General features: G+C 41.2%; 2 protein-coding genes across 6 annotated transcripts; one reads left to right on the forward strand and one right to left on the reverse strand.

The window, feature by feature from the left end:
- Positions 1-463: 463 nt before the first annotated feature.
- Positions 464-36,239, forward strand: rcc2 (regulator of chromosome condensation 2). Of its 5 annotated transcripts, none has more exons than XM_048561816.2 (13): positions 464-633; positions 1,135-1,296; positions 11,237-11,330; positions 13,783-13,926; positions 14,885-15,016; positions 17,907-17,995; positions 19,389-19,503; positions 22,241-22,407; positions 23,660-23,840; positions 24,856-24,961; positions 26,735-26,807; positions 30,218-30,295; positions 31,876-36,239. In XM_048561816.2, exons 2-13 carry the CDS (start codon positions 1,135-1,137, stop codon positions 31,978-31,980), a joined length of 1,446 nt encoding a protein of 481 aa, XP_048417773.1. In that variant the 5' UTR covers positions 464-633; the 3' UTR covers positions 31,981-36,239. The 5 variants fall into 5 exon arrangements, 4 of the variants coding, with proteins under 4 accessions (XP_048417773.1, XP_048417774.1, XP_048417772.1 ...); XR_007250504.2 differs by lacking the exon at positions 464-633 and having other exon boundaries at positions 673-1,296; positions 32,335-32,435; positions 34,253-36,239; XM_048561819.2 differs by lacking the exons at positions 464-633; positions 1,135-1,296 and adding exons at positions 1,740-1,928; positions 10,801-10,957.
- Positions 36,240-39,081: 2,842 nt separating this feature from the next.
- LOC125466543 (chymotrypsin-C-like) lies at positions 39,082-55,502 on the reverse strand. The gene is made up of 8 exons (XM_048561138.2): positions 55,460-55,502; positions 54,243-54,331; positions 49,264-49,361; positions 46,918-47,052; positions 43,924-44,060; positions 42,664-42,809; positions 41,636-41,788; positions 39,082-39,183 (listed from the first exon to the last, which is right to left on the reverse strand). Exons 1-8 carry the CDS (start codon positions 55,500-55,502, stop codon positions 39,166-39,168), a joined length of 819 nt encoding a protein of 272 aa, XP_048417095.2. The 3' UTR covers positions 39,082-39,165.
- Positions 55,503-69,806: the final 14,304 nt, after the last annotated feature.

Below are 69,806 nucleotides of genomic sequence, written 5' to 3' on the forward strand. Positions count from 1 at the left end.
TCCTTTAAAAGATTTCTGAAAATTCATCTCTATGTCTACACTTGAATCTCTCCTCATCATTGGGTTCAGCATGTATTTCCTAATAGTTAATTCTGAATTACCTTGGGACAGTTTTTACATTAAAGATGCTTCATAAATACAAGTTGTTGTATGAGAAGGTGCAAAGGTTAAAAAACTATCTTTGCTTCACTCTGCAGCTCAAGACTGAAACATCTACCTTCCTTGTCCATGGTGCACACTTCATATCTCCCACCAAATATCAATGCGAATACACTTAACAACAAAAAATGGTTATTTGCTGTGAACCAAAATAAAAGCAATTTATCCAGGATTTGAGTAAGCCAGGAAAATTATATTAAAGGGCCTCTCCCTGCCAGCAGATGTCAATGTCTGAGGAGTTTTCAGGGATTTCCTTTGTAAAAACTGCTTTTCCATCCTGAGATGACTGATTGTGAATAGAGAGCTGTCACATCATGTCACAGACACAGGGGCAGATTTACATGTTAACCTAACGGCGGGTGGGCTGGAATATATATTTTAAAAAAAGACCCGAGTAGAAAAACAACCCAGCCTCCCTCCCCCATAACACATTTGCAACAATCACATCATTTCTTCCCAATTAAACGAATCCAGGTACTTAAAGTTGATCTGAGAACGGGACGGAAAGGAGGAGGAGGAAGAGAGGGGAAAGAATAAAAAGCAACGCAGTTTGTAGCATGGTTTGGAGAAGGAAGGGGAAGGCGGAAGTTTGATGCTTTAATTATTTAGACTATATATAAATATATATATAGATAAAAGAGGCAGACAGATGTGAGGCGGGTCCACGTGGTTTGTTTCAGACACAGATCTATTGTTCAGATCAATAAAAAGGCAGAGTCGGGGGGGGGGGGAAGAGAAAGGGGAAAGAAAGGAGACAAACCTAAAGGGTTTAAAACCCGGTAGGAGGAGGGGAAAAAAGCAGATACGACTGAGTGACTTTCCATCAAGTTGAGCGGATATTTAATTACTTGGAGCGGCGGATTAAAGGAAAGGAATTAATTTGGCGATCTTCCTACTTTTCTAAAAAAAATTGGGGATTTTCTTTCTTCCTACCCCCCCCCCCCCAACCACAACCTCCTCGTTGCCTTGGACAAGATGCCTCGCAAGAAGGTGGACAAAAAGAAAACGAAAGGTGGAAGGAAAAGGGAACGAGACTTCAGCGATGAAGAGGAGCTGGAGCTGGAGCATCCCGGCAAGAAGATGGGCAAACCCGTTCTTCAGACCGTCAATGAGCCAGAGGAGACCAAGGAAAAAATAGTAAGAAAGCTCGGGGCTTTGTGGCGGGGAGGGGGACGGAGGGCAACTTCTTTCTACACCCTCCCCCCCCCCCCCACAACATCTCTCTCTCCTCTTTAAAAAAAATTACTTGAATCAGTCCCTCGACCTGTTTTAATCCTTCAAACAAAGCCCCTTTTTTTGAGAAAACGAAAAATCATACCAATTAAAAAGGAAGCGGTTTCTCACAAAAAGTGCCCACTTCCCCCTTTCGAAAAGTTTATTTTTGAAGCAATTCCCTCCAACGTTTTAAACTTTAAAAGTACAACTTTTCTTTTAAAATAAAAACTTTTTTTTGGAAATAATGTTTCGATGCGCGAACAAAGAAGCCAGGCCCCGCAGAGCGACTCCTTTTTTTTTCTTAATTTTTTTTAAAACGAGCGAGGGGAGAGCTGGTCTGAGTTTTTTTTTCCCATTCTGTTGCTCGGCGTTTTTTGTCCACCCCCCCACGCTGTCTATTATTTTTCGACTTTTAAGAGGAAGGATTGGAGGCTATAGATTATTTCCACCCGCCGCGCACACTGATTTTTTTTTCTTAATTTAAAAAGTGCCAAGACACGGTGTGTTTTGATTTTAAGTTTCTTCCCCCACCGAAAAGAATCTCTGTGAGGAAGGTTTGTTTTGTGCGTGAGGGAGAGCCGCGGCCCAGGCAGGCTCCGTCGAACGGCCGAGACGGGAGGGACAATTCTTAAATGATGGAAATTTTATACTAGTCTAGACACCGTTCTCTTTAGTGTTTGAAGGGCGAAGCGTTTTTTTTGGTGGAGTTTCTTTTTTGTGGGGGGGAGGGTTGCGGGGACCGAAGCGCTCAACTCGGGCTTCTGTCTCAGGACTAGGCCGCACACCGAGCCCGTCTCTTCATCGTGCGGCACTTGCCCCACAACCCGACCTCGGCATCTCCCCCCGGGGAGGGAGGAAACAAGGGCTGGGTGGGGGGAAAATTACACTTACCACCGACATATTTTCAATGTAAACTTCATTATTTTCCTTTTTTTAAAAAAAGAAAGACTTCTCGCCATAGACACTTTCTTTGTTTTTTTTAAACCTTTTTAAAATTTTTTTCTTTTTAAAATCCGATGTCGCGATGGAGAGGTTTATTGGATTTAACTTACTTTTTTTTATTTGAAATTTAAATTTTTTTCGTTCGTTTCCGCTGCTCCAATTTCCCGCCATTTCGCGAGCGGCGGGGGCCGGTCACTGCGCGTGCGCCAGCCTTGCCTGTCAATCATCCTGGTATCCCCCGTAATAGACCGGAGGTGCAAGCTGGTGGTGGCAGAAAGAAAATAGTGTTTTTAAAAAAATCTTCCACTTGAAATGCAAAATCTTTGCGACGTTTTAAAGAATGGTGATTAAAAGTTGAAATCTCCCAAGGCACGTGGTTAAATTTGAACTCGAGATGATTGTGTATATTTTCATTAATCATGTTGCCTGTCGTCTTTTGTGCACGCTGGAGAATTGCGCCTCTTTTTATTGCTAATAATACTGTTCATAATGATTTCATGAAACTCTGTTTTTACTGCAGACCGGGTAGGACGGGAGACATGACACCAGCACTGTATTTACGTAAACATATCTTATTATGTTTAATAAGTTTAATATGTTTGTCCAAACCATGATTTAGGAACAGAGAGGATTGGTAAGACTAGCCTACGGGAGGAAGATGAAACTCTGGTTCCGAGGTCCTGCAAGATCTAATTTAAAGCTTGAGATGGTGTAATGGTTTTCAATATGTCAGCACTGATTGTGGAGGACTGAACTTGGGAATTCAGGGATTGTTCACCTTAGTTGACTGGATGACTAGTTTCCAGTGCCGTGTGGTCATGAAGATTCCTTCTTCTCAACCTCTCCATTTGCCTGAGGTGGGGCAACCCTCGGGTTAAACCACCACCAGTCATGTCTGAGAGCAGCCTGATGGCCCTCCTGGGAATGTAGTGCTTTTACGGCCCTGGTGAAGAGGAATATTGAGATGAAAGGTGTATATCTTGGGATTTGGATTTCAAAATAGTGGCAGAAGAATGTGGATAAGTTCTGTGAAGGTAATTATTTTTAAACCAGAACGGGAAGTAATTTGGACACTGACTCAAACAAACCAGTTCAAAGAGGCCCCCTGCCTGCATCCAAGTTCCTGGGAGAACCCTGTAGTGTGTTTGGATAAATATGTTATACTGTTGAGATTATAACTGACAGACTAAATGGACCAGAAAACTATTAGAATTAGTTTTGATTTCAGAACAGAAGGTTCATGGTTTCAGTTCAGAAGAGCCAGGAGTTCAAGTCAGTTCCTCAGCATGAAAATAGACTCCCTTAAAGGGAGTCGGTCATCTCAGCTGAGAAGGTTTCTAGCCTGGAGTTCCCAAACTGGGAAATCTTGGTTTGGAGCTTTTGTAAACTGTTGAAAATCAAAGGGAGAGTGATTTTTTTTTTCAAGGATTGAATCTCTAACAGGCTAGGTTGGGAAATGTGTTGAAACTTTTTATCTTGATATTCTTTTTATTAAGTAACATTCACACGAGGCTTTGTATATTTGTGACTAACGACTTGACCAACAGTAAAAGTTAAACATGATGTATAAACGCAGGCTTCATTCTGGGATTTCATTTGTCCAGTTTTTTTTCCCATTTGTTGGGATCATAGCAATATTCACATGCTTTGTTTTTTGTAACCTAGGTTGGCTAACAAAAGTTAGAGTAATGAAGCAAATCTTGGAGGGAACCAGGATTTTCATTGCATAGCCTTGAGCTCTGCATCATTTTTGTGTGTATGTCCGTGAAGCATAGAATTAAAATGTACTCATTTTCCAAAACAGTCGTGTTGTGCAATTCTTCTTGGTAATTAAATGTACGTTTCCCTTGCGAGTTAACAGAATTGATTGGCATAAAGACAGCATCATTAAACATCTGCCCCTTGTTCAGTATCTTTGACCAACATTTGGGCAAAAGTAGTGCAATGACACAATATAGAGTTATATAGCACGAAAGCAAACATTTCAGCCCAACTGTTCCATTCTGAACATAATTACAAACTAAACTAGTCCCACCTACGTGCTCCTGGCCCATCCTACCAAACTTCCTATTCATATATCCATCCAAATGTCTTTTAAATATTGTAATTTAATTGCTTTCACCACTTCAAGAAGTTCTTTCCACATGCGAACTGCCCTGTTTTTAAAAATTGCCTCTTCTGTCTTTTCATTTAAATCTCTCCTCTTAAATGTGCCCCCAGTCTTGAAATTCCCCATCTTAGGGAAAAGACAATTAACATCAACTATCTATACCTCTCATTATTTTATAAACTTTTACAAGGTCACCTGTCAATTAAGCTCCAGTGAGAGAAGTCCCAGCCTATCCAGCCGTTCCTCATAACTCAAACCTTCCATACCTGACAACATCCTAATAAATCTCCTCTGAACCCTCTCCAGCTCGTTAATATCCTTCCTATAACTGGGCTCAATATTACAGAAGAGACTTTGCTGACATCGAGTACAACCTCAACATAATGTCCTAACTCCTGTACTCGGAGCAATGAAGGCAAGTGTGCCAAATACTTTCTTAACCATCCTGTCCACAACACTACCCAAGGTGTCACCGTTAACTACATAAGCCCCATCCTTGTTGTAACAAAATGTAATACCTTGTATTTATCCACATTGAACTCCTGTCATTTTTCAGCCAATTGACCATTTGATTAAGATCCCAATACCATCAGTTTTGTTTACATCTGCAAATTTACTAACCATACCTTCAATATTTTCATCCAAATCGTTTATATAAATGACAAACAAGATCCAGAAAAAAATCACTGGAGCACCACTGGTCACAGGTCTCCAGTCCCAAAAAAAAACCCTCCATTGTTACTTTCTGTCACCTGCCATTAAGCTAATTATGTATCCATGTGACAAACACCCTGAATCCTATGTGATGCAACTTTACTAAATAATCTACCATGCAAAACCTTGCCAAATCCAAATAAACAACATCAACTGCTCTGTCATCAATCTTTTTGGTAACTTCCTCAAAAAAAACTCAATCAAGTTCGTGAGACATGATTTGCCTCAATCAAAACTGTGTTGACTATGCCTAATCAATTTTTGCCTCAATGTTCGCAAATCCTATGTTTTCTTATCCTCTCCAACAATTTACGATTAACCAAAGTTAGACCCACAGGTCTGTCCTTCCCCAGTTTCTCCAACATTGGACGTGTTCCAGTCATTAGACATCTCACCTGTAGTTACGGCTGATGTGAATATTTCTGCAAGGGGGCCTCGCAATTTCCTCCCTTTGTCAACATTCTGAGGTATATTAAATCAGGTCCCAAAGGCTTATCCACTTTTACATTCTGAGACCTCTCAAACTTCCTCTTCTGTAATGTGAACAGTTTTAAAAATGAAGTTTAGTTTATTTCAATGCATTCTCTAGACTCCATTTATTTCTCATTACAGTAAAAACTGATGTGTTCGTTTAGTATCGCTCCCATCTCCTGGGGTTCAACACAGTCCTTGATCCTTGAGGCCCAACCCTCCCTCTAAGTTATCCTCTTGTTCTTAACGTATTTGTGAAACATCTTTATTATCCTTGCCCTTATCTGCCAGTGTGATTTCAGATCCCTCTTTGCCTACCTGATCTCTGTATTGAATGCCTCTACACTTTTTTAAAAGTATATATTGATTTGAGATTCAATTGAACCAAGTTATCTATATCTTTTTTAAAAAAATTCTCTTTATTCTTGACAAGAACCTCTTTCTTTATTCATCCATTGTTCCTTAATCTTACCAGCTCCTTCACTCTAACAGGAGCAAAATTCTTCTGAACTCTTGTCATCACACTTTTGAATGCTTCCCAACTGTCAGACATCCTTTTACTTGCAAACGGTCTACTCCAAACAACTTGTGAAAGTTCTTGTCTCGTATCATTCAAATTTGCCTTCCTCCAACTTAAAAACTTCAGCCTTTATGGAAGACTTATCCTTTCCATAACTATTTTGAAACTAATACAATTATAATAGCTAGACCCAAAGTGCTCCCCCACTCTGTCACCTGCCTTGCTTTCTTGATCAAAAGTAGGTCCAGTTTTGTGCCTTTTCTAGTAGGAGCATCCAAGTATCGATAAAGAAAGTTTTCTTGAGTGCATTTGACAAATTCTTCATCACCCAAACATTAACACTATGGTAATCCCAATTGATGTTTGTTTGGAAAATTAAACCCCCACCCCCATTATCACAACCATATTATTCTTGCATATGCCTGAGGTTTCCCTGCATATTTGTCTGTCCATTTCTCTCTCACCTTTTGGGGAGCCTTCAGTATAATCCCATCAAAGTGATCTTTCCTTTCTTATTTTTAACTTCTGCCCATATATTTTTTCAGAATCTAGCGTTCCCTGGTGATAACAGTAATGTATTCCTTAATCAGAAACACCACAAACTCAGTCCACCTTCCCCTACCCAATGACTCCTTCTACGTCCTTCCTATAACATCTAAAACCAGGCACATTGATCTGCTGGTCTTCTCCATCTCAGCCAAATTTCTGTAATAGCTGTAATGTTCCAATCCTGTTGTTTTTTACATTAAAAAGTCCCGAATTCATTCACCTTATCAGTAAGACCCCTTGTATTGAAGTAAATGCAATTTAGTTCTTCAGAGTTACTACGTGCCCTGAGTCAGTTCAGAACCTGCCCCATCAATCCTTCCATTTTCACTATTACTTAGAATTCTTCCGCTTGCTTTCTCTATCAGTGTAAAAGTCTCCTTTGATAGAATGAGCAAATCTCCCTGCAAAAATATTGGTCCCTTTACAGCTCGGGTTAGACCCATCCTTTTTGAACAGGTCTTTTCTGTTACAAAAGATGTTCCAATTGTCCAAAAACTCAAATCCCTGAACAATACACCAGCTCTTCAGTCATTGAATTATCTCCTTTTAACCTTTTGTTCGTGCCCTCATTAGACCTTAGCATTGGGAGTGAACTTGAAATTGCTAGTTTTAAGTGTTTTTTTTACTCCACCTAACTTCTTAAATTCACTGTACTGCTTTAGTCTTTTCCCTAATAGTGACTTCCTACCAATGTGTACAATAATTTCTGGCTTCTCAGTCTCACTTTTAATAATATGCTGAAATGTTTAGAAACATTCTTATCTGGATCCTTTCAGTGTCGTAAGTCTCTGGATCTGATCTCAGAAATCTGAGGAAGCAGCTTCCTTTGCTTCCAATGGATGGCAGTACAAAATGGCCTCTTTGCAAGGCCATTGATCCTGGACTACTGCTGTACCATTTAAACGTAATTTTGTAGTTTGCAAAATGGGACAGTACCTTTCCTCAAAACATGTATCAGTGGAGACTTACTTGCGTGAATATGCTATTTGTCATGTTGCATTGCTAAGTCCTTTTGGTACTGGAAGCGAGACATAAGCCCAACGAGTACAAAATTTATAAACACTCCTACTTTTTGACACTTCATGTCTTGTATTTCTCCAAATTTCTTCATTCTGGATGCAGTGATTGCTTCTGGTGTCTAAGTGCTGATAGTGAATGCCAGGAGGATTTGAATCTGACTTTCCTATTCATATGCAAGAGTCTAGATTTGAGCTAGAGGTTTTTGGTTTGTACATGACAGAGTGAGTCAATTTTACTTATTAGGCTGACTATAAAACCCATTTTTGTTTTAGTTTTGTTGGAATATGCACTGTTTAAATTTGGCTAAGCCCTGCACGTCACAAAAAGCTGTTGCAAGGTGAGAAAACAAATACGTCGTTATTGCAGTTGCCTTCAATATTGTTCTTTTTAAGTTTGTGACTTCTTCCATAAAAATGCAATGATGGGTAGTCTTCATTATTTTAAATCTGCCTATCGTGTGCTTTACTGTCTCTCTTCTACCTGTCTTGTTTTGAGTATATCAGAAGCCTTCAGCATTCAAACTTTGCACTCCATCCTGGGATGATAGGTGTATTATTCCTCTTAATGATGATTATAACCACAAAAACAGGTGTTTTGTGAAACATATTTAGTCATATTGACTTTTTTGTGGTAATCTCAAACTAGTTGCTTTTGTAGGGCAAGATAAACACTCAGCTAGCAATTTTTTTGCAGTTTTGTCAAGGTGAGATTTGCAGGATTTGAGGTTGATTCTCTTTGATTAGCCTGCAGGTGAGGGATATGAGCATTCCTCTTGTTCTCAAGAGGGTGATGAGCACAGTTTGAGAAACCTCGCTATCAGTGTTGTTTGGAGTAAGCGTTAAAAGATCTGAGGTGTACCTGCAGAGTATCTTCATAGGTTGATGAAATTGGTCTGTTAGTTTTTTTTATGGTTTAAAATCAGCAGGGTCTTGATGGAGAATTTCAAACTTAGAGATAGCAGAAGCAGATGTACTGGATGAAGTGACCTAACTTGCCAGATTCCAGCAAGTAAAGGAATCCAGAACTGATACCAAATCTGTACACCTTGGCAGTGAGATGATGGATCACTATGGTACAGCTTAACCATCAGAACTCTGGGGAAAATGTGTGCTGTCAATCAGATCAAATGACCTGTTGCTGGGCAAATAGACCAAGATGTAGGAAGAACTATTATGCAGACCTGCCTCCAAGGCGTTGTACCAAGCTTTCATACCCAAAGAGATGAGTGCCTCTCTCTGAAGCCTCAAAGCCAATCTGATAAACAACCCCGCTCCACATGCTCTGTCTATCCTACTGGGCCTGGATTCTCTGCACTTTCAAAGAATGAGAGATGATCTTACTGAAACTTCCAAAATACTTTGAGATAATCAGTCAGGCTAGATACAGGTTAAATGTTTTCTATGCTTGGTGAGTCAAAAGTGGAGTGGGATGGACATAGCTTTTTAATTTAAAAAAAAAGTAGGATGCCATTTGGGTGCAATCTGAGATTTTTTGTTTTTGTTTTAAGAGTTGTGAACCTTTTTGAATTCTCTGCCATAGATGACTGTAGAAGCTCAGTCTTTGAGAATGTTTCGGGTAGCAATTGATATTTTTTGACGAGTGGCATACAGGCTTATGGAGATAATATGGGTAAAAGGTATTGGAAGTGTGCAATCGGCTGTGATCGTAATGCATGGTAAGCTAGGCCTGATGTGTGAATGGCCTTTACTGTCCCTGTGTCACTGAATCTCTTGTTCGCTCTCTTGCTCCCTCCCTCTGTATGTGACTGTGTGTCTGTGTCTCCATCTGCAAGTATGATGTAGTCTGCATCCGTTCTTGCAAATCACGCAGAGGACTTGTTGGCTGGTTGGAGTTGGTTAACATGGCAAAGGAAGGAATAAATTAAAATAAGTGTTTTCATTACTTGGGATTTCGTTCGTTTTTTTGACTTGTAGCCAGATGAAGACTGCGGTGCTGTTTGCTAGTGATGAGCCACGTGATTCCGTTCTGTCACAACATATTGCAAAGTCACTCCTGATGACCAGCATTGCTGATGCTAGAAATTAAACCAACTATCACTTAGGAATGTGCAATTTTCCAGTACCATCCCATCCATTGATGTCTCGATGCTTTTGTGTAAAAAGTCATTTTGCTTGTAGGGATTTTATGTATCAAATAGCTCATGGATGTGTTGAATCTAACTTTGCATATCTAGCTACTGGTGTAGGAGTTTTGAGAACCAGCTAGAAATAGAAAGGTCTGTTGGAGACTTGTAGTCACATGATCCCTAGTAATGTGTCTACCTACATGGACCAGACTGTTAGAAAATGGGAATATACGGTATTATTATCTTTTTCCAAAGAAGAGCTAAAATGCAACATATAGACCCCCCTTTATCTTGCTATTTTGATCAATCCTAGACTAGTGACTGTAAAAGCTGTTGTCTTTAAGACATGCCTTTGTGTCTTAGTCTGTGGAGCTAGCCATGGGAGCACTGACTCATGGAAGGCTATTGTTACTGTTTTGAAGCAGATGCTCCAAAAAAAACCCACAGAATCAGGCTGTTCCATAATTTAGATTTTTCTTTTGATGGGGCTGTTTTGGAAAGTGGTTTTTTTTAACATGCGCTTGTCATGAAGGTTTTGACGTGCGATGAAGTCATAAATCAGAGGTTTGTGGGTGGTTCCATCATGCCAATTTTGTGAAGAGTTTTCTGGTGCACTCTGCAAACCTATGAATTAAATGTACTTTTGATCTTTCAATTTGGGCTTGTCTATCAGCCTTGGCATGCAGAAGATTGTGGTTTACTGATTTGTCTTAAGTCAGATGACTAAGTTGCTGTTAGTTATCGAAATGCCATCAAAAGGTGTTCAGACAAGATGCTGGAAACACTTTCTAGGTCAGTAGAGTTTGTTGATTTTCCTTAGAAGAATGCTGGATGATACAAATCTATGTAATAAGTAGCAATACTGAAATAAAGTCACAAAATGCTGGGATAACTCAGGAAGAGTAGCTGTATCTATGTAAAGAGAAGTGAGATTAAAATTTTCAGTCTGATCTTTCATCTGTTTCTCTCCACAGTCCTGCTGAATGTTTCTAGCATTCTTTGTTTTTATTTCAGATTTCCAGGCTCCGCAGTATTTAACTAGCGATACTGCTGTGTAGGAGGAGGCCTATGTGGAACACAAGTACCAGCATAGGCCAGTTGATCCAAATGACCTGTTTCTGTGCCGTAAATGCTATGTAATTCTGCTGCCGTCAGGATTTCTACTGTGTGTGTGGGTGTTTGTTTATGTTGGTTTTGTTTTAGATTTATGGTATGGGGATGCAGAGTTGTTTCTGTTATAGGTGTTTCATCTAATATACTGATGTAATTGGACTGTGAAACCATTGTGTATGTTTGGCACAACTGTCTTTTTTTTAAATTTAAAAGCCAGCAGCTCAAATTTTCATATGATGGGAAATGGTTGTCATGTTTCTGCTGCCGTATAATTTATTGACCCTTTCTCTTTTACATATCTCTCAGCCTAAGTGTTTCTCTCAATGCTTTCCCACAGAAACTAGAAGGATCCAAGTGCAAAGGTCAGCTTCTCATCTGTGGTGCCACAAACTGGGACTTGATTGGTCGTAAAGAAGTTCCTAAGCAACAAGGTAGGCTATTGCGTTTCCTAATGTGTAGCTGTGTCTTTACCCTTTCCAGTTGGCACTGGTATCTGAATGTGAAAATGAGGTTCAGCAATCAGTTTTGTTAGTCAGTGTTTTAGGTTTGAGTTCAAAAGATGGTGTGGGTGTACACACTTGTGGGAAAATTACGCTCAACGCTGAGGAGGGTGTAAGTGGTATGTTGCACATTGCCCAACCTTCCTATTTTGAGGAGATTGAGTAACTACTACAAGCAATGAGTAGCTGAGGAGGAAGGAGGAAATCAACACAGCTCTGCAAAAAGGCAATTAACGAAGAACTTATCCAAGAGCAATACCAAGCACTATAACCCAATTTCCCATGAGCAAATAGTCCTGCATCTTGCCTGCCCTCTGCTACTGGCTCTCACAGGATCCAGCCACTATGCAGAAATCAAAGCCAGCACAAAATCAGTGTTACAGACCAAATTCATAAATGAAAGCACATTGCATTGATAATTCAATAATACTCTTGTGCATTACCTTAATGCCTGTCTTGTGTCAGTGGCAGTCAGAGTGCTTCTATAGCTTTGGACTTCATTACGCTAAATAGGCCTGAACTGGCTGATGGGCAACAGCACAGATGTTGAGAGTTGAGCTGCTGCCAGTGCACCACCCAGAATCGAATTCAGCTATTGTAGTAACCCGTTAGAGAACGGATATTTGAGTTGACGTGACATTCTCAATGTCTCTTTGCACAGAAATCCCCAATCATAACAACAGTCTGAGCTTGCATGATAGTTAGATGATCCTTGCCTGACAGCAGTCAGGAGGATGAATATATTCTCAATGATTTCATCCCTTTTTTTATTTGTTGCAACAATTTCAGACTCCATAAAAGTCATCGCCATTTCCTTTCATTAGGGGTTAGGGCATGCAGGTTCACTTACCCCACCTCTTCAGTTACTTTCTGTTTGTGCATTGCCTTCCCCTAAAAGATAGGGGGAAAGGTACTGTGTAATCTGTTTAGCCAACAATGACTGTCTTGATTGAATAGTTAGATGTGAAGGTTTGAGTGTATAGTCAAACATATACAAATGTCAGGAATGAGTCCTGATATAGTAAAGGTTATTAGCTCTAAAGTGGTGGCAACGTGGTGCTTCGAGCAATTCCGGAGTTCATTGGTACAGGTGATGATAGAATATGACATTTGAAGCTTCATTCACTAACCTTAACCAGTCCTCTTATTGTTGATCTTGCGGCACCGCGTTGAGGTCCTTGGGTTTAGATTTCTGGCCTTGACCAATTTTCCCCCACAGTCTTCTGAGCCTGTCTGCACGGTGTCCTAACACCCTGTGAATACAGTTCATCTCTTCTCTTTCCCTTGTCCTCCAAATCATTAACTAAGATTTCCAGAGCAACATACAGAAATCTTGGAGCAATCTTGTGCCATTCTTCAATGATTCCCAGGTGGCATTCACTTCAGGAATGACTGACTCTTTGCATCTTTTCTGACCACCTATAAATGTTGGTGTTACGTAGTTCCAGCCCTTGCACTAGTGAACCCCTGAGGCCAGCCAATAGCCAGGTTTGGAACAAACACTGAAAATAGTGGAAAAAGTCTAGATCTGGCAGCATCTGTGGAAAGAATAAGAATTAATGTTAGCCCGGTCTGACGACTTCACACTCCTCTTTCTTTTAGTTCTGAAGAAGTCTCATCAGATTAAACACTCATGCTTGTACCTTTCTCCACAGATGCTGCCAGATCTGCTGAGTTTCTCCACTGGTCTGTCTTTGTTTCAGATTTCTATTGTCAGCCATATTTTGCTTCTTTAATAGCTTGGGTCGATTTTTGTTTTGTGCTGAAATTATTGAAATGAGCAGGCAGAAAGCATTGGCAAGATGCCTGCATTGCAATCAGTGGGTAGGGGCTAATTGTTCAAGTGATCCCATCGGCTGTTTCCAGGGCTGTTGAATTTGGTCCTCCATGTGTTCTTAATTTTATCACCTCAAATTTCTTCCCTTTTGCAGTTCACTTTAAAACTGTAACTGTATGAATAACAGAAGCTTCCTATGTCTTCTGATTTCTGCTTGTGTGAGGCCATTTCATTAAATAGTTCTATTTGAATTGCTATCTGTTTACTCAAAACATTACTAGTGTTTTGAGACTTAAATTGTTATGGAGTAGACTCGACACTCCACTTTCATTTGGCTGTTAGTAGTTCAACTAGTTTTTAACCTGTTTTCATTAGATATTTATTTTGTTTGCTGTATACACTTCGAGAATCACTTGCTTTTTTTTAGGAGCAACTTGTGTGGTCACCCTGTTTGCATACATGTGTTAATTACAGTACAGTAATCCCAGAGCCAGCAATTTTCTGTTTGTGATGGGTGAATGACAGTGTCAGACAGACAAGTATGTGGTATTGTTAATTTGGACATTTGTGGGTGGGCTATCGCTAAACTTGCTTTATTTATTTCAGCTGCATACCGCAACCTAGGGCAGAATCTGTGGGGTCCAAATCGTTACGGGTGTCTCTCAGGAATACGAGTGCGGACAGTGTCATCGGGATCTTGTGCTGCTCATAACCTCATCATTACAACGGAGGGGAAGATCTGGAGCTGGGGTAAGTAGATGGAAACTGTCAGAAGCGCAGCTGGATTGAGTTTGAGAACTTTGTGCATCCTGGTAATCTCCCATTACTTTTATCTCTTTAACCATCGGTCAGTTACTGACTGACGAAAATTTGCTTATCAAGTTTGCATGCAAATACTTTTGAATGAACTTCAAAACTTGATTAACCACCTAAAAAGCCAAAAGTTGTTTGTCCTCTTTTTGTTGAGGGAGGACCTGACTCGTTATTCAATTTCATCCTGCTGTCTTTCCTGGGAGAAGGTGAATTATTCATTGCTTTTCCATCCTGCTGTTCAACCTGCCATGTATTCGGGTGATTTGCTGCGATGGATATGTAATTTACAGCACTGAAATAAGTCATGTGACCCAATTTGTGCATTCTGATGTTTATACCCTTCCCACTCCTTCATTTCTCACGTGCTAAGCCAGCATTCCCCTAAATTAATCTATGCCATTGTTCTAAACTGCTTGTTGTAGTAAATTCCAAGTCTGACCAATTTCTAGGTAAGGGAATTTCCCCTGCATTTCCTTATTTGATTTAACTTTGCATTTACATCCACTAGTTTATTTTCTTTGTTCTCCCCTGCCTCAAGTGGAAACACATTTTCTATGTCTGTCCTAATTATCTCCTTTAATAATCTGATTTTGAGAGACCTGACTTCAGGAAGAAAGGGTCCACCAATAACCATTCACCTTCACTCATATATGTCAGGGATCATCATTGACTAGAGGTCTGAGTCCATGTAGTTACCAAGAATGGGGCCGTCACTCCTGAGATCCAGGGGAATGCTTGATGCTGTCCCGTTAAGTAGTTGATTGACGATTAGTTTGGAAGGTCCGAAACAGAAAATGTAGGCCTTGCAACTCATATGAAGTATAGCTCTTGGTGTCCATGAGAGGCGATTTTTAAAACATTCTTTTTCCTTTTTTTTTGTTTTCACCTTTTTTAGGTCGTGGGGAGAAAGGGCAACTTGGACATGGTGACACAAAACGAGGGGAGGTCCCCAAGCTCATTGAAGCCCTCAAAGACCAGACAATAGTTGCAGGAGCTTGTGGACGTAATCATAGCCTCTGTTTAACAGGTAACTGCCAAAGTGCGCAGGAAGCCTAAAACTGTTTTTATTGTGACTTTATAATGAACAATGATTGTATTTCATAATAAAGCGCGAACAGAACTTGGTTTAGTCCGTTCCCTTTTTGGGAAGATTGCCATATTTCAGATAAAACTAATACTGAACATATGCTTAAGAACTGGTGTTTTATTAGCATTTGAATAGCTCCACTGTTTAAACCAGTTACCCTTTTGAAATAAGTTGATGAATATTGGAAGTTTAGTTTTGCACTGAACTGTAAATAAGTGTCTATCTATACCGTGTTATAACCAACAGAGAGACAATGTTAGGATACAGCTTCAGGTACAGTACTGTCTTAGCTGAAAAGTAGCAACTAAATTGTCTAGCATGAATGCGCACAGTAGCAAATGAGTGGGATTGCAGAACATTCTGAGCAGTGGCCGTTTTTCCTCATCCAACAAGGCCAACTAGTTCATAGCAGTATCAATGAACAATTTTGTCCCTTCCACCTGCAGTTTGGTTAGTTCCAGCTTGATGGTTCAATGCAAGGTGTAGGACCTTAGACCAAGGCTTTCAGAACTCCAGGTGGTGAAACCTGTGGTATTGGCAGATGTACTTTTGGGGATGTGAACACAGAGGCAGCACTGTCTCTGGAGCTCTGACCAAATGTAACAATTTCATGATCTCTCTTAAATCTTACAGTTTTTTTAATAGTGCCTGTGGCCTAACTGGCTGTTTTTGTTTTTGAGACCCGAATTCTGTCCTGAAAAGTTCAGAGGAAAGAGGTTTTTGTTTAAACTTTGGAACTGCAGGCCCCCACACCATGTCTACTCCAACTCCTCCTGGGTTTCTTAATATCCTGTCCCCCACTCTATCCCCCTCAGAAATCTCATTCAGGCCTGCAGTCACCGAAATGGGGCAGAACTGGGGAAAAGCTTGGGAAGCATTGTTTTGGGCTGTCCCTTCTGGATACCCATGTTCACAAAAGTTTTGTATGTGATGCTCTTCCAAGAATAAAGACTTAATGGAGCCAATTTTAGCCTTGAGGTAGTGGGAGAATTCGGTGTTGAGATAATTCTAAACAGGCAGTATTTGCAAAGATTGAGTTTTTTTTTCCAACTTCTGCATGGTGAACTGCTGTCTAATCCGATTCAATTAGATTTAAATCTTGTGGGTTTTAAAATCTTCCAAGGGAGCTTATAGTTGAAAGGCTTCAGCATGGAGCTCAATGATGTCCATTTCACTGGAGAGAAAGGAAAACTGAGCACTTGATGTGGGGGTCCCTTGGCTGATTGTTGCCAGATACTGTGTTTAATTTCCTGTTCGTTTGAAGTAGCTGATTGTCTTCTGGGTGCAGTGCAAGCCTTCCTCTATAAATTTTCCTGCAAGCAACACTTTCAATGTTCCACTTCAGATATCAAAAGCCTGAAGTATTTCTACTGAACGTGCCTACTTAGTTACCTTCTGTTGAGGTTTGCGTTGTGCTTGCACATGCTGTCTTTTGTTTTGCCCTTATTACAATGTTTAGTTTCCAGTTTTCAGAATTCTGTCGGAGTGAAATAATTGTGCAAATTAGAACACCTGCATCCCAGTTTGGATATCTGCACTCTAAATAAGCTAAGAAATGCAGTCATTGATCTCTATGTCCTTGGGTAAGGCACTGGGGGAAAAGATTTGACTACTCCTTAGGTATGCCTGTAACTGACTGCTGAAAAGTGCATGCTGGTTACGTGGGTCTCACTGTGACTATTGGGAACACTCTGAGCCACTAGGAAGTGAAGAAGTTCATATGAAAAAAGGCAAATAATTTGACCATTGCGCACACAAGAGCAAGGTAGTGTTTTCAACACAACAAATAATGCTGCAGGAGTTATTCTTGTGAATCTTTCTTAATCTATACTGGACAAAATGTAACTTGGGGAAGGTTTTGGTTTTCAAAACGCTTGCCAGTTAACACTGTTGCATAAATTAGTATCTATCCTAATCGCATAACCTTGGATCAAAATAACTCCATTGTTTAATTGTATTTGTAACTTTATGGTTACTCCCCTGCTGCCAGAGGAAAAAAATGAAGTTACTTTGACCAGGCTGCAATAGAATATGTTCAAAAACTGATTGCCCTGTTGCTGCAAAAGAAGGCTGTTTTCCCTCTGATTCCGTTTTCCCCCCTCTCCCTGAAGGAACAATCCATATGTTGGCATGTGGTTCCATTGCTGTCTGTATTTCAGCACTTTGCCCATAAACTTCACGACAGCTGAATAAAGATTAACTGTTTAGCTAACCTCCCTTTTTGTCTTACCTGCTATCATACAGCTGTTGACAGCAGAATTTACGGGCCAAAGCTATCTTAAGCAGGAACCTTGCATTCTTACTGCTCCTTCTGCCTTGAAATTGTGTAGATTGAGTTACAATTATCAATCACTGACTCACCAGATTCCAACTAGGGGGCAGACTGGAGACTGGCCCCAATTTTAGCTTCGTGTAGGACAAATGCCAAACCCTTGCCTCCCCATTGCTTCTCAGCCTGAAGTCTAGACAGTTGAGTCAGAGCCCCCATTCTACCTGCATAACACAGGCACATTTTCTCTGATCAGAAGCGACTGGCTGACACAAGAGGAAAGCTCCCTGACATGAAATGAAATTGTAGGAGAGAAGATCTAATAAAACTAATCTTAAACAAGACATCAATGTCATCATTGTTAACATTGGCATTTTAAATGATTAATATTTGTACCAGCTCTCAATACTCTGACTGTCCTGCACATGAATTCATAAATGCCCATCGTGATGCCTATTGTAATTCTGTTAGTCTCCTTCATGAAGACTCACTCTTGCTCTGTAGACATTTTGTAATTAGAAAATCTAATTACTATGTTGTTTTAACTTTAACTGTGTGTAGAAAATGGAACCGTTTATGCATTTGGTGAGAATAAAATGGGGCAGCTTGGTCTCGGAAACCAGACTGAAGCGGAACCCTGCCCTTCACAGGTAAACTAAATCCGATCAATCTGACAAACCATTATCCTGATTAATATTTCACATTTGTCTACCAGCCCCTTTCCTGCACACTATTTCCACTTTTCTCTCTTCTGTAATAACAGGCCTGCATAGCTTTCCCTGGATGTTAGAAGCTGTATTGAAACTTGCCCAAGTGAGCCACTTTTCATGTGTTCAGATGTTAGAGTCATACAGCAATGGCAACAGACCCATCTTGTCCATGCCAACCGGATATCCTATTCTAACCTAGTCCCATTTGCCAGCATTTGGCCCATATCCCTCTTAAACCCTTATTCATGTACCCAGCCAAAAGGTACTGAATCTATATCAAACCCTCTTTTTCAAACCGTAACATAATGTTGTATAAACAAAAAGAAAATTCTACTCCAGTTGTTTAGCTAGTTAATTTAGTTCAGATATTGTTCAGCTGCCATGGCACTACGAGGAGATATTACAGCTGTGTCTGATGTTCTCTCCATGTTCCACTTTTTTTTTCCAGCAAATTATTCAATCACTCTCTCTTGTGTTATAGTCTATCTGCATTATTCTCCCCTTCCCCTTTTTCAGATGTTGCGTTTCTGTTTTATGTATTTTGTTTGGAGAGTGCAGCAATGTCTTCTGAACATATGTGCTGGTACACTATTTCATGTCCCATTACATTAGGTTAATGAACAGTAAAACCAGTAGATTAACAATTTTCTGCTATTAATGGCAATATTGATATGCTATCAGATTGAAAGTACAAAACTGGCTGCAGTCCTTTGTATTTGAAAAATCATTTCCGTACATCTTGCTACGCAACAGTGCATACGTGATCTTTATGACGTCTTTTTCTGCGGAAGCCAGTTAACGTTGATTCGATGCTTGGCAAAACAGAATCCTACATTAAAATTACAGCCACTCAAGTTTTTTTAAAATGCTTCTCCTTTGGCCGCCTTGCATTTTGTCTCGATTTCCAGCTGTTCTTGGTTGCTTCTAAGTACATGTTTTTGGTCCCCCCTTTCCCCATATTTATTATTGATTGATTGTTTTTGAAAGGTCCAGAGAGAAGGTGAGCGGCAGTTTACACGTATTTATGTCATAACAGTTTATGCTATATATTAGATAGTGATGACAAGGAGTGACTGACCTTGCAGGTACTGTGTGACATCTGTTAAATTTTATTCATTTTAAAACTTTGTTTCTCATAAAGTAGCCTGATCTGCAGCCATGTAGACTATGGAGAGCGTAGGATAATAAATTATGTTGACTGTAATTTAAAACCAAACTTTTTAATGTTGTTTTATATATAAAGGTTTTTCTTTATGGAGAGTTATAAAATCATTCAGTGGGTTGATCAATTATCTTGTGTTCTGTACTCTCTTCATTTTTTTAATTCCCCTAGATAATGTACAATGGCCAGCCGATTGTAAAAATTGCCTGTGGTGCAGAATTCAGTATGATTGCTGACTGCAAAGGGAACCTGTACTCTTTTGGCCATCCAGAGTACGGGCAGCTTGGTACGTGTACGTGTACGTGTTTTAAACCTGAACCAATGTCTTCTGCCACTGGATTTTGAGAATCCGAGATAACAAGGTGCAGAGCTGGATGACCACAGCAGGCCGAGCAGAAAGGCTAATGTTTCGGGCCTAGACCCTTCTTCAGATTTTTCTGAGGAATGGTCTGGGCCCGAAACGTTAGCCTTCCTGCTCCTATGATGCTGCTTGGCCTGCCGTGTTCATCCAGCTCTGCACCTTGTTATCACAGTGATTAAGCAATCTTTATTTCTTAATTTAATTGCATTTTGTTGGTATATGCATGTTTCCTCTTCAGTTAAACCAAATACCCGTCCTGCTCTTATTTGAGGGGCTTATTGCACATTGAACAACAAACTCTCAAGGGAGCCATTACTGCTTTTAATGAGACTTTTCACGTGTGAAGCAATGAGATCAGTGGTAGATTAAGGCCATTGGAGTCATTAGCTGGTGTTAATGTTTATCTCCTTGATCTGTGTTGATATGGTGTTCTTGAAGGTGCGCTCTAATGAGCTGAAACACAATTCCATTTGAATTTGAGCTTGTAGTGCTAATAGTTAGCATTCTCATCTCAAAAAGTCAAGGGGAGCCTGAAAGATTGCCTCTGCCCCCATCCCTCCCACTCATTCACGTGCCAGTGCTTTCCCTGGAAGAGAGCATTTGATAGAAATGAGAGCGCAAGTGCCCTTTTTAAACAGCAATGTTCGCACTGCCTCTCCCTCGGTTCCACGGCTAACATATGAGGACTCCCGGTCTATATTGGATGGTGTTTAGAAGGATGTAGGAGGATCTAATTAAAACTTTCAGAATACTGAAAGGTCTGGATAGAGTGAGAAGACTCTGGGGGCTAGGTCATTGAGTACATTTAAGACAGGTTTCACAACTCCAATCTCCCCGTAACCTTTGATCCCCTTGAGAATCAAGAACCTATCAGCTATGATTGAATGGCAGAGCAGACTCGATAAGCCGAATGGCCTAATTTCTGCTCCTATACATTGTGGCCTGAGAGATTTTATTTTACCAAATAATTCCATACAGCTTAGTTGCTGGACTTATTCTTAGGATAGCCAATTGTTGAGCCAGCATTTATTACCCATTGTTAGTAACCGTTGAGAAGCTGCAGTAGTCCTTGTGGTGTAGGTGTGCCCACAGTCCTGTTGGGGACAGTGTTCCTTCATAGCTGCAAATCCCTGGAACAGTGGTTTAGTTTGAATTTATGACATTGTGTTGTAGAGTATGTGACTGTTGCTGGCATTTGTTGCCCACGAATATGTTAATTCTCGAGGCCATTTCAGAGAACTGTTAACATTGTGTGTAGAGTGATGTAGCAGATTTCTTTCTGAGGTGAACCAGATGGGTTTTTACAACAAGTGACAATTTGAGTTTTGAACCCACATCCCCAGAAGATTAGCCTGTGTCTCTGGATTACTCAGCAAGTAACATTACCCCTTCACCACCACTGCCCTTGTTATTGTTGTGTCCCCACATATCTGCTGCTGTTGTATTTTTTAGCAGGTAGAGGTCATAGGTTTGGAGGGTGTGGTTGAGAAAAGCTTGGCATGCAGCTGCAGAGCATCCTGTGGTTGGTATGAAGTGAAGGTAGAAAAATTGGGGCAGTTGTGCAGATCAGTGATGATATAATTGAATAGCAGAGTCTGAAGACCTTTCATGTGAGAGTAGAGGACAAATATTTCATGCAGGATCCAGAGGTGCTGACATGGGTTTCTCTGGTCTTGTGCAATTTAAAGGCAGTGAATGCAGATTCTCTGACACAGCTGGTAAAATATGGTCTGTAACCATAAGAGACTAGACAGTCTTTAGCATGGTCCCTAATGAATTAACTAATCTCTACTGCAGTTTCAGTAGATGCACTCTCATCGTCCTCCCTGCCTGTGGACATAGAGATGAGATGGGATATTTTTCAATGATCACCATTTCGGTATCTGCTGCTGAAAAAAGTATTTGATGTTAGAGTGAGATGGGTTGTGATCTTTCCAACACTTGCTGGGTGAGTTCCTGTATGAAGGATCGCTATTTGGGTGAGGCAAACAAAGATCCCCTTGTGACAGTACTCTGGCATATATCTCGACTTCTGCCAAAGAAATTGGGTGTGGATGCAAAGTGACTTTCTGAGCACCTCTGATTTAAAAATGATTTTTTTCCTGCTTTCTTTCATACCTCATGCTGTCAAATTGAAAGATGAAGAAACAATTAAAACTACATGTTCTTAGTGTCTGAAATGTACAGTTTTTCCTTAATTCCTGCTGTTTCTCTAATTTTCCCCACAATTTAATGTGTGCAGTACTTGGCACCCCACGTTGGTGGTCCTTATGTGTTCTTTTGAAAAAGTTCACAAAACTGTGTGCCAACTTCCGAAGACTCTACTATTTCAATGAGACACTGCCTTTAAATAGCTGTAAAGAAGATATCTATATTGCGAACTCCAAAATTAAGCACCACAAATAGTATACAGTTAATCAACCCTATAAGAAATTGAAGAGAAGTCCTTTTCCCAAAGAATGGTGAGAATGTGGAAATTATTGCCATGTCGAATGGTGAGGCAATTAGTTTCCCTTTAAATACATTTACACGAAATCAGAACTAACTTTGGATATGCAGTTGGGGGAGGTGAAATAAAGTTGGAAGTGGTATGTGTTGTGCCAGCACAAACATGTTAAGCGGAATAATATAATGTTCCATGTTAATTACTGCTTTCAAACAGGACACAACTCTGATGGGAAGTTCATTGCCCGAGCCCAGAGAATTGAATTTGATTGTGAAGTGGTGCCGCGGCGTGTAGCAATCTTCCTGGAGAAGACGAAAGATGGTCAGATCTTACCTGTGCCAAATGTTGTTGTCCGTGAAGTGGCCTGTGGAGCGAATCACACGGTACAAAGCTGATTTGTGATGTCTTGCTAAATAATTATTGTGTAGCCTAACCTCTGCGCCTCTGAATCCTCGTTCTCCCGGTCAGTAGATTTATGTTCAGAAAGAAAATTATTTATGCAGAGGGTGGAGTAAAGGGTGACGTATTTTCTGCTTTTCTCTTTCATCAGTGAAAGACCTTGTAGGAAATATTTTGTAATTTTTTTTGTTTTTTTGCAAAAATTTAATGGAAAGCTGTATTACAAAGAGCCAATTTGTTGTCCTGTTCTACGCAGTTGCCCATCTTTCCCCTCCAATCCAGGTAGCACATCCCTAAATCTGTGGCCGCTGTTTTGGAAGGGTGAGCTAGCTGGCTGTTGAGAACTAAATAACATTCCCATCAGACCACATACTATCCAGACTTCAACTGTATTGACGTTTCTTCAATCATTTCGCAGTTGCAATGCTGCAAATACGAGTATCTCTGTGGGAATTACTTCAGTGCATGGATTGGAGGGTTCAGGAAGAATGCCAACAGTCTCTTCTCAAGTCTAGTGTGGGATCGACAATGCCCTTGGCATGTCATTAAGCCTCAGTTTGCAGTTAATTGGATCTATTCCCTAAAATAAAACTAAGTACTTCAGATGCTGGAGATATGAAATAAAAACAAATTCATGGAGGTACTCTGCACATCTGTCCCCATGTGTAGAGAGAGAAAAAGATGTAACATTTCAAGGCTGGTACGACTCTGCTTTGGAATCCGAGAAGAGTTGTCTGCCTCAATGTTAACTTGGATCTGTCCCTGCCTGTCCATCCCTACAGTTCTAATTGAAGGGGATCTATTTTCGATTCACTTTGTTTTTTTTCCTGCAGGTTTTGGCCAGGCTTCCTTCCTGTTTAGGTGTTCCTGGCTGCATTCTCAATGCCCTTTTCAGAACACAGTGATCGCTGAACAAAAATAAAAACTGGTGCTGTGCATCTGAACTAAAGCAGGAAGTGCTAGAGAAACTGTGTGTCTCATAGCCCCTGTGAAGAGAGAGAGAGAGACAGACTTTTTAAAGCTTTTTGAGTTGAATATAATGTTTGTCATATAATGACACCTGATTTTTGATTTTGACTGTCTTGGTTTGGCTTTAGCCCATTTCAGCCACTACTGCAGGTGACCTTCCTGAAGATTGGTCAAGTGTACATTCCAAAATAAATTAAATGCAGCTGCTCCTGCAGCCTTTCAAATGTTGAAGAATGGCTCTGTTTCATTTGTTTTTGCGTTTCCTAGATTGCTCTTGATTCGCAGAAGAGGGTGTTTACCTGGGGATTTGGAGGATATGGTCGCCTAGGACACTCTGAACAGAAAGATGAAATGGTTCCACGCCTTGTTAAGCTGTTTGATTTCCCTGGTCGAGGTGCTGTACAGATCTGTGCGGGGAACACCTGCTCGTTTGCAGTGAATGAAATGGGTTGGTAATGTGCAATGTTTTCATTATTCCTATGGACTGATTTGTGAAATGTGAATTGCTTCTGTATGGTGGCGAAATATCAATTTGGTGAGGCCTTCTATGGAGGATAAACATCAGCATACACTAATTGGGTCAAATGGCCTTTTTCTATGTTTTACGTTCTCTAATTCTGCGAGCAGGGCATTACAGCTGTCTGTACAGCATGCCTATTGATCTCACTGACTTCTTGTTCCCACCTCATTCTGGAGCTCATTTGCCTTTTTGTTGTAAAACAGGGGTGGGGGGAGAAAAATGTAACTGCTAGTAGGTGGGTTATCCAACTTCAACTCCTTAAGTGAAACCGTCCCATTTAAAGTAGAGCGACTTGTAATGATGAAACTTGCTTTTTGGAAAGTGTACAATTTACACTGTACCATGCCTCGTAATTGTAGGTATTGTGCCTTGATTGTTGAGCTATCTTTGCTGTCCAGTTTAGGTTGGCTCAGTGGTGGCACTCTTAACCTGAGTCAAGATTTGATAGTTCAAATTCCATTCAGGACACATTAAACTGACATATTACTTCTTAGTGCTACACTGAAGTGTAGTTGGAAGTGGTGTACTTTACACCAGTGCCCCCTTTTTAGTGGAGGGGTGACAGCAATATTTGAAGAGCAATGTTTACTGATATACTCCACTAAACATTGAGTTAGATTAATTGATCATTCTAATCTCACTTGCTGTTTTAGGTTTGCTTTGTGTACAGATTGGCTGCAGTGTTAACCCACACCGTGATTACTAATTGCCGTGATGTCTCTCTAGCAAACTGCAGCAGAAGTATAAGTTTACCTTTCCACTAATTTCTGTTTCTGAGATGCTTGAGCGAGACCAGGTATACCTGACACCCCTGAGGCAGAGACAGTGTATGTAATAAACAGGATTGTTTTGTCAAATTTGGAGTGGATCACTTGTGGCAACATGAACCTTTTTAGATTTAATTGGTCAGTAATCCCAGTCACTTTCCCTTGTTTGTTATCAGGTGGCTTGTTTTTCTGGGGTGCTACTAACACTTCCCGTGACTCTACGATGTATCCCAAAGTGGTGCAGGACCTGTGTGGGTGGAAGGTTCGAAGCCTGTCCAGCGGGTGAGTAAATGGCTGCAGAATTGCAGAGTGAAATCAAGGACTGCTAGTTATGTTTCCTTGACTCCATTGCCTTGGCTGAGCCCGACAGACCGGGAACTATTGTCTACCTTGCTGTTTCTGATGGATAGATGAATAGGCTGGGGGTAGAGGTGGTGGAAGAAGACAGTGAATGTATATAAATTGAATATAATGTCCTGTTAGATTTGGAAGCTTTTTAAAATACAATGTCATTAATTTACAAGACGAACATTAGTTGCTCTTGAATGTAATGGTGAACTGCAGCAGTCCATATTAAGAAGATCTGTAATGTTTGAAAGAATGGCCCAGAATTCTGAGTAGGCAATATACTCCCAGGTTAGGGTGGTATGTGAATTTGAAGGTTGTAGTTTTCACGTACCTCTGCTATCCTGGGTGGTAAACATCACAGGCTTGGAATTTGTTGCAGCACAGCTTGTTGATAGCGTGCACTGGTGCTAAATTGAGTGACTGTGTTTTAAGATGATGGGTGGAGTGCCAATCAAGTGGTTGCTCTGTTCTGGATAGTCTTGAGCTGTTTGAGTGTTTTTGTGCTGTCAATCATTCAGTCAAGTGGAGAGTATTCTGTCACATTCCTGACTTATGCTTTGTTTTCAGGAATCAGCAGTTGAGTCATTTCCTGTCTCTGACTAGATGTTGTAACCACTATTTATTTGACTGATCCAGTTAAATTTCTGTTTGTTTGGCATCTCCATCCACAGCCCCTATGCACTGTTGTTATGCTCGTACAGATCCTCTCCTGAGGATGCCAACCTTGTGACCCTAGACAATAAGCAAATGCATTTTTGGATCCCACCCAAAGCACAATCAACAGCACCAGCCTTATTTGATTTTATTTAATCTCCTTCCTCCAAAGTGGTTCAGACCCTGTGTACTGCCCACATTCTTTGTCCTGCCCAAGACCAGGAACATGCGAAATTTAAAGCTGGGATTTTCTACAAAAACAGAACACCCGTAGATTCTGCAAATCTGAAATAAAAACAGAAAATGTGGAAGTAGTCAACAAGTTTGGTAGTATCTAAAGGTGGGGGCGGGGAAACTGAACACATCAGATTAGTGATCTTTCATCAGAACATTAATCACCTGTTCTGTTTGAAAGTCATTGACCTGAAATGTTAGCTCTGTTTCCATCTCCTCCTGGCAGCGTTCTGTATACTTCCAGTCTTTTCTGATACATCTACCTGAGATCTTCTGGTCTGTCTTTGTGCACAAGGCACTGTCTGTGCCCATTTAATAGAAGTGTTGATTTTTGCTCAGTTAGATGGCTTTGATGTGTTTAATCAAAGGTCACAAGTGACCTGGAGACGAATATATTGGGCTCAACTGTATAGCTGTCTGCGCAGCTGTACAACTTAGTTGCAAATGTATAATTTTGTTTCCTTCCTGTTGAAGATGGTGCTACAAATGAGAGATTTGCAAGGAATTTCAACTTTTAAACCTTGCATGCTCATCAAAGGCAAATAAAATCTAATGGGTAGGGGGTTAGAGTGGAAATTTGAGAAAAACAATAATGCTGGTAGCTTTTTATAACCAGTTGAGCAGCATTTACAAGGAGAATGGGCCTGTTGTGGTATTTTGGGTGTGTACCCATCATCAGGCCTCGGGCTTGTTAATAACACTTGGCAAAAACCTCTGGCTGGAAGTGGGATATTTCTGAACCAAATTCTTTTATTTCATCTCTTTCTCTTTCTCTCTCTCTCTCTCTCCCTCTCTCTCTCTGTGTCTTGTTGTGCTCAGGAAAAGCAGCATAATTGTGGCAGCTGATGAGAGCACAATCAGCTGGGGACCTTCACCTACCTTTGGAGAATTGGTAAGAACTGTATTGGGAGGTAAGGTAATAGCAAGACTGAGCTTCATCACGTGCGTGGAAGTTGGTGCATGTCACCCTTGAATTTAAAAAGTCACAGATTTAATGTCACCAAGAAGCAATGCTGTTGGTGGATTTCGAGGACAGCAGAATTGAAAAATGTATCTACTCTAAATGTTAGATAATAAAATGTGAGGCTGGATGAACACAGCAGGCCCAGCAGCATCTCAGGAGCACAAAAGCTGATGTTTCGGGCCTAGACCCTTCATCAGAGAGGGGGATGGGGTGAGGGTTCTGGAATAAATAGGGACAGAGGGGGAGGCGGACCGAAGATGGAGAGAAAAGAAGATAGGTGGAGAGGAGAGTATAGGTGGGGTGGTAGGGAGGGGATAGATCAGTCCAGGGAAGATGGACAGGTCAAGGAGGTGGGATGAGGTTGGTAGGTAGGAGATGGAGGTGCGGCTTGGGGTGGGAGGAAGGGATGGGTGAGGAAGAACAGGTTAGGGAGGCAGAGACAGGTTGGACTGGTTTTGGGATGCAGTGGGTGGAGGGGACGAACTGGGCTGGTTTTGGGATGCGGTGGGGGAAGGGGAGATTTTGAAGTGGAGATCTTGAAGCTGGTGAAGTCCACATTGATACCATTGGGCTGCAGGGTTCCCAAGCGGAATATGAGTTGCTGTTCCTGCAACCTTCGGGTAGCATCATTGTGGCACTGCAGGAGGCCCATGATGGTCATGTCATCTGAGGAATGGGAGGGGGAGTGGAAATGGTTTCCACTCCCACTCCCATTCTTTAGATGACATGTCCATCATGGGCCTCCTGCAGTGCCACAATGATGCTACCCGAAGGTTGCAGGAACAGCAACTCATATTCCGCTTGGGAACCCTGCAGCCCAATGGTATCAATGTGGACTTCACCAGCTTCAAAATCTCCCCTTCCCCCACCGCATCCCAAAACCAGCCCAGTTCGTCCCCTCCCCCCACTGCACCACACAACCAGCCCAGCTCTTCCCCTCCACCCACTGCACCCCAAAATCAGTCCAACCTGTCTCTGCCTCCCTAACCTGTTCTTCCTCACCCATCCCTTCCTCCCACCCCAAGCCGCACCTCCATCTCCTACCTACCAACATCATCCCACCTCCTTGACCTGTCGTCTTCCCTGGACTGACCTATCTCTTCCCTACCTCCCCACCTATACTCTCCTCTCCACCTATCTTCTTTTCTCTCCATCTTCGGTCCGCCTCCCCCTCTGTCCCTATTTATTCCAGAACCCTCACCCCATCCCCCTCTCTGATGAAGGGTCTAGGCCCGAAACGTCAGCTTTTGTGCTCCTGAGATGCTGCTGGGCCTGCTGTGTTCATCCAGCCTCACATTTTATTATCTTGGATTCTCCAGCATCTGCAGTTCCCATTATCTCTACTCTAAATGTTCACAGTTTAAAAATAAGTTTGATGTTTGCATATGTATAACAATTTTTTGTAGACTTCTGCCATCAATTTAACATTAAAGTGAGGTTGGGATTTTCTTTTGAGTCAAGAAAAGGACTTGAACCAAAGATTTTCTGGGCTGCTTAAATATATTTGATGTATTATTGTCTACGTTCAGCATTTGTTCAGAATCATTCTAATTTTTCACCCATGAATAGCAAATTTGGAGAATAGCAACCTTGGAGTTAAGATCTAATCTGAATGGAAATTGATATAGAGTGAGACTCCCACTGCCAGGAAATTTGATTGAAGTCTTCGCTCCAGTCCCCATTTTAACCTTAATCCTGGACACTGGAAACATTTATTTAGCTTTTACTGTCAGAATAAAAGTAGTTTTACATGGCTGCAGAGTTTGGTTTAAACAGTTCCATTGCTGAGGCAATTCATAGCCGCATTGTCTATAGGTTGCAAGGGAACTTGATCCTGCTTCTACCTGTTTTAAAAAGGTCTCTTGAGTCTTCATTCCCAGTTTGTTCAAAGTTAATTTGAAGTTGGTGACTCATATCCTGTACGTTTCACTGCAAACTTTGGTTAGCTTCTTTTGGGATAGCCAGACCAAGTGCATGTAGGTAAAGCAGGGTGAATAGAGTTGTAGTCATAGAGATGTACAGCACGGAAATAGACCCTGCAGCCCAACTCATCCACACCCCAACCAGATAGCCTAATTTCATATAGGCCCATATCCCCCCCCCCCCCCCCCCCCAAACCTTTCCAATTCATATACCCATCCAGATGCCAAATAAATGTTATTGTGCCAGCCTCCACCACTTCCTCTAACAGTTCATTCCATTACATGCACCACCCTTTTGGGAAGACCTTGGGGGGGAGAAAGGTGTGTTCCTGCTTTTTGTTTGGGAGGGTCAGGGGAGCAGGGAGAAGGAGTGAGAGAAGGCTAAAATAGAAGTTGTTGGAAAAGCTCAGCAGGTCTGGCAGCATCAGTGGAGGGAAAAAAAAGTCAGAGCTAACATTTCAGGTCCAGTGACCCTTCCTCACAAAAGGTTCTGAAATATTAACTCTGATTTTTTTTTTGCTTTTCTCTTCACAGATGCTGCCAGACTTGAGCCTCTGTTTTTGATCCTGATTTACAGCATCAGCAGTTTTTTTTTGGGTTTTTAGTGAGAGAGGGCTGACAGGTTTTTGTGGGATGGGGGGTTGCAGTTTTTTCTGCAGTGTCGAGGGGGAATGCTATGAGAATCATATTGTGTGGGAGTAATGTTCAGCAGCAAAGTTAAATGTGGTCACTGTCATCCCCACATGCACTGTTTATAGGAATAAGATTTTTCACTGAGACTGTATTTCAAGAGGTCCAGAGGATTCCATGGAGGGGTTTTGGGTATTGACCCATCAAATCTGCTCCATTGACATAACTGCAAAAAGGAGGGAGCTGAAGTGTTCAGTTCAGAGCAGGGAAAGGTTGATGAGGACACCTGCTGGCAATTTCTGACAGTGCAGGCCAATTCACTTAAATGCATAGTGCTACTTTTTAAACAATTGTCAGAGATGGATTTATCATTGGAAGCTGTCACTTGCATCGCCACCTACAGACACAACTAACTCTGTAACCAGGCATTCAGCTAACCAAAATATGGTGGATGCTTCAGATCTGAAGTCAAAACAGCAGGTCTAGCAGCATCTATGAAGTTCTGAATAAGTGTGGGACTCGATGCTACCTCTGTGTCTTTCCCTACCTGACCTGCTGAGTTTTTTCCAGCACTTTTAGTTTGTATTAATTCATTTAAAATGGATTTTGCTATTGGCTGACTGAGGCAGGCAGTATTCATTATTAGATTTTTCAAATCTAAATGTTGCGACCTGTTTTTAAATGCACCTTAATAAAACAACAATATTCCTGCCGCATGGGCCTATGTGCAACAGTGTTAAAGCTGCAGTCTGTTGGTATGAATTTTAACCGTAACTGATATTACAGGGATATGGAGACAACAAACCTAAATCCTCCACCACTGCACAGGAGATAAAGACCTTGGATGGAGTTTATATTGAGCAGGTGAGAATGAACTGTTCTCATTCCTTTTCGATTTGGGCTACAGTGTATTCAAGATCCCACTTCTTCAGTATAGCTCTCTGCAGTGATTTTTGTTTTGTCTGAGATCTTATGGCTTCTGCTGACATTCTAGTGTAGAATTGCATTCTGTCAAGTGAAATTGAAATATCCCACCCCCTCCCTTACAGGATGGTGGATGTGTAATGAGACTTGTAGAAGTCTTAATTCTGGATTGGTAACACTCGATGAAGGAATTGAATCGATATTTGTTGTAAGGGGATCAAAACTAGCAATGTTGTTTGACTCTGGTGTTAATAGACAATAGGTGCTGGAGTAGGCCATTCGGCCCTTCGAGCCAGCGCCACCATTCATTATGATCGTGGCTGATCATCCACAATCAGTATCCTGTTCCTGCTTTATCCCCATAACCCTTGATTCCACTATCTTTAAGAGCTCTATCCATCTTTCTTGAAAGTATCCAGAGAGTTGGCCTCCACTGCCTTCTGGGGCAGAGCATTCCATATATCCATTACATTCTGGGTGAAGAAGTTTTTCCTCAACTCCGTTCTAAATGGCCTACCCCTTATTTTTAAACTGTGTCCTCTGGCTCTGGACTTGCCCATCAGCAGAAACATGCTTCCTGCCTCCAGAGTGTCCAATCCCTTAATAATCTTATACATCTCGATCAGTGTTAGTGGGATTGCCCAGCTTCGACTCTGGCTAGAAAGGACTCCGGCTGAATCCCAATGTTTTGGATTCAAGTCACACTCAAATTTGAAAACACAGCACAAGATAATAGCTCACTCAGAGATAGTAAGAGCTGCCGATGATGGAGTCAGAAGTGTGGAGCTGGAGGAGCATAGCAGGCTGGGCCCTGATCCAAAATGTCAACTTTCCTCTCCTCTAATGTGCTCCTCCAACTCCACACTGTGTTATCTCACAATATAATAACTGATGCTACAATGTTAGTGCTACAGCGCTACAATTTCATAGAATCCCTACAGTGTGGAAACAGGCCATTTGGCCTATCAAGTCCACACTGGCCCTCCAAAAATCATCCCACCCCATCTCTGTAACCGTGCATTTTCCATGGCTAATCCACCTAACCTACACATCTTTAGGAGGAAACTGGAAGAGGCATATGCAGACATGGTTTAAAAAAAGTGTGCAAACTCCACACAGCCAATCACCGGAAGGCAGAATTGGACCTGGTCCCTGGCGCTGTGAGGCTGCAGTGCTAACAACTGAGCCATCCTGTTTACATTGGGTAAATGTAAAGATCCTGTGGCTTTGCTTTTTATGGGGACAGTTCTTCCCTCTATCCTGATTAATATCAATATTTATTCTTCAACCAAGATTACTAACTTCAAAAAAAATCTGGTCGTTATCACTTTGCTGTTTTTTGGGAAAATGGTGTCTATAAACTGCCATATTTTCTATACTTCAGTGTGTATTGCCCCGCATCATTTTACAGTCATTCTGATACAAGATAAATACACATCTCTTTATAGACCTCTTCGACTCAACACCTTTATGCCCAGTGATGCTTTGTAGGGAAAGAATTTTATTTTTTTTTCCTGCAGGTTTCTATGGGCCATGCTCATTCGTTGATGATAGCAAGAGATGAAAGTGATGCAGAGAAAGAGAGGATTAAGAAGTTGCCCGAATATAACCCACGGATTATCTGATGCTGTGTAGCCTGAGCAACCATACATGAAAGCTTCACTTGAACAAAGGCAGCTGAAGTTTAACAGTGCACTGGTCAACAAGATTCAAAAAAAAAATTCCACACTGAACAGGGAGCCAGGCAATGGACAACATCTTATAAAGAACTTTTCCAATTCATTACAAAAAAATGTTAGTGGTACTTTCACGATCGCGATTACATATGCAGCTCGTAGTAGTGTTTCCAAAGCAATTGAGTTAAACAATGCACGCGGATAGTTAATTTTAGTTGTGTTGTATGGCCATTGTGTTACCATTGCTTCAGTAATGGCCATTTCTTACTAATGTGTTGGGGCTTTCTGTATTTTCTTTTTAAGCCCAGATTTGGCTGTTTTAATTGGTCACCAAGAGCGGTGTAAACAAGCTGGATTGCTGGGAATCATGGTCTTCAAATGGCTACATTTAAACCATCACTCCGGTACAATTATTTCTAATTTTAGTTCTGATCTGGCCAGATGATATGGTCAATGGCATATGTGTAAATTGTGAAATTAATAGACTTCCTCTGTGTGTTTCGGAAGTGTGCACAGATTTTTTTCCATCTGGTTCTGCTCACCATCAAGTCCTGAAGTGTCACTCAGCTTTTGTGAAGACCAAACGTTCCAGTAGTACAGGACAGGACAGGACAGGACAGGACCTGAGTAGATTGGACTTCAACACTGCCTGATGTTTCAGAGAAGCAATGTTCCAGTAGAAAGCGATCTTTTTGAAAAACACATGCTCCCCTTTTTGGTGCAATCACATATCTCCAGCTTTATTTTGAGAGGTCTGTTGAAAGATGTTCGTGTTATTTGGTTTTTGACCTCTTTAGATCCCACGAAGAATTCAGGTCCTTTGCGATTGTGGGTCATGTTAGATTGTTGTTGACAGCAGGAGAGTAGCTGTCAGCAGTACCCCATCAATGAAAGTGCCTTATGATGTCCCACTCTGGCCAATTCATTCCCAATAATTTATTAAAATTTGTTTTAATGATTTCTTCTGCACAGGCCTAATGGCAGTCACATTTCCATTTGCTACTCATGGTCTGTATTAAGCTATGTGTTTGGTTACAGTTTTACACTTCTGATAAGCTAATGGAACTATTATTTGCCCTTTCTCACTCCTGCCCAGTCCTGTCCACTTTTGGATTTTTTTAAAAAATAAAAATGATCTTTTGTGCACTAACTTTATCAGCCCAAATTCTAACCATTTGGGATATTTCTTTTGCTTAGATTTTTAAAAGTCAAGAGAGGTGCTTTTGAGAGTTTTCAGTGTGGCGTGGTCATTTATGAATGCAAGGCTTATGGTAGTCCTTTGCTGCCTTTCCTATAACGGGAACAATGAAATTGGCATTACAATTCTGAGAACTGAGACCGAAAGGAACTCTGAGCAATGAATCTGCAATAGTGAAGGGGAGGTGGGACCTCAGTTACCAGTGGCTTGTTGACTGTTCATTATTTGACTAACCATTTTGCTCTTCTAAAGATCAGGGTAAGTTTTTATTTCAGGTATTTTACTAGGAGCATAAGGCACAGCAGGATTAGGTCCAGAACAGTTTACTAGACCAAGTAGTCTTTGAGCATTTGGAAATTTCATTGGTATTTTGTGTGATAACCCTGTTTTGATTCTTCCAGTAATATTAGTGGGGTGTTCACGTTAGATACTTTACATATTAACACCTGCATACTGCACCTTCATTGCATTATATCCTAAATTCTAATATCCTTTTTGGTCAGATTTTCCATCTGTTAAGTTCTGATACATAGCAGATTTTCCATTACTTCTATTATTATAAATTTGGAACCCATATCCAAAATGTGTTCATTCCAAGCTATTAGTAATCAGTTGTAGTCTTTTTATCCTCCACCTGCAACACTTCCATTGCTTCTTTGTGATCTGACTGACCATAATGTGTGCGGTATTGACAATTCCTCATTGGTGTCAAACATGCTTATGCTACAGCGTGAACATTTGTAACTCATTCCAGTGGTGTGGCTTCTGCCATTCAGAAAGCCACGTTCCTGACTCTGGGTGCATGACTGTGACCCTGTGATTACAAATCCAGTTTTGGCAGCCATTTAAAAATAAAAAAGGACCTAAGTTACCCTTTAAATTTTTTTTTGGGATGAGAGGAACTGGAAAAATGCAGATTACTCTAAAATATTTCTCTCTTCTTGTCTTAGCTGCCTTGTTGAATCAAAATTGTAGTTGCCCTATTTTTCACCTCTTATTCCTTCAAATTCTTTGTCTGTCTAGATACATTTCAAATGAACTGAATTTTAAGAGTTTGGATGCCTTGGAACAATGTGCTGGAAGGACCCTTATGATTTGGCTCCCGTAATCAGTCTAAGCAGAACTACTGGTGAGGTGAAAGATGCTGACATGAGTAAACCAATAAATTTAACCATTTTAACAATCGAGTCATGGTATTAAATACTGCAGTTTTGTGGGGCATAGAACTTTAGAATAAGCTGATGGTGCATCCTCTTCCACAAGATGAAATTGCATTGGCATCTTGGTGCTGAACGAGTTGAGAAATGGCTGGTTGCATTTTGTCTGACAAATTGCACATTCTTTTAAAGAAGCTAGTAGTGATTGGCAGACTGCAATTCATACTGAATTTTGTATTCCAGTTAAATTTGCAGCTATACACTGGTGGTTATGAATTTACAACCCTGAAGTTTCCAGACTTTGGTCTGTGCTGGAGTGCAGGAATAAATTCAGTTCTGTAAAATGTTAGATAAACATGCCTCCCTTTCTTTGGTTTTAATTTTTAAATTAACTTTTCCCCCACTCTGATTTGCCAGCCAAACTGCCTACTTTCCATTCTGTAATTGGCAGTGCTGTGGTGTAATTATCAACAGCTACAATAGCTAGGTTTTGCTTGTATCTTCCTAATGTTTGCTTCTCTTTTTTTTGAGATCCTGGTAAGTTCCTTGCCTGAAAACAACAGTATCAGTGTACTGAGATGTGTGTGCAATTTCTATTTTGAACCTTTTTTAAAAATCTGCTACACAGTGACCCTGTGTGGCACTACAGTTACATTTGGTGTCTTCCTGCAGCAACTGTTGCTTAAGTGTCAAGTTAGCCCATGTTCTGCCCCCCACCCCTTTTTTCCCCTCTTTTTTCCTTCTGGTTTCAAAGGTGCAGGCTTTATGGAATTGGGTATAAATGTACCACAGAATTTTTTCAGGTGCAAGTTGCACTTATGGTATCTTGCATCAGTAGCTGTGAGTATGCACTCTTTTCTGTAAGTATTGCATGGAATTCAACCAGACTGTCTTGAAAATAAAGTAACTTGGATAACTTTGGACTTGTTGACATCTTTCAATGCTCGTGAATTTGTGTACAAAATAAATAACACAGTGAAACCGAGCATTAGATGGTGTTCTTCTGTGGGAATTTTTTATTTATTTAAATAATTTTTCTCCATAGTAAAAGGACGGCTATTGATATATGGCCTGTGACCACCAACAAATGACACCGTGAGTTTCACATGCCTGTGCAGATTACCTTTGGTTTCCAGCTCCAGATGTCTGGAATTTACTAAGCCTGCCAATTTTAATTTTCACAATCTGAATGGGGAGTCAAACTGGACTTCCCCTTTTTAAAGCATCAGTTTTCTTTTTGTTAATTACATATGTCCAAATTTAGAAACACATATACTCTAAAGTAGAAAGTGGTTCACCTTGCGAAAAAGAACCTTGCTCCTTTAAAATGGTTTGATTTTTGGAAAGCTGTGAAGCTGTTGTAGTACAAACTTTTTTGTTTGTGTTTCTGTGGGTGTTTTATCCACACCCAGAAATCCCTCTTGGAGGAGAATTGGGAAGGATGGGAGAATGAAGAGGGAAATTTCCTGTTTCTTGGCTCATTTACCCCAAAGGAGAGAAAATCTTAAATGTTCATTGTAGCTGTGGTGCTGGGTGAAGTAATTCCACTATGTACAAATGCCATCCAATTGTACTATTCATGGCTTCCCTGGTAACGCAAAACTAATAATGGAATTGAATATTTGCAATTTTCAACACTTCCCAAATGGAAGTGCGTTGTCGGCTTGTTTAGTAAGTTGTGTTGGGAGGGAGCATGTCTTTTCATGCTGTTATTAATGACTAGTTTCTTGGCATCATTAGATTTAGTTAGTAATTTGTAGCCAATTAGCTGCCTGTTCAGTGCTGTAAACTTTTTTCTTTTTTTTACTTTTGTATTTCTTGCAATAAATTGAATAAATTTTACCTTTCATTTCCGTGCATTGTGTGATACAGTTGGCTTCAGAAATTATATCTGTTAATAGCTGTAGAATTTGGAGCATTGCTGGTTTAACATTGTGAGCTATTTTCATTGTCAGACATTTTGCAGATAAATCACCAGTTTATTATCAGGTAAATGTTTCTCACTCAATTTGTGTCCTCATTGCGAGTTTAGAAACAAATTTTCAACCTAAAATTTTGAGAACTGTGTCCCCCTGTCCTGAATAGCGACGGTATTGTCAACTTATGTTGCCGAACTTCATTGTGGGATAAGAGAATCTGAAATTCCTTTCTCGGCCAACACCAGAAAACAGACTGTGTGCTTGTTAGCAAGTAGTTTGAAGGAGCTTGTGTTGAAATTGACTGCTCTGTTTCAACCGTGATTGCATGTTAAAGTACCTCATTGGCTACAAGGTGCTCTAGAGTGATCTACTCTTGAGAATATCCTTTGTACTAGATATATTTTTATCCAAAAGACATCTTCAGTTAATTGATAAGTAGATAACACAATGGGTAAAGTTATAGTCAACGACATTTAAAGGCTTTGTGTTGACATCACAAATTGGTGGTTGGGCCTTTCCTGGGAAGGTGATGGCCTAATAGTATATCACTTGACAATTAATGCAGTGACTCTGGTGATGTTCTGGGAACTCGGGTTCAAATCCTGCCTTATTAGATGGTGGAATTTGAATTCAACAAATATCTAGAAATGGGAATCTAATAAACACCATGCAACTGTTGTCAATTGTCAGGAAAAACACATCTGGTTAACTAATGTTCTTACTTGGTCTGGCATACGCATGACTCCAGACTCTGTGATATGATTGGTGCTTATCTGCCCTCTGGGCAGATGGGAATAAGTAATAAATGTTGGCTTGGTCAGTGACACCCATATCATGTGGATTTTTTTCCTTTAAAAAAAGTGGGGGGTTATAAACTCCAGTTGTAGCAATAGCCATTCTGTTGCTTGCACTGATCAGAGGTTCTCCCCCACCCTAATCCATTCACTCAGTTCTTCAAGGGTTCATGACTGTTTTCAAACCTCCAGATGAACTTGCAGCAGAAAAGAGCTTGAGGAAACACCACTTTATGTAATGCAGTTGACAAATATAGATTTAACTTCAGATGAACAAAGCAACAGTACGAGGGAGCAGAGAAGTCATGAGTTGAAGGGAAGATGAAGGTTGAAAGACCCAATGATGAGAAGGTACAAAGCTGGGGATGAGCAAGCAGTTTGCTACAAATGAATCGCGTGCAAACTTGGAGAGGATGAGACAAAGGGGCAAACGGGGAGAAAAAGAGGTGGGAGGAATAACCCCAGAGGTACCAGTTTAAAGTGGGATGGGTACTGTAGGGCATCTAATAGGCTAGGGTTAATTTTGGAAGAGGCAAGGAGTCATGAATAACATTTTTGACCCCAGTTTCCTTTCTATTTTGGGTGAAGTGAATTGACTGGTGTTTGCTAGGCAAATAATGCTTTGATGTGGACAGTCATTGGGAAAGAGGTTTAAGAGATTAGTTTATGGGGATATTTGCTGGGAAAAGGCTGAATCATTGCTATAAAGCAAATAAGACAAAACAGGAATAAAGAACAACAGGACTTGTTGAAGCATCAAAGCAATAAATGAAGAAATGGCAAATGTGTTAGGGAAGCAACAATTGGTTGATTACAGAGTGGGGAACTGGGAAAGCATCTTCCAAGAAAGAAGAGTGAAATAGGGCTGACAGTGCAGAGATTTGGAATTTTCTGCCAGAAAGTAGTGTAGGTAATGGAGCCCCGCTCAAACACTGAAGACAACGGTGCACACAGTTGGACACTTAATGGTAGTTAAAACAATATGCTGGAAATAATCAGCACAATAGCAACAACTAGAAAGAGAAAGGTTAATGTTTTGGTTACGATTTCAGAACTGGCAGCAGTTTTAATTACTCAAAAGGTAAAAAGCTAAAAGTTTATTTTTTCTCTTGCAAGTGACTAATCTTGCCTCTGCAAGGGGGAATCTGAGGAGCAACCTATTTTCATAAAAGCAAAATACTGTGCTGACAATCTGATGCTTAAAAACAGAAGTGCTGGAAAATCCCAGTAGGTCTCACAGCATGTACGGTGCAGAAATTGTTAATATTTAGAGTAAAATATGGCTTTTTGTTCAGCAGAGGACTCCTATAAGACATTAACTCTCTTATTTCAGTCTCCACAGACACCTCAAGACCTCCTGAGGATTTTCCCCAGCACTGTCCCCCACATGTTTCTACCAAGGTCAATCCATAGACACGTTTTTTTTCCCCTCTCCTGAACTGTATTGCTGCTTAATTGGACAACCCAACAATGATTGGGATTGAATGAGGGCAATACATCCTCAAAATCTGTTGTATTGAATTTTGAGCCATCCGTTCTAAATCTGCAGTCACTCCATTGATGTTATCTAATTGAAATACTCCTTTCATTTTAAGGGAAGACCCTCGTGGCAGACAGTCTGATAACGTACATTGTTCTTCTGTGAATAAATATTCTTAAAAGCAAAACTTTTAGTTTTAATCTGGCTACATGACAGCACAGTTCTACAGCTGAAGAATAAAGCTTTGGTTTAGCTGACAATTACTTTCAACCATTTGAATGCTAGGCAGCTGCTGTGAATGGATTAGCCTGCTGAACTGCACACTGTTTAAAAGTATGGGGGCAGTGCTTTGTGATTTGCATAGTATTAGGATTATAAGAATGGCAGTCTTTTTAGCTCAATCAGCGTACATGGTTAAAAACCCAGTTCCTATTTGTACGTAAAATATTCAATGAATGAAAAATGAACAAGCAAATAGAAGTGAAATGTTTTTATTCACTTGGCATGGTTGAGTTGGACCAAAGGGCCTATTTCTGTGCTGTATGACTTGTAGTAAAGTCTGAATACTGCGCCTCTTTGTGACTGTTCAATTGTTCGCCATTATCTAAGGAATAAAACAGACAGTTATGAGCATTGGGGTGATTTATAGCAGGATAGTTCCTTCATGAGTAATCTGCTTAAGAGTTGTGGGATTGTTGCAGATCCTGTAACCTCGTCTTAAAGCCTGCGGTGTCAGTGAGGTGGATTGCGAGTTTGGATATTCATCTTGTCAGCAATATAATGAGAAGCAACTCCCTGCAAGACTTTCTTTGACTACAGCTAATTATCAGAAGCTGCTTAAAAGTGCATTATATCAAGTAACAGAAGGTGGGAGGGGAGAAAAAAATCACAAGATTTCTGGTCCTGATTAAGTGATGGCTATTGAAAGTAAATTGGGTCAATGATGGATGAAAATAGTACATGGCTTGATCTTAACTTGCTTTGTGGTTGAATAGACTATTGGTCACTATCCAGACTTGGACTTGGGAAACGCACAAGTGGTTACTGTTTTTGTGAAAATATTCTCCAATAAGAGTGCTTTTACACCAGAAGAGAAAATAAATGACTTAAAATCAATCTTTTTGATTTGGCAAATAGTTACCTCCAAGCCTTTGAGAAGGTTTAGGTCATTCAGCCCCTCAAGTGTTTTTCCTCTGTTCAATGAATATTAGAATCCCTACAATGGGGAAGCAGGCCATTGGGTCTACACTGACCCCTCGCCAGGAACAGCATCCTACCCACACCCACTCCATCCCTGTAATCTTGCACCTCCCAGGACACTCTACGGGCAATTTAGCATGGCCAATCTATCTAACCCCTGCATCTTTGTACTATACAAGGAAACCAGAGCATCTGGAGGAAACTCACACAAGGAGCATGTGCAAACTTCACAAAGACAGCCACCTGAGGGTGTAATCGAACCCAGGTCCCTGGCTCTGCAAAGCAGAAGTGTTAACCACTGAGCGGTCTGAATGGCTGATCTAATGTTCTTCACCTTTTGCTTTCCTTACTATGCCCCCAAAACCCTACATTCCTTTTCTTTTGTGATTAAAATGACTGTCAGCTTTTGAATATCCTTAAAAACCAGCCCTCTGCTGTGAAATTCCTCGGATTCACTGCCTTCTGAGAAGAAATTCCTCCTTTCATTTCTTGCATTGATAATGTCCTTTGCTTCTAAATTCTCCCTCAAGGGGAAATTACTCTCAGCATTTTACCATGACAAACCCAGTTAAGAATTTTTTTTATATTCCAATAAAATCTCTACTCATGGGAATTTAGGAGAATGAGAATAGGCCCAATCATGCACTATAAGGAAATTCTTCCATACTTGGGAACAACCAAAGTGAGCCTTTTTTTTGCCTCCCAAGCCAGTACATCTTCCCTTTTCAAATAGGGGCAAACATTTCATAGTATTCCAGGTATTGTCTACTTACTGCCTTATGTAGTTTTAGTAAGGCTTTCCTATTTTTCTAATCCCCTTCCTTTTGAAATAAAGGCCAATATCCCATTTGCCTTTCCTCTTACCTGCTGAAACCCAAAATCAGTGCTTCAGGTTTCTGCAGTCTTTCTCCATTTTTAAATAATATTCACTCTTCTTCCTGACAGTACATGATCTCACATTTTTCTATATTATGTTCTGTTTGCCAAGTTTTTGCCCACACATGTAACCTGTCTTTATCCTGATGTTTCGCCCTCATTGCTTGCCTTATCCTCATTTTGCACCAACTGTGAGCTTAATACTTCAAAAGCTGATTATTTCCATTTCTGTTATTAGTATCGGTTACACTGTACATGTACTTCCCAACACCAGTAACCACCTTCCTCCAAAGCACTTATCTCAGTTTTTACTAATTTATCTTGCGAAGGTAGGAACAGGAGTCGGCCATTCAGCCCTTCAAGCCTGCTCGCTCATTCAATGAGGCCAGATCAGCCACTGACTCCATGTACCTGCCTTGGGCCTATAATCCCTTGATGACTTCTGCTTAATAAAAATTTGTCTATCTCCAATTTAAATTTAACAATTGAGTTGGTATTGACTGCTGTTTTGAGGAAGAGAGTTCCAAGCCTCCGCTTCTTTGAATGTAGAAGCATTTTCTAACATCTCCTGAATGGCTTGGCCCTAATTCTTGGACGATGCCCCTGGTTCTAGAATCTTTAACCAGTGAAAATAGTTTCTTTTATCTACCCTATCTTTCCCTATTAATATCATGAAGACTTCCATATTGGATTGTAGGAGGAAAAGCAGTTTCATCATAAAGTTTAAATGCTCTCCATTGTACAGACTTCTGATGCTGGAGTCAGCGATAACAGTGTGGAGCTGGAGGAACACAGCAGGCCAGGCAGCATCAGAGGAGCAGGAAAGCTGAGACTTCTGGTCGGGACCTATCTTCAGCTGTGTTCCTCCAGCTTAAAGGCCCTTGTGTGTTTTTTTTGTATCTGTCAGACAAATACAACAATGTTAATTTTTTAAACATGACTGCATAAAGAACATTTGCCAATCCTTCTCTCTAACATACCTGAGCAATCCAATCATTGTAGGCAGAAACACGAGTGAAGACAGTGGGCTTCTTCTTGGCATTGCAGCCCAAACTGGATACAAAGCTTGCAATGCCGTGGATTTCCCAGGTTCCATCAGTAGCCTGGCAGTTCAGAGGTCCACCAGAATCCCCCTGTTAGGAAAGACACAAATTTTCTTTAAGAAAATTCATACTTGAAGACACCTGGCCGTTGGCTGCTGGAATGCTGTGTTAAATTTAATTCTGCAAGTATCAAAAAGAAACAATGCTCAGGAAACTTAGCAGGTATAGCAGCTTCTATGGTGAGAGTTAATATTTCAAAATCTGGTATGACTTATTCAGTTTTGAATACAATGCATGTTTGATGGTGGTGTTGCAAACTACATCCTGTAGTAACTGAAGAGAAATTTGAACTTCATAGTATTTGAGTAGGGAAATACCACTGAGATAAAACAGTACTTTCTCACCTACAAAATAGCACATGGATGTCTTCAATCATTCAACAATTGACCAGTGTATTCTACAGGGTAGTCTTCATATGTGAGGTATTTTAAACGTGCAGTGCGAAACCTTGTCAGGATATTAACTTGACTGAAAGACCTGTTGTGGCTGCCATTTCCAGCACAGATACAATGGATTGAATGGCTTCTGCCAGTGCTGTAGTATTCTGTGCTTCTATAATAAACTTAACTCAATGTAAGAAAGGCTATTTTGGTTCTTCCCTTAATGCATTTATGGTTTTAATGGAATAAACATTGTCAATGTATTCTTGTTTCTGATCATTGAAACAAACATATTCTAAAGGTCTCTTCTCTAGCTCTTGTTCCTCTGGATTGTAAACCTATCATACTTATTCAGTTAGCCTTCCTCTTCTACAGTCCTCTGTTTAGAAACCCAAGCTTCATGCTTTGTTCTGCCGTTCACGTTTGTTTCTATCATGCATTGTGTAGTGTCCAAGGTTGTTGAAGACAGAAACTATTCTTAGAATTTTCATTGTGTGGTTGTAAATTATTTCCTAAATTACTCACATTACATCCAGCAACGATGCCATCTCCACCAGCACAAACCATCGTCTTTCTCACAGCAAATCCCCACCAGTCGAGCTTGGAGCAAGTTGCATGATCTACAACTGGCATAAGGGCCTGCTGGAGATTGTCAGCGATGGGGCCATTTGCTGAAACAGAAAGCAAACAGATGGTTGAAGTCACTTGTCTTGGTAAAAGAAAACCTCATTCATTTGTCTCCCCTCCTTCCTGAAAGATTTTTCAGTGCCTTAGTCAAGTTGCTTTCTTTACCTGGCCATAGACTCCTATAGTACAGAAAAGCCCTTTTGGTCCATTGGGGTCTAGTAATCTCTACACTAGGCCCATGTTTCAGCATTTGGCCTGTAGCCTTGCGTGACGTGACATTTCAAGTGCTCATCTGCATACCTTTTTTTTTTAAAGGTTGAGATTTCCTGGGTCTGTCGTCCTCCCAGGAACTATTTCAGATTGATACCACCCTCTGAGTGGAAAGAAATGTTTCTTTTAAACCACCTTGCTCATGACCCCTCAACCAATAGGAGCAACTGCTTCCCATCTATCCTGTCAATGCCTTGTAACTGTATACGTATCTATCAAGGTGTCTATCAATATGCTCCCAACCACCTTGCCCTCTACTTTAAAGAAAACTCTGTCATACTAGGAGATAGCAAGAACTGCAGATACTGGAGTTAGAGTAAATAGTGTGGAGCTGGAGAAACACAACAGGTCAGGTAGCATCAGAAGTAGGAAAGTTGAAGCTTCAGGTTCTGAAGAAGGGTCCCAACCTGAGATGTCAACTTCCGTACTCCGATGCTATCTGACCTGCTGTGTTCCTCCAGCTCCACACTTGAGTCTATCTAGCCTCTCTGCATAAACAGAAATGCTCAAACCCAATTCACATTCTGGTGAATCTTGTCTGCACTCATCCAGTACAATGACCAGAACAGCTCATAGTATTCTGGCAGTGATCTAACCAGAAATGAACTTAAATTTCTCACTCAAGTTGAGCAGTAAGTTCTTGTCATAACAATCTAGTGCATTAGATTGTTGTCATATATTTGACACAATCTCCTTTATTGTCAGTCAGTGCGATAATCAGTGATTTTTCAGGCTATGTCAACCTGGAAAATGTAACTGTAATGTGCACATCTAAGATCTGAAAACAAGGTAAAGGATACAACAGAACATGTTGGATTTTAAAGACTATTCTTTGTACATATGTTAACATCAGATTTCTCCAAAGAAAACATTTTGAGTACCACTCACTGTAGAGTCGACCCCATCCTGTAACGTAGCAGGAATAGTTGTTAGGGAGTATAGTATTAGGAGCAGGAATGCATCCTAACTGTATTGAGTTGCTCAGAGCCACAGGGCTGGAAATCTTTATGAGAGCAATGTCATACCTGTTGAGGTCAGAATGAAAAGTCACTGGTCAATTCTTGAGTTTGACAATAGGATACAAGGGTACTACTTTTCAGAGAGCATAATTTGTGTGGAACACCACTTATGTAAAAGATTGGCTTCATCAGAAACTTTCAAGAACTTTGGTTTCCTAGAATCGCTTAATAGGAAAAGTTGATTCCATTACAATAGGGAATGTTGTGTAGTACTGGAATTACTGAATTAAACAAAGTGGTGTTCCAGTTGCCTTTAGAGTCTCTAAACTAAATTGAAGTTTCCATTCCTGGCCAAGGTACCTGTTGCTTGTGTCTGGATTGAAGCACATGGAAACACTCTCAAAAAGATACGATAGGATGTAACAACATTGCTTAAACTCAAATGATGAATATCAGGAAGAATCGGAAATTGCTGGCAAAACTGCTTTCTCTCCACAGATGCTGCCAGACCTGTTGAGTTTTCCCAACAATTTTCTGATTTCCAGCATCTGCAGTTCTTTGGTTTTATTTTGTTTCAATGATGAATGTCATCTTGGTTGGTTTGAAAAACCAAAAGAATAACGGATGCTGAAAACCCAAAACAAAAATAGAAATTGCTGGAAAAACTCAGCAGATCTGACAGCATCTGTGGAGAGAAGTCAGAGTTAATGTTTCTGGTCCAGTGACCCTTCATCAGAATTGATGGTAGCTAAGAAAGTTTTTTTTAATGCAGATGATGGAGTGGGAGGAGGGGTGTAAGGAAGAAACAATAGGTGGGAATAGAGCTGAGAGAGAAAATCAGTTGGACAGACAAAGAAGTGGATAACAATCAGCCTAGGAAAATGAACAGCTACTAATGGTGACTGTTAGTGGCTGACAATGGGTTATGTGTAATAGCAGACCATGTGATAACAAGGCCTGGTATGTAAGCTCTTGTACAATAAACTCAAAGCTGTTAAGAACTCAGTACTGAATCCAGAAGGCTGTAGAGTTCCCAAGTGGAAAATGAGGTGCTATTCCTTCAGAACAACAAAATGTGAGGCTGGATGAACACAGCAGGCCAAGCAGTGCTCCTGAGATGCTGCTTGGCCTGCTGTGTTCATCCAGCCTCACATTTTGTTGTCTTGGATTCTCCAGCATCTGCAGTTCCCATTATCTCTGATGCTATTCCTTCAGTTTGAGCTGCATTGGAACACTGCAGCAAGTCTGAGACAGATGTTGGCCAAGGAACATGATGTGTTGAAGTGGAAGCTCAGGTTCCTTGCAGACAAAACATAGGTGTTCTGTGAAGTGGTCACCCAGTCTACGTTCAGCACAAGTTGGATGAACAGCACCTCCAATTTCTGCCTGGGAACTCTACAGCCTTCTAGATTCAATAGCAGGTTCAACAGTTTTAGGGCTTAAGGTACCTTCTCCCAAATCATTATCCCAACCAAACACCAGACATTGTTATCACATAGTCTGCTATTATGGCCTAGTCACTACTAGTCCCCATTAATAGCTGCTATACATTTTCCTAGGCTGACCGTTATCAACTTCTTTGTCCAACTGATCTTCTGTCTCTTTTGGCTCTATCTCTACCTATTGTTTTATTTCTTACCTCTCCCCGCACTATATTTTCTGCATAAGAGGCAACTTTTTCCTAGTTACCATCAGTTCTGAAAAAGGGTCTCTAGACCTAAAACAGTAAACACTGATTTCTCTCCACGAATACTGCCAGATGTGGTGAGATTTTCCAGCAATTCCTATTTTTGTTATCTTGGTTTGGATGCCACATAGCTATTGACCTTTGCAGGAGTGGAAAATAGAATTAACAAAACTAAACTGCTATTGTGATTACGAATTATCTTGTCCTTGTAAGGACAGTGCAGTCTTGTCAGTGTGACAATGTACATCTTCCAGTTTATGTAGAGTGGACTGAGTAGAAGCTCATCAGTCTTGACTATTTTTAACATGATCAAACTATACAACCATGAGTGTGTAAATGAACAGCACAACCTCCTCAAGATATTAGCCCTGAGGGGGGAAAAGAAGGGTATGTTTCAACTGGCTTGAACTTCCATTACCACCACCCTGAAACTCAAGACCGTGTCCCATTAAACACAGACATTAAGCTGGCTTACTAATGGTTTTCTCAATATGTTTCAGAATCTGCAACTCCTGCATGTGGGAGATTTCTACCCATCTTATTGGGTTATTGGTTGGCTGCATGTAATGAAATGCACACGCTCCTCCTGTATTTGCTTTAATTTGTAGAACTTCAATGTAGGTTGGCATTACAAAGGTCAAAATGTGATAAGATACTACCAGAGTTTAACCGTGCACAGCATTATGAATTATGACTGCGTACACAACTAAGACCATCCTACAAACTAGGGCTATGGTCTACATCGTATCTAATTGAAAGGAACAAAGTAACCCCTTTGTTAGAGAATGGGCTGAACAGTCGTTCAGTTGGAGTGGAGTAGTCCTACCTAGCTCACATATAGAAATGTTGAAAGTTACATGCATAATAGTCAGACAGTGGAAATGATCTAAGCAATACTTAGTAAAATCATATACAATCTTTGGTGAATTGATGCCATCCAATTATTACTAAAATCCACCCTAGCACTGTGAGCCAGAAGCCTTGACACTCTTGAGACTATGACACTGACCTTTGTTAAGTTGGTTTGAATGAGCCTGAGTGAGAGTTTTATCTGCTGCAAATTGTAACTGATCTTGTACAATAAACTCAAAGCTGTTGAGAATCAATTGGATTTTGAGGTGGTCAGAGACTTGGAAGAATGGTGTGGAACTAGAATATCATGTTCACTGTGAGTTACCTGAAATTGAGGTTTCGCAGTTTTTTTTGGTTCAGCAAGTACAGTAAATTGGTACGTACCCAAGAGCAACGAGAATTGGATTCCATTTTTCATGGACAAATATATTCTCTGGAGCAATTTCAACTGCCACTGATCCAGGCTCTGAAGCCTTGAGGTTATATTTGCCAAGTACCACCCGATAGGTCCTGCTCTTGCTTAAAGAGAAAAATCAGAAACTTCAGTCTTCTGAATAGGTATTTCCCAAGTCAATAAACAGACTTTGGCCTGTGATGTGGCACCTACCAATGTGATGTGGCACCTACCAATGGCTGCAGCTAATGTCAAAAAGTGGAGTAGAGAAGATAAGATTAGTCATGCAGCAGTGGTTAGGGTTAGTCTGACATCATGATTATAGTAGTTTTAAAGGGTTTTCAATTGGACGAAGAGGAAGGGGAGACTGGAGTGTTTTTCCATATTGAGGTCAAAGGAGAGAATAAGTTAGTATAGAAGATGGAATTACTTAGCAAAGAAAATGAGCATTTAGCTGGGTTTTTGAAATACCAACCAGCCCTACTTCCTGACTGTGTTGTTCACTCCCCATAACCATCTAATGGTGATTGGACAGGGCTATTATTATCATCTCCTCTGTCCTCATGATCAATGCCACCATCATCTAAGAGTGCAATGAAATAAAGGAAATGAGTAGGCCATTCACCGTATCATGTCTGTCCCACCATTCGACAAAATCATGGTTGATCCACTTTCCTGCCCTTTCCCCACAATCTGATTATCTCAGCCTTGAATATACTAAATGACACAACCTTGACAGTCCTCTCCAAAACAGATTCACTACCCTCAGAGAAAAAAAATACTCTTCCTCATCTCTGAGTTAACTGGGCCATCTGTATTCTGATTTTTTTACGCGCTGTAATCCAAGACTGTTCTCCCACAAGGGGAAACAACCTGACTTCATCTACTCCTGCCAAGCCTCAAAAAATCATGCATCTTTCAAAAGGTCTCCTCTCATTCTTCTAAACTGCATAGAGTACAGACTCAACCCACCCAACCATTCCTCACTTAAACAAAATGCTCCATGCCCAGGATCAATCTAGTGAGCTTTCTCCAGGCTGCCTCCAGTGCCAGGATATATTTCATTAGATAAGGGGACCAAAATTGTTCATAATATCACAAATGTGCTCTGGTACCTTTTAACAAGGCCTTCCCATTTTTTTATATTCTACTCCTGCTGGACTTGTATGCTTGCTTTTTGAAATATGTGCTGGAGGACTCCCCATGGCCCCTCCCCCCAAAACTCCCCAGTCCATCTATGCTGCAACCATCTGAAGAATTTTCCCCATTTAAATAATGTTTAATGCTGCTATTTTTTTGCCAAAGTGGAAAAACTTCACAATTTCCCAGATTATGTTCCAACTGTCAAGTTCTTGTTCATTCACTTTTATGGGTCTATAATCCTTTTGTATCTTCCTAACTACTTGCCTTCCCACCAATTTTTGTGTCATCTGCAAGCTTGGCTCTTGTACATCTGTGTTATTAATGGGTGTTGTAAATAATTGTGGCCTCAGCACTGATCTTTTTAGTACTCCACTAATTGTAGGTTGCCACCTGAAAACGTTCCCTTTATCCCAACTCTCTACCTTCCATCTCTTAGCCATAATCCTCTATCTTTGCTAATGTATTACCCCCAACATCATGGGCTTTTATTGAAAAGTCCTGGTGTCCCTGGATATAGGAAGGATGTTGTGAAATGTGAAAGGGTTCAGAAAAGATTTACACTGATGTTGCTAGGGTTGGAGGTTTTTGAGCTATTAGGGAGAGGCTGAGTAGGCCGGGGCTATTTTCCCTGGAGCATCAGAAGCTGAGAGGTGACCTTGTAGAGGTTCGTAAAATCATGAACCTCCCCGGGGGTGAGGGAGTCCCAAATTAGAGGCATAGGTTTAAGGTGAGAGGGAAAAGATTTAAAAGGGACCTAAGGGGCAACATTTTCATGCAGAGGGTAGGGTGTGTATGGAATGAGCTGCCAGAGGAAGTGGCAGAATTCAGTACAATGACAACATTTAAAAAGCATTGGATGGATACATGAACAGGCAGGATTTAGAGGGATATGGACCAAATGCTGCAGATGGGACTAGATTTATTTAGGATATCTGGTTGGCATGGATGTGTTGGGAGCGAAAGGTCTGTTTCTGTTTTGTACATCTGTGACTCATTGTCGCTTTTTAATCTGTTGCATTGTACTCATTCTGCATAGTGTGCAGGATATTTTAATTATAGCCTGGAAGACTGCTGAACAATAGCAGTATGAAAACAACATCAAAGCAAGTAAAAATGCAACTTTGGGACGCAAGGTAGATCAGCTGCCAGATGAGAAGTGAAGGGTAGATGTCAAATTATAGTGGCCAACTCACCTGATGCAGTGGGCAGCAGTCATTATCCAGTTGCTTGCAATGAGGGACCCTCCACAAGTATGAGCCCAGTTATCATTTTTTAAGTACTGGAGTGAGACCTTGGTGAATTTAAAATAAACATAAGAGAATCAAGGATCTGAAGTATCAACCCACCCCTCCCCTACTGCAGTCCTATGAAATGAATGTGTGACATGAATATTGAGTCATCTAGTTACTTTTAAATCCTGGGAGTTCTCACACCCGGGGGCATAGCCACAAAAAAAATGATAGCTTGCTCCTTCATCCAATTTTCAGCATGAGATTATCTTCTGGGTACAAGTCCTTCAGGTGTGTGAAGATTACTGCATAAGGTCACCACTACTAATGTGGTTGGAAATATTGGTATTATTTTAATAGTCACTCGTGAGATGTGGGCATATGTTGGATGGCCAGTATTTAGACCCCAGTTGCCTGAGAAGGCGATGGTTGTACGTTGGCCCACAATGCCCTTTAGGGAGGAAGTTGCAGGATTTTGATCCAGCAACAATGAAGAAACAGCAATATATTTCCAATTCAACATAGTGAGTGCCTTGGAGGGGACCTTACAGGCGCTGATGTTCCCATATATCTGCTACCCTTGACCTTCTAGATGGAAGTGGTCATGAGCTTGTAAGGTGCTGTTTGAGAATCTTTGGTGAATTTCTGCAGTGCATCTTGCGTACTGACTGTCGGTGGTGGATGGAGTTGGTGTTTATGGAGGTTGGGCCAATCAAGTGGCCTGGATGGCATCACACTCAGTGTTATCGGAGCTGCACGCACCCAGGCAGGTGAGGAGTGTTTGATCACTTTCGGCAATGGACCATGGATATTTCTCAATGTTTTTATGACCATCTTTATGGAGAAAAATGAATCTGTTAAGGTGCCCTTAAAAGTTGGCGAGTTCATTAATGAGTTTGCAAACATCAATTGCTGTGCACTGCCTTGGAGAAAATGAACCAAGGAAACATGCTAAAAATGGATTAAAAACTCCTCATTTTCACCAACACTACTGTCTACATTATGGAGGCACTGATGACCAGTGGCTTAACTGGGTCAGGATCAACACCTTGGCAAAACAGGAGTTGTGCAACAAATGGATAATTTCTGAAGTCCTCACACACCGCCCTTCGTCTTCAAAGCTCAGGTCAGGACCGTGACAGACATCTGCAGACGCAGGAACATGAGAGGTTTGATACCATCTGGACAGAGTAGGTCACTCGATCTGTAAACTGTGAGCTCAATGTCCTCATCTATATGTACGTATATCTATATGAATTAGGAGTAAAAGAGTTTTGGTTCCAGAGTCTTTTGTCATTCCAATAGATCATGGTGGATGCGCGCATGTTTTGAATCCCATGTTCTCATTTATCCACAATAATCTTTGATTCCCTTGCTGAACAAAAATCTATTCCTACCTTAAAAAATATTCAGTGACCCTGCCTCCAATGCCCTCTGAAGCAAAGTTCCAAAGTTGCATTACTGTGAGGAAAAAATTCCCAATCGCTGTCTTAAAATTGTGACCCTTGATTTTTAACTCTTAAGAGAAAATATCCTTTCCTTGTCTACTTATCAATGTTTCATAATATTACAAACTTCAAACAAGTCACCCCTTAGTTTTCTAAGCTCTCCTGGAAACCAGTCCAACCTGTCCATCTGTTTATACCTAGAATTAATCTAGAAAACCTCCTCTGCATTGCCTCCAATGCTTTTACGTCCTTTGTTAAATAAGGAGACCAACAGTGCATGTGGATTTTGAGAATGTGGTTTCACCAGTGGACTGTATGACTGATGCGTAGCATTCTTGCATTTATGTCTATTCCTCTTGTCATAAAGGCTATCATTTAGCCTTTTACTTGCTGGACTTGAATACTACCTTTTAGTGACAAGGACTCTAAGATCTGTTTCTACCTCAGTTTTGTGGTTTCTTGCATTACTGAAATGACTTTTTTTTTCTATTTTTGTCGATGTGAACAATTTCACGCATTCCGATGTTATGTGCCATCCGCCAGATTTTTACCCATTCCCACTCCGTCAACTTATCTCTGTCTGCATCTTCCTTATGTCTTCTTCACAAACACTTTCCTATCTACCCTTGTGCCATCTGCAAGTTTAGCTTCTCTGCCTTTGCTCCCCTCATCTAAGTTTTTCATATAAATTGTACAATGCTGGAGTTCCTAGCACAGACTCATCACATCGTGCCAACGTGATCATGTCTGCAATACAGTGCAGTCCTCCACCACCTTTTCAGGGCATTTGGGGTTGGGCAAACTATTGCCCTGAGCAGCATCACTCCCAGCCTCAAAACAAAAAACCCTGTCAAATAGGGAATCTTACCCTCCTGAGGGAATGAGTGACTGCTTTGTAGCGCTGTTCTTCTGATACTGCAGGGGCATGTATGGGCCAGGGGGTGGCAATGTTTCCCACATATAGAATGGCTGCATTTATTTCATTTATGTGCAACAATTTTTGTAGTGTGTGTGGAGGTTTTGACAAACTAAAACACCTCAAGGGTCTTCAAAGGTCTGTCGTTCAACAAATTTAAGTATCACAACACACGATTTTAGCTTGGTCAGAGAGGCAATTTGGTGTGGGAAAAGTCAGTTGGTTGTCTGTGATGAGATAATAGGGACTGCAGATGCTGGAGAATCTGAGATAACAAGGTGTAGAGCTGGATGAACACAGCAGGCCAAACAGCATCATCCTGCTCCTCTGATGCTGCTTGGTCTGCTGTGTTCATCCAGCTCTACACCTTGTTATCTTGGTTGTCTGTGATTATGTTTCTGCATATAAATTGTAGAGACGTTGAATCATACAGTACAAACAAGGCATTTGGTTCACTGAGTCTGTACCATCAGAAATTATACTGCTACCTGCACTAGTTCCACTTTTTCCTGCGCTAAGACGATAGCCTTCAACACTATTACATTTCAAGTGCCCTTCCAAGTACTTTTTAAACATTGTAAGGTTTCCTGCTTCAATTACCTTCCCAGGCAGTGCATTCTTGCCACCCTCCAGGTGAAAATGTTTCCCTCAAATAGTTATACAGTACTTTGGTCCAACTCATCCATACCAACCAGATATCCCATTTGGCCCCATTTGCCAGCATTTGACCCATATCCCTCTAACCCCTTCCTGTTCATGTGCCCATCCAGATGCCTTTTAAATGTTGTCATTGTACTTAACTCCTCTGCCAGCTTATTCTATACACACATTACGCTGTGTTAAAATATTGCTCCTTAGGTCCCTTTTAAAATTTTTCCCCCTCACCTTAAACCTAGGCCCTCTAGTTTTGGACTCCCCTACCCAGGTGAAAAGACCTTGGCTATTCACCCTTTAAATGCCCCTCATGACTTTATAAATTTCGATTATGGTTTTCCCTGAGCCTCTGATGCTGTGCGGAAAATACCCCCAGTCTATTCAGCCTCTCCCTGTAGCTCAAACCCTCCAATCCCGGCAACATCCTTGTAAATCTTTTTTGAACCCTTTCAAATTTGACATCATTCCTATACCAGAGAGACCAAAATTGAACACAGTAGTCCAAAAGTGGCTTAACCAATGTCTTGTACAGCTTCAACATGACCTTGAAAAGGATTTGCAGTGACAGTTTGTTTCCTAATCATGTAACAGTATCCTAGATCCCAGCTAGGGGAAAATCATTTAGGACTGAGATGATCAGGAACATTTTTACTTGAAGTGTTTGTTGGAATTCTCTATCCTCAAGGGTGTGGATGTTCTATCATTCAGGATAGTTAAGGCGGAGGTACGACCAATTTCCCAAGAAATCCAGGTGTGTGGAAACAGGCAGAAAGCAGAGTTGCAGAAGAAAATCAGCAACGTACCAGAAGGGGCAGCAGGCCTGAGGAACTGAAAAGTCTATTCCAACTCCTCTTTCATTTTTCTCCTTAGCAGAAAGAAAGGAGAATTGGTGGCAAGGGCTGTTTTGAAGTATTATCTCCAGGATTGTATGAACCTGCAACTGGAGAAGCCTGACAGAAATCCAGAAGAAGGTGTTGTTTTGTACAATGGTGTAAAATAGTTGTTTAACGTTGGAGACGGTCACGCTAGTAAAATTGTGACCATTCCAACCTTACATATGAACATTCCCCATGATACATACTGCCCCATTTAAAATGGTAAATTGGTTAAAGTGGCCAAGTAGTGCAAACCAATTGTCTATATAGAGTGTACTATCTACAAGGTCCTTTGCAGAAATTCAACAAGGTTGCATTTGGAAAACCTCTATGCAGAAGTTCCTTTCCAATCACACAACATCCTCACTTGGAAATACTTGTTCCTGCAAAATCACTGGCTCAAAATCCTGGAACTCTCACCCTAATAGCTTTGTGGGTCTTTCTACACCAAATGGACAGTAGTGTTTCAAGAAGGCAGCTCATCACCACCCACTCAAGGGCAACTAAGGATGTGTAATAAATGCAGCCAGTGATACCCCCATCCCATTAATAAGTAAACAAAATTATAACTTCTGCTGCTGCTTCACAACTTATGTGCCAGACATTTGGGGTACAACCAGGGCAATTCAATAATACCAGACCTCATTAAAGTTGACATTGGTTTATTGCTTGAACTGAAATTTTACATAGAAATAATTAAGAAATGATCAAGATGGTTCTGCAAGGAATGTGGATTCTTCCAATTAAACAGAATCTAAATGACAGAAGTTAATGCATTTTGTTTCCAAATGAGACAATTCCAACCTATAATTGCAAAACAGGTAGGTCACTTCTACCCTCAAACAACAAAGATTAACAATGTTGATAAGAAACATCAGTGGTAAAAGGATAAGGTAGCTGGAACTTCTCATCTAAGTTAGATGGGACAGGTTACACAGTGGAAAAAAAATTGAAGTCCAACAAATGTGGGACATCATGCCTGAAAGTCAGCCAACTGGCTTGCTGAGACCAAATTGTTTCAATTTTGGATTATGGAAAAGGTTGTCTTACCTGCCACGGCCAAGAATGGGGTCGAGCATCCACTCCACCTACGACCCTGGAGCTTACAGGTGGAACAGCGGGTGAACCACATCCATTGGCTGCAAACACAAACAACATTCACCTTCATTTGGTATTTTCAAACCAATATTCAGCTCTTCTGGTGAACCAATACGATTAGAAAATCAGGTGATACAGAGGAGGCACTGACTTGTTTATCCTACCTGCCTGCTCTTTTCCTACTTGTTTCTTCTGTTGAGACTATAGTTTGCATCCTTTGCTGTTGCTGGGTCATAATGCTGACACTCTCACGCCACTGTTACACTGCAGGAGTTCAAGAGGGCATCTTGCCACCACTTTCTCATGGGTAAAGAGTCCTAACACTGGCATCTGGTGATTCTTACACCTCGTGAGTGAATAGTGAAACAAACCGCGCCCCCCCATCCTATTTTTGGATTGAACACCCATCCCACTGACCAGCTGAACTTTCCCTCTGTTCCTTCCATTCTGCAGAGGGGCTGGAAATTATAAATCACATCAGCAATAGTTTTCACATTCTCCACCATGCCTACCAAGCCACTGCTTCCTTGGTCTGAAAGGCAATTGGGTGTGATATTTCCTCATCATCAGCAATGTTACGATAAAAACTCTGGAGCAGTTGGGACTTGAACTCAGGCCTCCAGTCCATGGGTAGGGACATTACCCCTGCACCACTGAGGTGTTTTTTTTTATTGAACATATTTTTCTAATCAACCTGTTAAGAGATTTTATCACACACCAAAGGAGCAGAAGGGCTTGATTCTGGGCCTCCCAGTCCAGGGGTAGGGACACCACCATTGTGACATTAGAGGGCCCTTCCAATCAGATTTTTTAAACCTATTTTTCTAACGGACTGTTCAGAGATGTTAGTGCACACTTCTGAGGCAGGTGGGACTTGAATCCAGTACCTCCAGGTCCAGGGGTAGGAACACTACCACTGCATTACAAAAGGGCCCATCCAATCAGGTTTTAATTGACCTGCGAATCAGTGTTTGGTGTGATGCTTCCTGTTGAATAGTTTGCTGACACATCTCATCTGGGTTTATACATGGGGACTGGCCATGCAGGTGGGAAACCAGTTGGCTGACAGTACCCAGGAGACTGTTCCACAGCGCCGTCAGCAGTGATCAAAGAGGAAAGCAGTAAACCACAAAACCCCTGCTAGTTCTGCAACAGCAAGTGATACTTACCACCACCGGCCAGGAGCAGAGCCGCAAACACGAGTGAAATCATTTCTTTGCCACTGCTGTTTGGTCCCTACTGCAGCAATATTTATAGAGACAGGCTCAAGCTTATCTTGGAGCTCTTATTGATCTAAGTGTCAAATTTGTCGCTAAGAATAAAGAGCACCACCACCTATATGAGGCAGGCATTTTGTCCCTGAGGTGGTAACAGCTGCTCAGATTTTCATCGGCGTTCATTGACAATGGTGGCATTCTAACGGTTGAAGAAGTGAGATGACAGGTCGTGATAACAGCAAGGCTGAACAGATCAAAGGAGGTCATCCAGTGCATCTGGACGTGTTTTTGGCTTATGCTCCCTACCATTCTAGCCTGTCAGGGCTAGAGCCATGACTGGTGGGCTTGTGTACAAAATTCAGCTCACAAACTCAATGGAATCAAGTTTCTTTCTTTAAACTTTCATGAAACCCAAACCATCTGAATAGTAGAATAGATGGCTTAACACACAGTGAGTGACGTGAACAACAGCTTGCAATTATAACTTGCATCTGGTATGGCAAAACACCACTAGGCAGAACATAAAACTAAGTATGGTATAGCAAGGGCTTAATTCCACAGCAACATATGAATGGGTCTTAAACAGTTGGTCGGAGACAGAAACAGAAGTTGAATGAATTTTGTTTTATTTTATCCTATTGAAATGGGAGGAGCAGGCATACTGTTCCCAGCTCTACTGTTGACGAGGGAAGGTGCCCCTACCTCCTGTCACCTACTACTACCCTAATCCACACCCAGCTGATTTATTTGAAGACTTTTGACATTGCAGCCAATCTAACATCAATCTCCCAAACCAGTGACCTACCTCCAGACATCCATAATTTGCCAGTCATATTGAAGTGAGGCCCAAAGCCTCAGGTCAGTTTTAGGTCTCTGCTACTGGGTACCCATTGGAACAAATGGAATGGTTTTACAGATATTATTTCTTAAAACGTGGATAGGAAGAGTTGGAAGGTTGTTTGATTTTCCACAATGACACCCAATGGCATAGAAACAAATCATAAATGGCAATCTCACAAGCAAGATAACTGACTGATTTCCCTTTCGCTATCCTGAGCAGTTACAGTTCCCCTATAAATGATCACTGGCTGAAATTGTTTCATCAAAACATTGGCTATGGATTGAACCATGAATCTCATAAGGCTCAGTTTTGAAGGAGCAAGTTTTTAAAAAAAACCTCAGGCCTTCCTGAATGAAAAGAATCCTCATGTGCTCATATGTCTGTCACTTTAAGAGTTAACAATAAAGTCTATTGAGGTGTTTGCTACATGTTCCAATGTTGACAACCTATAGCTGATGAAGGTATTCCATTCTTCAGAGTGGGATTTTGAAAATACAGAGATATTCCTTTGAAATCTTGACTCATATGGTTAATTCCTTTACTCTGGGGTACGCCTGCATACATACTTTGTGAATCTAAGCAGGTGATTGGATGAAATTGGATACATATGTTAACGTTGCTACTCCAGTTTGAACTGACTCTTTCACCTTTCCGGATATGTGTTAAGTTTGAGGATCAATGTGAATCATTTCCCAAACCTCAGGAGCCTCTGCTCGCTGCGAGTAGACATTGACATTCAAATCCAATATTGGCTCCAATGTTCCAGTGCAAACTTTGGGCACCTGAGGAACAGAGTATTCTAAGTCCGAGACCTCAAACCCAGCACCAAGCTCATAGTCTACAGAGCAGCTTGGGTCCCCGTACACATCATGGATCATGTATAGCAGACATCTCAAAACCTTGCATATCCACTTATAAGAAAGGTGTAGTGATGTGTGACCTCTCCAAAGGCAATATCCCCAATATTAAGACACTGGTTACGTAAGACCAGCTGCGATGGGCAGACCACATTGTCTACATGCCCAACACAAGACGGCGTAAACAATTGCTCTACTCTGAGCTCCATAATGGTAAGTGAGCACTAGGAAGGCAGAAGACATGCTACAAGGAGACTCTGATTGCCTCCTTAACCGATGCAACATCCCACCAACACACTGGAGATTGCTTGCCCTGGACATATTGGAGAAAAAGCATCAATGAAGGTGCCATCTACATTGGAGCACATGGTGTGTAAACACAAGCAGCGGAAAGAGTGCACAGAATCCAGAGCGCACACCTCACACCCAATTCTTCAAACATGACATGCCCCACCACTGGTAGAGTCTGCAGCTCCAGGATTGGACCAATCAGGTCCCCAAGATCACACTCAATACCACCAACGTGAAACCAAGTCATCCTCGACCCCAATGGACTGCCAAAGCAAAAGAAATGAGTTGGAGGACTTATTTGGAGAGTTTACTGTTTGAAAAACTATTATCACTGATTATATCATTTTAAAACTCAACCATTATATTCCATTTTGTATTTAAACGAAAGTAGTATTTAGCTTCACAAGTATAATGAAAAATGCAATAACCCACACACTGAGACTACCATTCTGTTATTCCTCTTTCCTCCCCACTCCTGGTTCATCACCTCTTTCTAGGGCTTTTCTCTAGGACGGTACTTAAATGTCCATTTTACAAACATGAACAACACCATCACATGCATCAAAATTAAATCCAATATTGTTCCCACTGAAGGACTGATTAATCCAAGTCTGGAATAAACCACAGGGTGGCACAGAGGCTCAATGGTTAGCCCTGCTGCTTCATAGTGCCAGGGACCTGGGTTGAATTCCACCCTCAAGCGACTGTCTGTGTGGAGTTTGCACATATTTCTCCCTGAATTTGCATGGGTTTCCTCCAGGTGCTCCAGTTTCCTCCCACAGTACAAAGATGTGCAGGCTAGGTGGATTAGCTGTGGGAAATGCAGAGTTACAGGAATAGGGTAGAGTGAGTGGGTCTGCTTTCACAGTGTCAAAATTCTATGAAAATGTTCAAGAAATCCAGTCACCAACCACTATAAAACTAAAGATTCAAAAGCCAACCAACCAAACCATTCAAAAACCAATCTTATTCCACCTCTTTAAATTCTTGGAGAAACTAAATGTCACACATCATTTTAAGAAAAATCCGTTTTCCTACTTTTCCTTCCAAAGTGAATAACCTCTATTTCCCCACATGAATCCTGAGCAAGACAAACCAACCATTTTGATTCTGACAAAATACTGCCAATTGAACCAAAATGTCATTAATAAAATGATATAGTAGTTTGAAATTAGCTTTTCTTTTAACAGAATCAATACAAAATAGTGAAAGCCAGCAAATTGTTCTAAACCGCATTATCAAAGGATATTCACATTTAATTTGCAATATTAACATCTTTACTAGCCAATACATAAATAGCTAATGTGGTATAAAGGAAATTATAGGGTTAATCTCTGTTCTGAATGAACTGGTCTCCGTTGAGTTGACAATAAGTGTATGTCAATTCACCATAGCATTCAAGCCAAGGCTTCTATTCCTGGCCAATAGCCAGTCTCCCTGATCAAAGAATAAACATAGGTAGAGGTTGAGCATTGGGAAAAGTCAATATTGAGGGCAAAGATCTCGAACACCTGGCATTACACAGTTGGAGGAAACATTACAGTCATGGAGCATCCAAGGCAGTTTAACAGCCTGCATTTTACTGGCCACTGGGTGACAAGAATGGAGACAAATGTAGAACTAATGTGGAATGAATAGCTGGACATTATGTTACAATGGTGCGAAGTTTTCATAATTAAGCCCTTTATTGCAGCTCACTGAGTGGGGTTGCTGTGCCCTTTCCCACATGAGGAACCTGTCAAAATCATGGAGTTGTAAGAGTTTGCTGTAATAGCTTGAACAAGAGATTCATTGTCCAAAAGAGCGAGTCACAGGCAGGAAAGGCAATACCCTTGGAAGAAGGTCTTCTGAAATGACAAAGGCACTTTGATCAAATGGGTCAATGGGCTGAAAAATGGAGTCCAACCTTGATAAATGTGATGTATTGCATTTTGGTACAATAAACAGGGGCAGGATTTAATGAGAGCCTTGGGTAGGGTTTTTGAACAGAGGGCCTAGGGGTTCTGCTACATAATTCCTTGAAGTTTGCATCACATATAGACAGTGTGGTTCAAAGGGCATTTAACATGCTTGGCTTCATTGCTCAGTCCTTTTACTACAGGAGTTGGTAAGTCATGTTGAGCTTGTGCAAGACATTGATGAGGCCTCTTCTGGAGTACTGTGTCAAGTTCTGGTTGCCCAGTTATAGGAAGGATATCATGAAACTGGATAGAGTGCCTCCTATAATTATTGAGCCCTTCCAACCTTGGCCATGCAGAATTTTAAAATGTCTCTACCTCTCTCTGGGAACATTTCCATTTTTAAATAGATCCCAATGCCCCTGAGCAAGCAAGTCAACAACCTCACTCACAACTCAAGCTACAATTCTTTGCCAAAACTTTAAACATCTATAGGCGTAACACTCTAAAAATTGGCCGACAATGGAAAACCTTTGCCAACTGACTCTACCCGCGAACAACTTCACTTTCTCCCTGAATGCCTCAGGAAACAGGTATTGCCCCATAGCATGAAATACAATCCTACATTCAACAACCCACAGGCCATAAAATAGCTGAACAGAGCAGATGCAGAATGCTACAGGTAATGATTAATGATGCCCATAACCAACCCCACAGGTATGAACGAGAAATTTCATTAATCAACTCAAAACCAAAACTAAGAAGAGACACAAGCTACAGGAGAAACTCACCAAACTGATCCACCATAAAAGACAAAGATGTCAACAAACCATACACATGGATAAGAAACCTATCCATCAGACAACTCACAGAAACGGAGAAAGCTGTGCATATTACACAGGCTGAGCTATAACCACAAAGATGTGAACAAAACAGACTTCATGGCCTCCCTGGAGGCTACATTAAAAGACAACAGACTCACGGACAAAACACAACAAGCCATCCGACAAAGTATAATCCCCACACTACACAGAAGGAACAAAAGGGACAACCTGAACACACCAGAGAGAAAAGCACTAGATAAGCTCAAGAAAGACAAGAACATCATAATCCTACCAGCAGACAAAGGGCACATAACCATCATTATGAACATACCAGACCACATTAAGAAAGCACAGGCATTGCTTGCAGATACAACCATGAACAAGGACAAGCCAGTTCGGTGATCAAGTCAACAACCTCACCCACAACCCAAGCTACAGACCTTTATGGAAACTTTAAATATCAATGATCTGTCATCAGAACTGGGAAAATTAACATCCAAGCAAGCTCTGCACACACAAATCACAGGCATTTTAAGGCTCAAATGTCCTCATTTGATGGAGCATTAATCCCATCTCTAGTAAGTGCAATACCTGAGTCATGCATTCTTTTGTACAAATCATCTACGAATACTGACAGCTTTTATAAACTTTGATGTGAAGTGGCTTCTGGTTTGTTCTAGTGTGTGATAAAATTATGGTATGAAACTATCAAATTTGGGCCAAGGTTGAGAAACTATTTCAGAAATTTAATCCCACAGCACTCTGACTTCACACCAGTTGTAAACTCTTAAACAATCCTGAATCTCTACACTGGAAACTGCACACAGATTTCTTAAATCTCTTTAGTGTTAATCTACCGACACTTAGATTTAGATAAACAGATTGCACATTTAAAGTTTAGGTACAAATTGCTGGCATTGAATATTGCATCTCCAGAGACAGAGAGAAGGTAGCACTGGCATTCTAGATCATATAGCTTCATTTCTCTGCGTCAAAGCCTCGCAAGGAGCCAGTGACACCTCTCTGGCCAGTCTGCTGCTGGTGGCTTCTATTGATATTGGACTCAAATGAGCATCTGCTTTAAAATTGGCTTGCATTTAGATAGTGCCCTTCATGATGACTTCAGGACATTCCAAATCGCATTCTACAGCACTTCTGAAATGTAGTCACTGTGCCCACATTGGAAGGTATAGTTTTATTTTATTTTTTTAATTTTTTTTTGTTCTGGTCCTGTATTGAAAAGTGTAGAAAGTCAAGTGAGGCTGACACATGTGGCCATGTTACTTGAGTATGTCTGATGATAAACAGGGATTAAGGTAAAGCTGTGAAACTGCAAAAACTCTTCATTTAAAAGAGATATTCTAACAGGTGTCATTTAGCAAAACATAGATAGCGAGTGTTCAGTTTGGTTAATGTTTAATTTGAATAATATGAGAAAAGTTACAGCTGGCATCTTTCTTCAGTGAAAGGCACCCGCTCTTGAGAAATATGGTCCCATGAACACTGGCAGTGCCCTGGAAACCTTATCCAAGTATGCTTCATGCTTGACCTTCTACCATGCTTTTATTTTAAGATGTGAGAGCGGGTGGGGGGGGTTTGATGGGGACCCTTGCTTTTCTTTATACAGACTAATGATCTAGATCTTGGTGTGTAGAGGACAATTTCAAATTTTGTAGATGATATAAAACTTGGAAGCACTGAAAACTGAAGATAGCAGTGTAGAACATGAGAAGTACACAGACAAATTGGTGGAGTGGTCAGACAGGTATCAGATTAAGATCAAGTAAGAGAAGTTGTGAGATGATGTAATTTGGTAGGAAAAACATGAACATACAACACAAAATAAGGGGCTCAATACTAAAAGCCGTGTAGGAGCAGAGAGACGCGAGTGTACATGTGCACAGATCATTGAAGGTGGCAGGACAGATGGACAGCAGTTAATAGAGTAAACAACATTTTTTATAAAGGCTATATTAATTGGGACATAGAGTACAAAAGGAATCAGTTTTGTTTGTGAAACAGTTTGCATTTTCTACAACACAGCAGTGACTATTATACAAGACATCAAGCTGGGGCCAAATTTTACGCTGGATGTGAAATTTTCAGGGTGCTTTGAGGAAAAGCAGGAGATTCTCCAACCAGTTTAGTGAACATTTATCTCTGAACAAACACCACCAGCTGATGATTCACCTCATTGTTCACTGTGAGACCCTGATGGATAAATTATGTCTGTTAGCTTACCTAACAGATGTTAACTGATAGATAGTGACTACACTTAAAAGTAATTCATTATTTATAAAGCGCATTGCAACAGCATATAGATGCAAAGGTACTCCGTACATAAACAAGCTTTTCTTGTTCTTTTTTTAAAATTCCAAGCAGTTTTCAACATTCAAATGCAGGCTGTAGAGAATTTCAATTTAACATGCCTGAGTCCTAATTTGAACTGATCTTGGGAAAATTCAAAATTCTTTCTGTTCATGTGGACACAATATCTCAGTGGTTATATTACTGGATTGAAATTCAGAGAAATTGAGTTCAAAATGCACCATGAGAGTTTGAGAATTTGAATTTGTATCGATACTAAACCTCAAAATAATAAAATGGTGGAAATAATCATGAAGCTATCATGTTGTTATTAAAAAATACCATTGATTTAAATCAAGAAGAAAATCTGCCATCATTAGCCAGTTGATCCAGTCTTGACTCCATCCCCCTTACAATAACTCAAAGGCTGGCTGGGAATGAATATCATTTATTATTGCACACCACAATAGAGCCATTGCTCCTGGCATATATAGGCTAATCCCAGCCTGGGACAGATAATTTTGTTACATTTTTCTTTTTCTTTTATATGTATATATATCCAGGAGTGCTCTTACACACAACCAAACAGCTTTCCCACCACCAAAACACTATGATTTTTTTGTTTATTTGTTTTTACCTATTAACGGCCACCAGTAAAACACCCATATTAGATAATTACGCGCAAAGCCCATTAAAACACACCATCAAAAGTGAGGCAGAGGTAGGGGCTAAATCAAATCACCTTCCTTAGCCATCAGATCCTACATTGGGAGTCGAAACTGAAGCTTTTGGCTCAGAGGCATTGTACCACATTGCACCACAAGATCTTCTTCACAGTTCTGCTTTTCCTTCTTTCAACCTGTTCTGGGATGTTTGGCGCAGACAGGACTTGAACCCAAGCCCTCTGATTCTGAGAGTTCTGCTTTTTTTTTCCCTCATGTATCCAGAAGTGCCTTTCCCACCGCTAAATCACTCCTGCATTGGAGTTAGAAATTTACATGCAAAGCACATTACAGTTAAGGCAAAAAAAAAGTCTGCTTTATTTTTGTTTTAACAGTTCTGCTTTATTTTCTGACCAACCTGTTCAGAGTGTTATTACAAACCTGTAGAGCAGATGGGACTTGAACATGGGCCTCCACACCCAGAGCTGGGGATACTACCATCATATCACAAGAGCCCCAAAGCAACACATGGCCACCATCATATTAGTTTGCACTTCCAGATTTTATTGATTTCAAATTACTCCAGCTGCTATGGAGGGATTTGAACCTGGGGACCTCCAGATGACTAACCCAGTAACATTACCACACTGCTGTCAGTGCTGACTGATCATTTTTATATATATCCAGAAGCGTCATCACATACAAGTGAATGATATTCGCCCCATCAGTTCTGCTGTATAGAGCAGGTGGGACTTGAGCCTGGGTCTCTTGTCCACAGGTAGGGACACTACTCTTCTACCAGTTAAAGTACAGGAGCCCAGTGAAAAGTGTACAATGTTGCCACACAAGGCCTCATCTTAGGTACAAATAGCTTGGAGGTACAGAATCTTAAAATCAAAGTAGAAAGAAAGAACAAAGTAAAAAGTTAAACATTGCAGTAACTATAGCACAGCGTAAAACATACAAAATAAGGTTAAAAGCTACACATTACGGACCTGAAACAACAAAATGTGAGGCTGGATGAACACAGCAGGCTAAGCAGCATCTCAGGAGCACAGAAGCTGACGTTTCGGGCCTAGACCCTTCATCAGAGAGGGGGATGGGGAGAGGGTTCTGGAATAAATCGGGAGAGAGGGGGAGGCGGACCGAAGATGGAGAGTAAAGAAGATAGGTGGAGAGAGTGTAGGTGGGGAGGTAGGGAGGGGATAGGTCAGTCCAGGGAAGACGGACAGGTCAAGGAGGTGGGATGAGGTTAGTAGGTAGATGGGGGTGCGGCTTGGTGTGGGAGGAAGGGATGGGTGAGAGGAAGAACAGGTTAGGGAGGCAGAGACAGGTTGGACTGGTTTTGGGATGCAGTGGGTGGAGTGGAGGAGCTGGGCTGGTTGTGTGGTGCAGTGGGGGGAGGGGATGAACTGGGCTGGTTTAGGGATGCAGTAGGGGAAGGGGAGATTTTGAAACTGGTGAAGTCCACATTGATACCATTAGGCTGCAGGGTTCCCAGGCGGAATATGAGTTGCTGTTCCTGCAACCTTCGGGCGGCATCATTGTGGCACTGCAGGAGGCCCAGGATGGACATGTCATCTAAAGAATGGGAGGGGGAGTGGAAATGGTTTGTGACTGGGAGGTGCAGTAGTTTGTTGCGAACTGAGCGGAGGTGTTCTGCAAAGCGGTCTCCAAGCCTCCGCTTGGTTTCCCCAATGTAGAGGAAGCCACACCGGGTACAGTGGATGCAGTATACCACATTGGCAGATGTGCAGGTGAACATCTGCTTAATGTGGAATGTCATCTTGGGGCCTGGGAAAGGGGTGAGGGGGGAATTGTGGGGGCAAGTGTAGAATTTCCTGCGGTTGCAGGGGAAGGTGCAGGGTGTGGTGGGGTTGGAGGGCAGTGTGGAGCGAACAAGGGAGTCACGGAGAGAGTGGTCTCTCCGGAAAGCAGACAGGGGAGGGGATGGAAAAATGTCTTGGGTGGTGGGGTCGGATTGTACATGGCGGAAGTGTCGGAGGATGATGCGTTGTATCCGGAGGTTGGTGGGGTGGTGTGTGAGAACGAGGGGGGTCCTCTTTGGGCGGTTGTGGCAGGGGCGGGGTGTGAGAGACGTGTTGCGGGAAATACGGGAGACGCGGTCGAGGGTGTTCTCGATCACTGTGGGGGGAAAGTTGCGGTCCTTGAAGAATTTGGACATCTGGGATGTGCGGGAGTGGAATGTCTTGTTGTGGGAACAGATGCGGCGGAGGCGGAGGAATTGGGAATAGGGGATGGAATTTTTGCAGGAGGGTGGGTGGGAGGAGGTGTATTCTAGGTAGCTGTGGGAGTCGGTGGGCTTGAAATGGACATCAGTTACAAGCTGGTTGCCTGAGATGGAGACTGAGAGGTCCAGGAAGGTGAGGGATGTGCTGGAGATGGCCCAGGTGAACTGAAGGTTGGGGTGGAAGGTGTTGGTGAAGTGGATGAACTGTTCGAGCTCCTCTGGGGAGCAAGAGGCGGCGCCGATACAGTCATCAATGTACCGGAGGAAGAGGTGGGGTTTGGGGCCTGTGTAGGTGCGGAAGAGGGACTGTTCCACGTAACCTACAAAGAGGCAGGCATAGCTGAGGCCCATGCGGGTGCCCATGGCCACCCCCTTAGTCTGTAGGAAGTGGGAGGAGTCAAAAGAGAAGTTGTTGAGGGTGAGGACGAGTTCGGCTAGGCGGATGAGGGTGTCGGTGGAGGGAGACTGGTCGGGCCTGCGGGACAGGAAGAAGCGGGGGGCCTTGAGGACATCTGCATGCGGAATGCAGGTGTATAGGGACTGGACGTCCATGGTGAAGATGAGGTGTTGGGGGCCAGGGAATTGGAAGTCCTGGAGGAGGTGGAGGGCGTGGGTGGTGTTCCTGGAGGAGGTGGAGGGCGTGTGGTCCAGGAACTCCCCACCTACGTCCGTGAAAGAATCCCATTATCTCTCACATTACGGACCTGCTTAGTTTTACGTAGAAAATAAAGAAATAAAGCTCAAAGTGCAAATATTATATTTTTCTTAAATGCTTAGCCACAATGGGGCCACACTTTCAGGAATCATCTCAAGCCTGGATATCCATGCTGAGGTCACACTGGGCCCAGAGACTGCCACGTATCGCCGAAAAGCCACCATGCTGGGCGGAGAGACCACCACGCTGGGCCAACTAGAGATCACTACACCGGGCTGAGAGACTGCTATCAGAGATAATGGGAACTGCAAATGCTGGAGAATCCAAGATAACAGAGTGTGGAGCTGGATGAACACAGCAGGCCAAGCAGCATCTGCTCCTAAGATGCTGCTTGGCCTGCTGTGTTCATCCAGTCCCACACTTTGTTATCTGAGAGACTGCCATGCTGGGCCGAAAGTCTTCCATGCAGGATCAATGAAAGATCGCCATGCCGGGCCAAAAGACCACCACACTGGGCTGTCATGCCAAGCTGAAAACAAAAATGCAGGAACCATGTGGTGACCTGAGCCCCTGTGGGAATTGACCCCATGCTGGTGGTTTTACTCTGCATTCTCAACCAGCCGTTCAGTCAATGGAGGCAACTGACACTCCCGTTCTGCCTTTTCTTAGATTTTAGTTTTTGAAATCTACCTGTTCAGATATGATACATGTTTTGGCTAGGTAGGACTTGAACCCAGATCTCTTGGTTCAGCAGTAGGAAGATTAATTAGTGATTGTACATGGGCCTTGTTGGGTTATCACAGACCCATATCATTGCATCCTAATTGCTCTGAAGTCATCTCGCAAGACTCATCATTGAGTCAATTGCAGATGAGCCAGTAAATTACTCTGCACAACATGCTCTCCCAGTCCAGTCAGCCTTTAAGGCCTCTTCACTAACATTTCGGGATTAATGTGAAAGCTGAGAGGGTTGTCCCACATTCTAGTCAAACAACTGTCTAAGTGCTGAGCTAGCACTCATATCATCAGTGAACAGAGGCACCCCATCCCACTATGTTTCTGGTGGGAATGCTAAACCTGTGTGAAATCTAGCCTATGATGTTTTAAACATCGGCAACTAAAAAAAAAATCACCAGAATAGCAAGCTTTCACTTAACATCCAGCTGTCACTTAATACCTACCAATCTAATCAAGTTAAATGAAAAGTCAAATGAGATAGCTTGATATTAAAAGGTAGTTTTTACTATATAGCGAAGTGGTACTCAAAATAATGGAAGTTGAACACAATTTACTGCTGTCAGACAGTTTACAACTTCTCATTTTAAGGAGGGAAAGCTAGCCATAAATATAAAAATAAACAATAAGAGTTGCTATAAATATTTAAAAAGGAAAACAGTTAACAAAATGTGTGTTGATCCGATAGGAAAGGAGTCTGGAGAATTTGTAATGGGAACTAAAGAGATGGCAGGTGAATTGAACAGGTATTTTGCACCAGTCTCCCCTATAGGAAGGGCTCAAATAATATCGCAGAAGCAACTATAAATGGGGAAATGAAAGCGAGGCAGAATCTTAGAAAAATTATAATCAATCAGCAAACTGATACTGAGTAAATTGTTGGAGCCGTGACCTGACAAGTCCTCCGTCTGATGGATTTCATCCTTGAAATGAAAAAATACCTAGTAAGATAGTTGATGCATTGGTTTTAATTTTCAAAAACTCTTGCAATTCTGGGTAGGACTCTTTAGATTGGAAGATAGCACACATCTATTAGATACTATTACCCTTATGCATTTTGAACGGTATGATCTGCCTGCACAGCACGAAAAGCAAAACTTTTCACTCTACCTAGGTACATACCATGATAATAAATCAAATCAAAGAATGAGACATAGCAGGAAACTAAAGGCCAGCTAACTTAATACTTGCCATAAGGAGTATGTTAGAAGTTATTACTAAAGTTATAATAAGGCACTTATTTAAGTTCAACTCAATCAAGCAGAGTCCTTATGGTTTTGAGTGAGCAAAATCAGGCTTTACTGGAGCTCTTTGAGAAAGTAACATGTGTCTTGGATAAGGGGAAACTGATGGATGTTCTGGCCTCTGATTTCCAGAAGGCATTTCATCAAATGAAAAATTCCCACATCAAAGTCTATTGTGGAAAATAAAAGGTTATTACACAAGGGGAGAGCAACAGATTATCATGGATTGATGGTTGTCTGGCCAACAAAAGACAGAGAACAGGCATAAAATGGGTCTTTCTTGGTTTTGCAGGACATGAAGAATAGTGTGCACAGGGATTGGTGGTGGAATCTCAAGTTTCTTCTTACTTTTCTGAACTCCCGTGGATACAAGCCTGTCCAATCTTCCCTCAGAAGGCAACTCGCCCATTCCGGATGTTAGCCAAGGAAAATCTATCTGAGCTTCTTCCAATGCATTTACATTATTTCTTAAAGTGTCCAATATTGTACACAGTACTCCAGGTGTAGTTTCACAAACACCCTGTATAACTGAAACATAACCTCTCTACTTTTGTATTTAATGCCCCTTGTAATACAGGATAACCTTCTGTGAGCTTTCCCAGTTACTTGCTGTACCTGCATGCTGACCTTTGTACAGTTAATGCATTAGGACACCCATATCCCTCTGCATCTCAGAGCTCTGCAATTTCTTACAACTTAAATAATATGCGTTTTTTAAAAAATCTTTTATCGAAATGGACAATTTCATGTTTGTCCACATTATACTCCGTTAGCTGCATCTTTGCCCACTTATTTAACTTACCTTAACCATTTTATAGCTTCCTTATGAGCGCTTCATCATTTAATTTCCTACCAAGTTCTTGTGTCACCAGCAAGTTTAGCAACCATAAAATTTGTTCTTTCATCCAAGTCCCTTAGTAAGAAAGATTTCTTGATTTAAAACATCTGATTTCTTTTCTTCCATGATCAGAAAAATGATGAATCTTACTGAACCGCATTTCTTGGCTATTGGAAACCTTTCCACTAGCCATTATTTATGCAATCTTTGTCCACTGAACAATCACTGTCTTTCTACTGCATGGGATGCATATCACAATCTCATTGAATCTTGCTGTCATTTGATGCATGTCCCCTGTTCTGGTCAAAAGCAGAGGCTTGGCTGGGCTCTCTCTTCTTGAATCCCAGTGGTTGATCTAACATATAGGATCCTCTTTCTCAGCCTTATTGAATGCATGGATAACTCAGTAGAAGCTAGAAATTTTAATAACTCAGTTCTCCATTGCCTTTGTCATCTGACCCAGCAGAGAGATAGATCTCCCCTTTGTTATCACTTCAGACTGTTAATGGGATTAATACAGCCCAATACCTTTACTTTCTTTTTTCCTGCTCCTTCTGATGGTTTCTTCCTTTTTCTTCCCTCTCCATGTCTCCATCATCTTGCCAGCTAATTGAAAAGCAGAACAGAATGAGAAAATGAGTGACCTACTCCTGTTAGTATGTTCTAGCCACCTCCTTTTCAGGGTTTATTCCTGTGTTCTTTCTGCTCCTCCCAACACCACCACCCCCTCTGTTTCTGTCTCACTGTAACCCTCTCCGGGGTCTCTCCTTTTCTCTGTCTCTCCAACTTTCCAATTCATCCTGGCGAGTCTCTCCATTGCTCTCTTTCTCTCATTCATGCCAAATTTCCTTATTTTCCTTCCTTGACCTGTACAAAGTTATTTTTCCTTCAACACT

Source organism: Stegostoma tigrinum, chromosome 28 (genome assembly GCF_030684315.1).
Source record: "Stegostoma tigrinum isolate sSteTig4 chromosome 28, sSteTig4.hap1, whole genome shotgun sequence".
NCBI lineage: Eukaryota > Metazoa > Chordata > Chondrichthyes > Orectolobiformes > Stegostomatidae > Stegostoma > Stegostoma tigrinum.

Excerpts from the sequence above, each read along its gene's own strand:
- rcc2 (XM_048561816.2), top strand. The coding sequence starts at position 1,135 with ATGCCTCGCAAGAAGGTGGACAAAAAGAAAACGAAAGGTGGAAGGAAA. Across the intron at positions 23,841-24,855 it reads GTTTGCAGTGAATGAAATGG|GTGGCTTGTTTTTCTGGGGT; the intron begins GTTGGTAATGTG and ends GTTTGTTATCAG. Across the intron at positions 26,808-30,217 it reads CACCTACCTTTGGAGAATTG|GGATATGGAGACAACAAACC; the intron begins GTAAGAACTGTA and ends CTGATATTACAG.
- LOC125466543 (XM_048561138.2), bottom strand. The coding sequence starts at position 55,502 with ATGATTTCACTCGTGTTTGCGGCTCTGCTCCTGGCCGGTGGTG. Across the intron at positions 47,053-49,263 it reads ACTGCTGCCCACTGCATCAG|CAAGAGCAGGACCTATCGGG; the intron begins GTGAGTTGGCCA and ends TTTCTCTTTAAG. Across the intron at positions 41,789-42,663 it reads GCATCGTTGCTGGATGTAAT|GGGGATTCTGGTGGACCTCT; the intron begins GTGAGTAATTTA and ends CTTTCCTAACAG.